We start from the raw sequence: 72,089 nt of genomic DNA on the forward strand, positions 1-72,089 counted from the left end.
GAGAAAAAGGAACTCTCATACATTGTTGGTGGGACTGCAAAATGGTGCAGCCTCTATGGAAAATGGTATGGAGGTTCCTCAAACAATTGCAGATAGATCTACCATACGACCCAGCTATCCCACTGTTGGGAATATACCCAGAGGAATGGAAATCATCAAGTCGAAGGTATACCTGTTTCCCAATGTTCATCGCAGCCCTCTTTACAATAGCCAAGAGTTGGAACCAGCCCAAATGCCCATCATCGGATGAGTGGATATGGAAAATGTGGTACATCTACACAATGGAATAATACTCAGCTATAAAAACGAATGAAATACTGCCATTTGCAACAACATGGATGGACCTTGAGAGAATTATATTAAGTGAAACAAGTCAGGCACAGAAAGAGAAATACCACATGTTCTCACTTATTGGTGGGAGCTAAAAATTAATATATAAATTCACACACACACACACACACACACACACACACGCACACAAACCGGAGGGGGGGGGAGAAGATATAACAACCACAATTATTTGAAGTTGATATGACAAGCAAACAGAAAGGACATTGTTGGGGGGGAGGGGGGGAGGTAGAAGGGAGGGAGGTTTTGGTGATGGGGAGCAATAATCAGCCACGATGTATAGCGACAAAATAAAATTAAAAAAATAAATAAATAAATAAATAAATAAATAAATAAATAAATAAATAAATAAAAAGAAGTTTTATTGTTTCAGGGTGTATATTTAAATCCTTAATCCATTTTGAGTTGATTTTAGTATACGGTGAGAGGTATGGATCTAGTTTCATTCTCCTGCATATGGATATCCAGTTATCCCAGCACCATTTGCTGAAGAGGCAGTCCCTTCCCCAGTGAATAGGCTTGGTGCCTTTGTCAAAGATCAGATGGCAGTAAGTGTGTGGGTTGATTTCTGGATTCTCTATTCTATTCCATTGGTCAGTGTGTCTGTTTTTATGCCAGTACCATACTGTTTTGGTTATTATAGCTTTGTAGTATAGCTTAAAGTCAGGTAGTGTTATGCCTCCAGCTTAATTTTTTTTGCTCAGCATTGCTTTGGCTATGCGTGGTCTTTTATTATTCCATATAAATGTCTGGATAGTTCTTTCCATTTCTGAGAAAAATGTCTTTGGAATTTTGATGGGGATTGCATTGAATATGTATATCACTTTGGGTAATATGGACATTTTCACTATGTTGATCCTTCCAATCCAAGAGCATGGGATATCTTTCCATCTTCTTGTATCCTCTCTAATTTCTCTCAGCAGTGGTTTGTAGTTCTCATTATAGAAGTTTTTCACCTCCTTGGTTAACTCAATTCCTAAGTATTTTATTTTTTTGGTGGCTATTGTAAATGGGCAGGCTTTCTTGATTTCTCATTCTGCATGTTCACTATTGGAGAAAAGAAATGCTACTGATTTTTGAGTGTTGATTTTGTATCCTGCTACTGTGCTGAAATCATTTATCAATTCCAAGAGTTTTTTTGTAGAGGTTTTAGGCTGTTCGATATATAGGATCATGTCATCTGCAAACAGGGACAGTTTGACTTCATCTTTTCCACTCTGGATGCCCTTTATTTCCTTCTCTTCTCTGATTGCTCTGGCTAGTACTTCCAACACTATGTTGAATAGGAGTGGTGAGGGTGGGCATCCTTGTCTAGTTCCTGTTCTTAAAGGAAAAGCTTTCAGCTTTTCCCCATTCAGGATGATATTGGCAGTGGGTTTGTCATATATGGCTTTAATTATGTTGAGATACCTTCCCTCTATACCTAACTTATAGAGGGTCTTTGTCATGAATGAGTGCTGAACTTTATCAAATGCTTTTTCAGCATCTATAGAGGTGATCATATGGTCCTTTTGTTTGACTTTATTAATATGGTGCATCACATTTATTGATTTGCGTATGTTGAACCAACCTTGCATCCCTGGGATGAATCCCACTTGATCATGGTGAATAATTTTACGTATGTGTTGCTGTATTCTGTTTGCTAGTATTTTAGTGAGGATTTTTGCATCTATATTCATCAAGGATATCAGCCTGTAGTTTTCTTTTTTGGTTATATCTTTACCTGGTTTTGGTATCAAGATGATGTTTGCTTCATAGAATGAGTTTGGGAGATTTGCGGCTGTTTCAATCTTTTGGAATAGTTTGTAAAGAATCGGTATCAATTCCTCTTTGAATGTTTGGTAAAATTCTGCTGTGAATCCATCTGGTCCTGGGCTTTTCTTTGTTGGGATCCTTCTGATAACAGGTTCAATCTCCTTTATTGTTATTGGTCTGTTCAAATTTTCTGTGTCTTCATGGTTCAGTTTTGGGAGCTTGTGTGTGTCCAGAAATTTATCCATTTCCTACAGATTTTCAAATTTGTTGGCGTATAGTTGTTTATAGTAGTCTCAAATGATTCCTTGTGTTTCAGATGAAGCAGTTGTAATATCGCCTTTTTCATTTCTAATTTTTGTTATTTGAGTCTTCTCTCTTCTTTTTTTGTTAGCCATGCTAATGGTTTGTAAATTTTATTTATCTTTTCAAAAAACCAACTTTTTGATTCCTTGATCTTTTGTATTGTTTTTTTGGTTTCAATTTCATTCAGTTCTGCTCTGATCTTAATGATTTCTTTCCGTCTGCTAACTTTAGGTTTGGATTGTTCTTGTTTTTCTAGTTCTTTAACGTGAAGTGCTAGGTTGTTCACTTGCCATCTTTCCATTCTTCTGAAGTGAGCATTTAATGCAATAAATTTCCCCCTTAATACTGCTTTTGCAGTATCCCACATGTTTTGGTATGATGTATCATTATTTTCATTAGTTTCAATAAATTTTTTGATTTCCTGCTTGATTTCTTCTTGGACCCATATGTCATTAAGTAGAATGCTGTTTAATTTCCATGTGTTTGTATAGTTTCCAGAGTTTCGTTTGTTATTAATTTCTAGTTTTAATCCATTGTGGTCTGAGAAGATACATGGGATAATTCCAATTTTTTTGAATTTATTGAGACTTGATTTGTGACCTAATATGTGATCTATCCTGGAGAATGATCCATGTGCTGATGAGAAGAATGAATATTCTGAGGTTGCTGGATGGAATGTTCTGTAGATATCTGCCAATTCCAATTGGTCTAGAGTCTTGTTTAGATCTTGTGTTTCTCTACTGATTCTTTGCCTAGATGATCTGTCTAATATTGACAGTGGGGTGTTCAGGTCCCCTGCTATTATGGTATTAGTGTCTATTTCCTTCTTTAGGTCTAATAGAGTTTGTTTTATAAATCTGGCTGCTCCAACATTGGGTGCATACATATTTATGATTGTTATGTCTTCTTGATGCATCAGTCCTTTTATCATTAAGTAGTGTCCCTCATTGTCTCTTTTTATGGTTTTTAGTTTAAAGTCTATTTTGTCAGATATAAGAATAGCTACTCCCGCTCGTTTTTCTTTTCTGTTTGCATGATAAATCTTTTTCCATTCTTTCACTCTTAGTCTGTGTGAATCTTTATGGGTGAGGTGGGTCTCTTGTAGGCAGCATATAGTTGGGTCCTCCTTTTTGATCCAGTCAGCCAGTCTGTGTCTTTTGATTGGGGAATTTAAGCCTTTTACATTAAGAGTTGTTATTGAAACGTGTTGATTTATTCCTAGCATTTTATTGGTTGTTTGGTTGTCTTAGGTGTCTTTTGTTCCTTGCTTTCTGATTTACTGTTTGGTTTCTGTGTTTGTTGGTTCCTTAGATTGTAGATAGCGTTTTTGTTTGTTTGCTTTCTCTTCATGAATGCCATTTTTATTATACTAGTGGGTTTTGATTTTTCTTGGGTTTTTATGGCAGTGGTAGTTATTTTTCAGGAACCAAACCCAGTACTCCCTTGAGGATTTCTTGTAAGGGTGGTTGTGTGGTAGTGAACTCCTGCAGTTTTTGTTTGTCTGAGAAATATACTATTTGCCCTTCATTTCGGAAGGATAGCCTTGCAGGTTATATCTTGGCTGGCAATCTTTTTCTTTTAGTATTTTGAATATATCATCCCATTCCTTTCTAGCTTTTAGGGTTTGTGATGAAAAGTCTGATGTTAGCCTGATTGGGGCTCCCTTAAAGGTGATTTGACGCTTCTCTCTTGCAGCTTTTAAGATTCTCTCTTTGTCTCTGAGTTTTGCCAATTTGACTATGACATGTCTTGGAGAAGGTCTTTTTGGGTTGAATACGTTTGGAGATCGTTGAGCTTCCTGGATCTGAAGATCTGTGATTTTTCCTATACCTGGGAAGTTTTCTGCCACTATTTTGTTGAATATGTTTTCAATGCAATCTCCGTTTTCCTCCCCTTCTGGAGTACCCATGACTCGGATATTTGAGCGCTTATGGTTGTCTGATATCTCTCTCAGATTTTCTTCAATGTCTTTGATTCTTTTTTCTTTCTTTTTGTCTGCTTGTGTTATTTCCAACAGCCCATCTTCAAGTTCAGAGGTTCTCTCTTCAACTTCGACAAGCCTGCTGGTGAAACTCTCCATTGTGTTTTTTATTTCGCTGAATAACTTCTTCAGTTCAGCAAGTTCTGCTACATTTTTTTTCAGGACATTGATTTCCTTGTACATTTCCTCTTTTAGGTCCTGTATACTTTTCCTCATTTCATCATGATGTCTAGCTGAGTTTTCTTGTATCTCATTCAGTTTCCTTAGAATTATCACTCGAAATTTCTTGTCAGTCATTTCAAGGGCTTCTTGTTCTATAGGGTCTGGAGTTTGAGATTTATTAACTTTTGGTGGTGTACTTTCTTGATTTTTTATATTTCTGGTATCTTTTTTTTGATGTTTATTCATTGTGGCAGGGGGTTTCACAGTCCACCGGTTTGAGACTATTGACTAACTAAGATGTTGCTGTGGTTGCCAATTTGGTATGGCTACCTCCGTGACTGCTCAGTTGGCCTCTAGTGCCTTGTGTGTTTGGTTGCCTCGGGTCTTGGGCCTCTCCAGGGAGCCACCTCTCTGGTCAGCTTGGACTCTGGTGGGCTGCTGGATCACCGGGCGGTACCGCAGGGTATGTGGTCTCTGCTGAGCTTCCACTTCCCGTGCAGGACTTCTCCCTGTTCCCTGCGCTCTGGCCCGGTCTGTTGGATCATGCAGTGGCGACCCCACAGGGTGTGTGGTTTCTGTCGAGTCTCCGCCTCCCTTGCCGGACGTCTCCCAGCTCTGTGCACACTGGGCTGGGCTGGGACGTGTCTTCTGCAACCCTCGTCTATCAGCTGGGCCTTCAAGACCCTGCTTGGCACCGCCTCGCCCAGGAAGTCTACCAGGTTTCTGCTAGGCACAGACGACTGGTCGCTCTGGGTGCCTTTGTAGCACTGCGTAGATCTTTCTTGGGACTTATCACCTTCCTCCTGGTATCGCAGTTATTTGTGTACTTGTCTTATCTCCCACACCAGAGCGTGAGCTCCTCGGGTGGAGGAGCCCACAGCACACGGTTCACGTTTGAATCCCCCCGGCGCGGACCGAGTCCGGTGCCCGCCCGCAGTCAGCTCTCCGGCAGGTTCAAGCGGACTTGGGAACTCTCCAACCACACTATTCCTAACCAGAAATCGGTTAGACGTTTTTCCAAACTGGTGGTCACAGAGATGGTATCTGCTTCCCAGTAACAGGAAGTTTACCGGGGGCCAGAGCCCAGGGTGCAGTGGAGTGACAGTCGGCCCAGCCTGTACTTTCTTGCCCTCCTGATGCTGGCCCGGGACGCCCCACGCCACCAGCCCCGCCAGAGAACCACAGAAGGATTGGGAGGGGAGGCCGGCCCACAGGCCCCGGGAAGCCCCGTGCTGGGGCAAGCAAGTGGGAAGGCTCAGTGAGGAGCCAAGCCAGGCAAGGAGGACATGCTTGGCTGAGCCGGGCTGGAGCTGCCACCACCTGAGAAAATGGAGGCAGCTCTGGGGTGGTGAGTGGCCCGGTGGGGCAGGCGGAAGCCGGGCGGGCATCAGCCCCCCGAGCAGGGCTGGGCTGGGGGTCACTCACAGGGCTGTGCCGGGTCGGGCGGCTCCCCCTCTGCCTCTGGTTTGTCGCCGTCCCTGTTCTCCACCGCCGCCGCCTCGGGCTGCTCAGTCAGTCCCGCGGCGTGGCTCGGGCGCTCCCAGGAATCTTCTTTTATGCTGGCCTGAAACCTCAAATCCTGAATAGGGCAGCTGGCCACCTTCAGCGTGGCCCCGGCCTCCGGGATCCTGGCTGCATCAACAGCAGCCCCAGCACCGTGTTCCCTGTTTAGAGACTCGCTTTTGCAGCTACGAAACAGTTCTTTTCCTGCTCCACACTTCAAAGCTGTTGCCTGTAAATGAGGCAGCCTCTCCTGCCGGGGGCAAAGTGGCGGTCACCCCCCATGACTGGCCACCAGTAGCGGTCCTCCCTTAAGAGACGGCAAGAGCGTAAGCACATATTTAAACCGAAATTTACATGTTTGGCTTCTGTCCAAGGACTAGCATTTTGTGAAAGAGCCTGAGCCCAGCCTATTTTAAACATACAATAATGAAAACTAGAGCTACTTTTTGTCTAGCATCTCTCAATTTGCTGGGAAGGGAGAAAAGAATGCAAACTTACCTACTTGGCCCCCAAAGCTATTACTTTCTCATTTCCAGGCATCCCACTCAGTGATAGTTTTCAGAAAGCAAAGCTATAAAGAAGTAGGGAAAAAAAACTTACCCGAACAAATAACAATTTTATAAATGTTAAGTTCCATGAGCTCTCGGTTGTCTGGGAAGTTGTTGGGTAAACATATACCAAGGCTCAACAATCATGTAGCTGTGGTCCTTCTGTCCGAACCAGAAGATGACAGGCTTCTCTGGGAAGCATTTATGTGGTCGCTCCAATTTCTTCTCACAAAGGAATCACAATGAAAAGGCAAAGTGGCATTTTAAGTGCGGTGTTCAACAGGGTTGGGGAGATGGGATGGGAGTGGAGAGCAGGAAGGAGAAAGAAACAGAACCATACACCAGAACACAAGAGTCAGGAAGTCCTTGTCACTGCAGCCACCTTACCACTCACCCACACACATCGCCACAATCACCACTCAGTGGGCCAGGACAAAAGATGAACCAAAAGGTGGTGTCCAAAGAAAATTTTGACCTGAAATGCCTCACATATGAATTTACTTCTTTAAGAGCCTTCAAAGAACCTTAAGATTCTTGTCACAATCCTAAAATCATTCACAACAGGCACTTGAAGCTCTCCCAGGGATGAGAGGTACATGGTTTGCTTGTCCTTCCCTATTCACCACGTTTTCACTTTCTAAAATAGTCTCCTACCTTGAAGGTGGATTTCAAAAAGTGCTCCAGTTACAATACTTTTTGATTCTGATCCTTTCCCTGCTATATATTTATACATATAACATCCTGTTCAAACAGCAAAGTAGGGGAAAGGGACTGAATTATGGGACAGAGAGGGGGAAGCCTATCTCTTAATGCCTCTTTGCCGTCCCCTATCCTGTGTCCATGACACATGACAAAGTTACATGAGACTCACAGCTTTTTCCAACACAAGGCTAGTGACACATTAACTCAGAGTTTCCAAAATCATTTTCAGAAATATTCTATAGAACCAATGCTCTGTATCTTTGCATCTCGGACTGAGTACTTCCCAAAATGAGCATTAAAACAATATAAGTGGCACTTACACTTTTATTAACTCACATAATTCTCACAACTTCACTGGAAGTGGGTATTATTATGCCCAATCAAAAGATCATGAAACTCAAGCCCAGAGAGGTTGACTGTTTTAGCTAAGGTCACACAAGCAATATATGGCAGAGCTGGGCTTGAATCCAGGCTTCTGCCCCTTTCTACCACATCATAGCTGCCTCTCAAAGCTGTAATAAAATACCCAAACCTAGTAAATGTTAAAGTACAACAAATAACATATTCCCCTAGAGGAGCCCCGTCTGTATCACGGGATGCAAACTCCAGAGCCTATAGGGGCCAATGCCTGTGGGGCCCTAGAGAACTGCAGAGCAGCTGCTGTCTTTAAAGAGGCAGTTGCTACACTGTTCCAGTTCAACGTGGCCATAAAAATGGCAGGGGGGGGGGTCTGTGTTGCCAGGGATTCCAATTTTCAAGAGAAACTAGCAATCTGAGTGTATGTACATGTGCATGAGAGAGAAATCACCTCATTTTTAAAATATGGGCAACCAATGCTCACATTTTAAGCCACTGTGCAGACCAATGCACAAAGACATACATCTTTAGGATAAATCTGGCCCATGGGCTACCAGTTTGAGAGGATGGCAGGTGTAATGCAGGTGAATTGCTATCCCTGGTTGGGCCAATTATTTCCCTAGCAGAGTACCCCCCCTTCACTTTGGGGATCCTCCTGATTCACCTGTCTGAGGTGGTTCAGCTCCTGGACACCCCTCCCAGCTCACTGCTCGTTCCACCTTCTTCCAGGCAGCAGCAGCTGGAGTTGAAAGAGCTCTAGTCCTGTGGTCAGGAGCCCAGAATCCACGGCTTCCATGTGACCTGACTGAGCCTCAGTTACCTTGGCTGGAAGACTTAGGATTTAAACACTACATGGAGCAAGGTATTTTGTAAACTTTACAGTGCCATGCAAATGGAAGGTAGTATTCATTCTGGCCACAGGAATACAACTGAATTTTATCCATATCAGGACTCAGGTGGGCCCCGCAGAAAACTCTGTCCTGCCTGCCGTCCTGGACTGTTTAATATGCAGTATCTATGCCATTCACTAGACATCTAGCCACGCTGCCTTGTGTCATCTGGTATTGGTATCAACTCTCCTGCTTTCAACTCTTCACACAGCGGCTTGTATTCCCTCAGTCACACTGTGAGCTTCAGAAAGCTGGGATCCTACACCATACTTCTCAGTGTCCACCGTAGCACCCGCCCATTGTGATCCTCACCAAAAATGTGCTGTGTACACTAAGTAGAGAGTCCAGCAGATTCTTAGATGTCTGCATTCACCTTTCACTCCTTTCCAGTCTCGAAGAGGGAATTAGGTTTGTTAAGAGTAGAGTGTGAGGCGTGACTTATAGGGAAGGAGGCAAGTTGGATGTGGAGGACATCTTTCTTCTTTTGTCTAAAATAGAAATGACGTTCTTATCCTGTGAAGGCCTCTGACTGATACTCAGGGGACTTAGCAACAGGTGATGGAGACAGAGAGATGAGTGGGAATTCTGCATCCAAATAAGGACAAAATGGAATGTCTTGATTTGCTTCCCGATCCTCCCCACTCCTCCCACCATTTCCTCACGTAAAGTAAGGGAACAAAGAAACAGCCACATCAAACCCAACCCCCCCAAGCCAAACAAGTAGGGAGGAGAGGAGGGAGGACAGAGACAGAGATGAGACCCTGCTCCTCTGGTGTTCCTGCATGCGGCTCTGACCTTCCCTGGTGTTCTGGGTGGCTGCAAATCCTGTTAACCCCATTCCCAGGACCCAGGTCTTCTAGCGTGCGGATGAGAGAGCCCCAGTGTGTTGACATGATGCCCAGTGCGATGTTGGAAAGGGAAGACCTGCCTTGCACACACCCAGCCTAGGATGAGATCCAGGCAGAAGCATCTTCACACGAGTGCAGTGACTAAGACTTCAGGTCACATGTCAGACAGAACTGGTTCTGCTTCCTGTTTTAACTTTATCATCTGGATAATTACCAGGTCTCATCAAGTTCTTCCTTGTTGGCTGGAGTCTTGGGCCTTCCCAGCTGAATTTTAGTTTTACCAACACTTAAAATAAATTTTTTTGAAAACCTGATGAAACTAAGTCTTTCAGTAGCTCAAGCATTCTTTCCCATCCTCAGATTTTACAATGGCTGAGTTGAACATTTACTGCATGGTGTATGTCTCAATTTCCAAATCATTGCTCTTCCTCTTACACCATACCAGACAGACCCTTAGAAAGTACTACCATATCCAATTTTATGCCACATCAACTCCGGGCGAACAATCCCAACTGCAGTTCTAGAAGGAAAAGTGAACGGGGGGCTAATGCCCAGAGCTGCCCTTGCTTGTGCCAACTGTGGGCTATGAGAATGCCCGCCCATCCATCCCTCCCTCCCTGCTGGCTGTTGGCTCCTTGCAGTAGGTTGATAGTGGCACAGGCTCCCACGAAGCGAGAGAGCAATTGCTGGCTCTAGCTTCATAAAGAGCACTTGAATTTCAACAGGAGATGCACTCGCCACTGAGAAAAGCTGGACCTCGTGGGCTTAGACACAGATCCTCCCTCCTCTTCCTCCTCTCCACAGTCCCTCTCCTCTCCCTTTTCAGTCATCTTTCTGGTCTTTCAAGCTTTCTATTTTCTTTCAAATATATTTCCTCAATATTTTTGATACTTTTATAATTTTAAGTTTTACATTTTTATTTCGTATTTTCTATTTTTCATTTTTAATCCCTTTTATTATTTTAACTTTCCAATTCATGGGGTAGTGGTATTTTGTCTTAGTTTTTTATTTTCTTGGCTGTTTATGATTTTAATCTTTTACCTCATTGGTTTATAACCTGTCTTCTATTTTAAATCTCATCTACTTTATCTTGTTATCTTAGAAACTTAACCTTTTACCTTTATTGAACTTTTGAGCTTTTTTTTCACTTCTCTTTCACTCTTTTTTTCTCTCACCTTATACTCCCCTTTTTTGCTTGTTTTTGTTTTGGCAGCTAGCTGGTACAGGGATCGAACCCTGGACTTTGGTGTTATCAGCACCATGCTCTGACAAACTGAGCTAACCAGCCAGCCCCTCTCACCTTACACTCTTTTTAAAAATTTTTAATGGCTCCCTAAGTTTCTACTCTCCTTTCATTTAAAATTCTTCCTTAGATTTTATATTAGTCAGCAAGAACTGTTATAGAGAACTCACACCATAAATAGATTTTGAAGGTCTTTTTCCTCTGGCTTCCTTCTACCACACCTGACTTTCCCTCGGATTATCCTAATTTTAAGGATGGCTTTAAAATACAGCTCTCATGAAGGGACTTACAAATATGGAAAGAAGAAGCCTAGAATAAACCCCATGAAGCTGGATTAGAATCAGAGACATTAGTGTGAATTCATGATATATATATGTGTGTGTATGTAGACACATGTATTGACATATATACACATAAACACATACACTATATGAAATATATGATACAGATATACACGTGTACACTCACATGCATATATTTATTACTTAGCTCTGTCTGCTGACAAAGCAATGAGATGTAGAAATGTAATAAATGTAGAAAGATTGACAAGAGTTAGAAAACCAGTATTTTGCACCTATCATAGTAATAATTTATTCAGGCATAAACCATTATCAAATGCTAAAACTAGTGGGTAAAAGTTTAATGAGGCCAAGGTATACATATACATATACATAGCCTCAAAATATCTCTCTACAAATTACTTACTCATTTAAAAGGCAAAAATGGTAACTTGAAGTGGAGAAATTTGAGGACATCAATTTAAACCATGAGCCTTCTGACATGATGCATACAACATCTCACTCACCAAATCTGGGACATTTCGAGCATCAAAATAAATAATGATAGTAATGCCTTATAAGAAGAATTGAACAAAAAGAATTCATAATTCCACCCAGATATAAATAAATACACACATAAGGGGAAATGGGGTGCTCTTCCTTACAATAGAATTACTCTCAAATGGTTGATTTATAGAGTGTGTGCACATGCACAAATAACAAAGCAGGTGGGGACATGATGACAGCTGGTGAATCTCAGTAAAGGAGAGTTTGAATGAAGTGTGCCAACAGTAAGCAGTCAGATGGAAAGGAAGGTAGACTGATGAAGGAGAGGAGCGGGGTGGCATCGAAACTGCACTTTACTTTGTTCTTGTGGGAGGAAGACAGTGGAGGATTCTTTCTGGGCTCCACATTCCAGCCATACTCTGATATATTTCTTTCCAGATTGTTCTATATTCCTCCTCATCCAGGTCAAAGGAGGGTCCTCTTTTTGTAGAGCTTACTGCCTCCATTGTGAGAGTTATGGTGGGCCAGAATGGGGATAATTTCAACTGTTTAAAAAACATGACCAACCACGCCTCATCGGGTCAGTTGCATTGGGCAACACAGGTCCACAGAGGAAATCAGGAAAGCCTGTTTCAATCCACATCACAGCCTAGTATAATCCCTGGTATATTTCTCAGTGTACAAGATGATGGCTAAGGCAGGCTGTCTGAAATCCATTGTCTGGCTTTCTCAAGGATAAGCAGTCTGTGTTATGGAATGGATGGGGTCCTGAAGGACTCTTAGCTATAGTGACAAGGCACCTTTCCACCAAATATCTCTTATTTGACCCTCTTATAGGATTTTGTTGAGGTCATTGTACCATCGCTCACACCCAGTTTCAGAAAGTTATTTTTGCCTTGGTTCTTTCTTGACTGAAATATGAGACCTGCAGGCCGCCCAAACCCAGTGCTGCCAGACACCACACTTTCTAGACATAATTCTTGACTCCCTGTATAAATGACTCACCACTGAGCTCCACCCTGGTACCAGGGACCTGACCCAGAAAATCTGAAGTATCCACTAGTGCCAGGAATTGGTTTGTGCTCCACCTTGGGCTAGATGAGCTTGACTTGCCAGATGTGAGAAAAGCCAAGTCACCTGGGAAAACAGCTTTACTGCGTGATATAATCTAAGTTTCCAGTTGCTTCTCTTTGGACTTGGTGGTCCCTGGTATTTGCTCCTTAATAACTAAGAGTCTTTTACTAGACACAGAATAGTGTGGCAAAGGTAAGAAATTGAATGTATTGGCTTTTTAAAAAATGGGTTCTAACATCTATTTCTAAGAAACCTCAATTTTAAGACATTCATCTCTCCATATCAGTGGTTTAAAGTTAGAGAACCATCAGAGGAGAAAAGAAGAACAAGATATACTTGCATATAGCCTCAAAATATCATTCCATATAATTCTTATTAATTTCAAAGGGGGAAATAGCAACTTTATAGGGGAAATATCTAGAGAATACCAACTCAAACCATGAACCTCCTGACATGATGCACTGGGAAGAACACAATAACACTTCTGTAATAATCAGATCAGATTTGAGATCCTCTTTCCTCTTTCCTCTGGGCTGTTGAACTCCACTACTGGCTGTTGAACTCCACTACTCATATGGCTGGAACCTCCTCTTTCCTGTCCTCATTAATTTCTTAGGAAGCTGGACATGATATGTCTTAATACCTTTCCACACTCATAGTGCCTCCCTCCAATGTTTACTACTTTTTTTGCTCCCCATATGGTCTTTTTATGATGTTGTCTAAATCTAAAATTACTCTGTATCTTCTATGGCAGAATTGCTTATCTCTAAGGCCCTGGACAATCAAGATTTGTAGTGAGCACAATGAGACTCTGATAGATACCATTTAGGAATGAATTGGTTAATTTCCCGTGGAGTGATGGAGTTCTTTGAAAGACTCACTAAAGTTCATTAGGAATAGAATCTGGTGGTACTGAATGGTGGCTCATGGGAAAAAAAATTGGGGGGGCTTGGGTGAGTGCGGTGCTTTTCACTCACTCAGGCGAGTGCAGTGCTGTTAGCGCTGAGGCCATGGGTTTGGATCCTATATAGGGATGGCCGGTGCGCTCACTGTCTGAGCGTGGTGGGGACCACATGGTGCTGAAGGTTGCAATCCCCTTACCAGTCAAAAAAAAATTTTTTTTTAAATTTTACCAATGTCAATCCCAAAGGTTAAAACTGAAAAGTATATTAAAGCTAATTCTTTCCCACTTATTATTATCCTTAGAGTTAACATTTTGGGCCCGTTAGAAAGAGTCAATTTTCCCTGAGTTTTAAGTCTAAGTATATCCATCCTATAGTCAGTCTGCATTCATATTTTTCTGGGCTTGTTAGGAAGTCTGGAGAAAGAAAGAGCTGAGGGGCTTTAAACTTCTACTGGTGGTCAATTGCCATGCTGTGACCTTTCAAAATTTTGCCTCAATGCCTGGAGGAAGAAATGTCTTTGCTTCTCTCCTTTCAATTATTACTGATTATTCAATGGTCATTATTCAATGGTTACTAGTAACTTAAAACCAGCCTCATTCACACCAGGTCCCAACACACATGGGACTTTTTCTTCTAGAGCTCATTAGATATAAACTAAAGAGAGCTAGGGATTGTTGGACATGTAAATTGAAACAAATGAAACTGTAAAACTTACACAATGAAAATCAGAACTAGCTGGGAGTTTTCCAAACTTAAATATTCTTATAAACTTCTTATCATATTAAAAATAATTTATAATTAATTTATGTGATAAGATCTGAGTTTGACCATTAGATGTGGAAATGAGAGCACCTTCTGGTACATTGTTATCAGAGCTATAAATCTGATGAATAAAGTATTAGAAGTCCAGGTCTTGGTTAATTGCTGGGAAGCTTGTTTTCCCAGTTCTTCAAACACAAGTCACTTTATAAGTTCCAGGCTGCTTTCTTGCTGAGACTAGGTAGTTCTCCCTTGTACTGAACAATTGATTCATGGAAAATAAAATCTAGCCAAATAAAGTACCTATGGAGACTTCTTGCCTTCAGAACTATTAAAGGATTAATTAGAAAGGTATGTTCACGTCCTTGTTTGTACATATATAAAACTCTTTATTAACTCTACAACTATTCAACCACCCAACTAAAATCTTCATGAACTCCATCACAGTTTTTAAACTGGCATCTTTACTATTCCTAAAGTATTGAATCAGAGTGTTAGCAAAGGTAGTCCCCAAAGCAGTCACCCAATGGTGGTGGTGTCCTCCAGGCAAGCTTCTGCAGCACACATGTCTCAATATCAAGGAGGAGGTCATTTTCCTGGGCATCATTAATAAGACCCTAAAAAGCCAGATGTGCAATGACCACTGGGAGAGTTCCCCTTTGCTGCAGGACTTCCCTAATCCAACTGCCAAGAAACTAAAGAGAAGCAAGAAATGCACCCAGGCCTTCCCCCACCCTCCAGCTTCCACTCCCACCCAATCGCAACTATTGAATCTTCCTATTGGACAGCTGCACCTAAATGTCCTGTCTCTATACATCAAAAGCTAATGTCACAGGGAACCTGCATGCTGGAAGAACCCAGCCACAGAGAGCTACAGGTTTGACCACAGAAAAGGACTCTATAGATGGCAGCATGCTTGCTTCCTTCTTGATAAATTGAAAGTTTACCCACTGCTAAATTTGACTGGCATTTTTTTAAAAAGAAAAAGAAAAAAGGAAGTTTAGGCTCAGCAAGCCAATATTTTGTGCAGGAGGAGGCAGCCTTCGTGCACACTTATTCCACTACAGATCACTGACAAACTCTATATTAACTTGTAAAGAAATCTCTTCAGAGTTACACAAGATTGTGTGTGTGCTCTTCTTAGATTTTTTTCTTTATATTTGAGTAGGCAGGAATTGATTGTGGAGATCACAAGATTAATGCACTATTGACAGTCATTATTGATGATTACTGAGAACCTGCTCCTTAATCCACTGTAATAGTTAGGATCTATAGCTGATCAGGTGTAAATTGTATGAAAGATGCCACCATTGTTTTTACTTTGTATATTGGTACCACTCTTGACTGGACTGGATATGTGTCTTGTCATGGAATACAGAAGAAACAACATTCTCACATTCAAATCATATTACTTCATCATTTGGAATACAGTGGCCAGCTGTAAAATCCCTGCCACAGATAAATGTAACATATAGGCCAACTATTCTAAAATAAAGTTGTCATTTTGGGTAGTCATCTCACTAACACTTACACCCTGGGGCCGAACTACCTGGGTTTGAATTCCATCTCTGCCACTTAGTAGTTGCTTGACTCATCTGTAAGATGGGGATGGCAACAATATCTGCCTCTTGTGCTTGTTCTTAGGGTTAAATAAGTTAATAAATATTAAGTACTTAGAACAGTGCAGCACACAGAAAAATCAAATGTATTAGTTATTTGACTAGAATGCAGTGTAGTCAATTATCCAGCACAGTAAATTAACTCATTTAGGTACCTAAACAATTTTTAATAATTAATTTATGGCCAAGGTGATAGTTTATCAATATCTGATTTTAATTTTTTCAAAGATAAAATTAATGCAGCCATTGGACACTGATCACTCTTTTGACTGGGCATAGCTACACACCCAAAACTACTCAAGGAGAGAAGCTTGGTCATGCCCTCTAGTATTTCTTGGCCCATGTGGAAGGACGGTGGCCTTTTATTTATGCTCCTCTAGTTTCAAAAATACGTAATTCTATGGCTGGATTCCAGGTACTGCTCGTGGAGCATTCAGTACCTCATACTCACTGCCCCAAAACTTATCAAAAGCTTGACTGGGAAAAGCATTACTCATGAAAGTTTGTCTGAAGGATATACATGACTCAAAATGATAAAATAGTAATAATAATAATCCTATATGGATTTTGTTAGGGTCATTTTCCTTTTCATTAAACAGTATCCTCTCAAAAAAAAAAAAAGAATCTAAAGGAAAATTTTCTTTCTGATCTCAGTATCAGAAATGATAATAGAGTTTTCAAGATGGCGGCGGCTGCGGCGGCTGGCGCGGAGTAGCTGAGGTGGAAAAGGTGGCCACTGGGCCTCAGGCAGCCGGGAAACTTGTGGACCTTCCTCTGGCCATCTCTTAAGGGAGGACTGCTGCTGCTGGCCGGTCGTGGGGGCTCAACGCCACTTTGCCCCCGGCAGGAGAGGCTGCCTCATTTACAGGCAACAGCTTTGAAGTGTGGAGCAGGAAAAGAACTGTTTCTTAGCTGCAAAAGCGAGTCTTGAAACAGGGAACACGGCGCCAGGACTGCTGTGGATGCAGCCAGGATCCCGGAGGCTGGGGCCGCGCTGAAGGCGGCCAGCTGCCCTATTCAGGATTCGAGGTTTCAGGCCGGTATTAAAGAAGACTCCTGGGAGCGCCCGAGCGGCGCCGCGACTGAACAGCCCGAGGCGGCAGCACCGAGAACACGGAAGGCAACAAACCAGAGACAGAGCGAGCGCCCGACCTGGCACAGCACTGTGAGTGATCCCTGGCACAGCTCTGTTCGGGGGGTGGATGCCCACGCGGCTCCCCGCCTGCACCACCAGGCCACTCACTGCCCCGGTGCTGCCTCCATTTTCCCAGGTGCGGGCAGCTCCGCCCTGCTCGGCCATCACTGAGCCCATTTGCTTGGCCTGGCGCGGGGCTTTCCGGACCCTGCGGGCCGACCTCCTCTCCCACTCCCTCCACGGTTCTCTAGCAGGGCTGGGGGTGTGGGGCGTCCCGACCAGTTTTGGGAGGGCTAGGAAGTACGGGCGGGCCGACTGTCACTCCACCACACCCTGGACTCCGGCCCCGGTAAACTTCCTGTTACTGGGAGGCAGATACCATCTCTGCGACCACCAGTTTGGAAAAAAGCCTAACGAATTTCTGGTTGGGAATAGTGTGGTAGGAGAGTTCCCAGGTCCGCTTGAACCTGCCGGAGAGCAGGCTGCAGGCGGGCACTAGACTCGGTTTATACCGGGGGGATACAAAGGTGAACAAGACCCGAGAAAGATCTACACAGTGCTACAAAGGCACCCAGAGAGACCGGTCGTCTGTGCCTAGCAGAAACCTGGTAGACTTCCTGGGCGAGGCGGTGCTGAGCAGGGTCTTGAAGGCCCAGCTGATAGGCGAGGGGTGCAGAAGACACGCCCCAACCCAGTACAGTGTGCACAGAGGGGGGAGACGTGTGGCCAGGGAGGCGGAGACTCGACAGAAACCACACACCCGGTGGGGTCGCCACTGCACGATCTAACAGCCTGGGCCAGAGCACACGGAACGGGGAGAAGTCCTGTACAGAAAGTGAAAGCTCAACAGAGATCACACACCCTGTGGTACGTGATCCACCAGCCCAGCAAAGTACAAGCTGACCAGAAAGGTGGATCCCCGGAGAAGCCCAAGACCCGAGGCAACCACACACACAAGACACTAGAGGCCAACTGAGCAGTCACGGTGGGAGCCATACCAAATTGGCAACCACAGCAACATCCTAGTTAGTCATTAGTCTTAAACCGGTGGACTGTGAAACCCCCTGCCACAATGAATAAACACCAAAAAAAAGACACCAGAAATACAAAAAATCAAGAAAGTACACCACCAAAAGTTAATAAATCTCATACTCTAGATCCTATAGAACAAGAAGCCCTTGAAATAACTGAAAAGGAATTTCGAGTGATAATTCTAAGGAAACTGAATGAGATACAAGAAAACTCAGCTAGACATCATGATGAAATGAGGAAAAGTATACAGGATCTGAAAGAGGAAATATACAAGGAAATCAATGTCCTGAAAAAAAATGTAGCAGAACTTGCTGAACTGAAGAAGTTATTCAGCGAAATAAAAAACACAACGGAGAGTTTAACCAGCAGGCTTGTCGAAGTTGAAGAGAGAACCTCTGAACTTGAAGATGGGCTGTTTGAAATAACACAAGCAGACAAAAAGAAAGAAAAAAGAATCAAGGACATGGAAGAAAATCTGAGAGAGATATCAGACAACCTTAAGCGCTCAAATATCCGAGTCATGGGTATTCCAGAAGGGGAGGAAAATGGAGATTCCATTGAAAACATATTCCACAAAATAGTGGCAGAAAACTTCCCAGGTATAGGAAAAATCACAGATCTTCAGATCCAGGAAGCTCAACGATCTCCAAACGTATTCAACCCAAAAAGGCCTTCTCCAAGACATGTCATAGTCAAATTGGCAAAACTCAGAGACAAAGACAGAATCTTAAAAGCTGCAAGAGAGAAGCGTCAAATCACCTATAAGGGAGCCCCAATCAGGTTAACATCAGACTTTTCATCACAAACCCTAAAAGCTAGAAAGGAATGGGATGATATTTTCAAAATACTAAAAGACAAAGATTGCCAGCCAAGAATACTCTACCCTGCAAGGCTATCCTTCCGAAATGAGGGGCAAATAGTATATTTCTCAGACAAACAAAAACTGCGGGAGTTCACTACCACAAGACCACCCTTACAAGAAATCCTCAAGGGAGTACTGGGTTTGGTTCCTGAAAAATAACTACCACTGCCATAAAAACCTAAGAAAAATCTAAACCCGCTAGTACAATAAAAATGGCATTCATGAAGAGAAAACAAGCTAACAAAAACACTATCTACAACCTAAGGAACCAACAAACAAAGAAACCAAACAGTAAATCAGAAAGCAAGGAACAAAAGACACCTAAGACAACCAAACAACCAATAAAATGCTAAGAATAAATCAACACCTTTCAATAACAACTCTTAATGTTAAAGGCTTAAATTCCCCAATTAAAAGACACAGACTGGCTGACTGGATCAAAAAGCAGGACCCAACTATATGCTGCCTACAAGAGACCCACCTCACCCGTAAAGATTCACACAGACTAAGAGTGAAAGGATGGAAAAAGATTTACCATGCAAACAGAAAAGAAAAACGAGCTGGAGTGGCTATTCTTATATCTGACAAAATAGACTTTAAACTAAAAACCATAAAAAGAGACAATGAGGGACACTACTTAATGATAAAAGGACTGATCCATCAAGAAGACATAACAATCATAAATATGTACGCACCCAATGTTGGAGCAGCCAGATTTATAAAACAAACTCTATTAGACCTAAAGAAGGAAATAGACACTAATACCATAATAGCAGGGGACCTGAACACTCCACTGTCAATATTAGACAGATCATCTAGGCAAAGAATCAGTAGAGAAACACAAGATCTAAACAAGACTCTAGACCAATTGGAATTGGCAGATATCTACAGAACATTCCACCCAACAACCTCAGAATATTCATTCTTCTCATCAGCACATGGATCATTCTCCAAGATAGATCACATATTAGGTCACAAATCAAGTCTCAATAAATTCAAAAAAATTGGAATTATCCCATGTATCTTCTCAGACCACAATGGATTAAAACTAGAAATTAATAACAAACAAAACTCTGGAAACTATACAAACACATGGAAATTAAACAGCATTCTACTTAATGACATATGGGTCCAAGAAGAAATCAAGCAGGAAATCAAAAAGTTTATTGAAACTAATGAAAACAATGATACATCATACCAAAACCTGTGGGATACTGCAAAAGCAGTATTGAGGGGAAAATTTATTGCATTAAATGCTCACTTCAGAAGAATGGAAAGATGGCAAGTGAACAACCTAACACTTCACCTTAAAGAACTAGAAAAACAAGAACAATCCAATCCTAAAGTTAGCAGACGGAAAGAAATCATTAAGATCAGAGCAGAACTGAATGAAATTGAAAACCAAAAAACAATTCAAAAGATCAACGAATCAAAAAGTTGGTTTTTTGAAAAGATAAATAAAATTGACAAACCATTAGCATGGCTAACAAAAAAAAGAAGAGAGAAGACTCAAATAACAAAAATTAGAAATGAAAAAGGCGATATTACAACTGATTCATCTGAAATACAAGGAATCATTCGAGACTACTATAAACATCTATACGCCAACAAATTTGAAAATCTGTAGGAAATGGATAAATTTCTGGACACACACAAGCTCCCAAAACTGAACCGTGAAGACGTAGAAAATTTGAACAGACCAATAACAATAAAGGAGATTGAAGCTGTTATCAGAAGGCTCCCAACAAAGAAAAGCCCAGGACCAGATGGATTCACAGCAGAATTTTACCAAACATTCAAAGAGGAATTGACACCGATTCTTTACAAACTATTCCAAAAGATTGAAACGGACGCAAATCTCCCAAACTCATTCTATGAAGCAAACATCATCCTGATACCAAAACCAGGTAAAGATATAACCAAAAAAGAAAACTACAGGCCGATATCCTTGATGAATATAGATGCAAAAATCCTCACTAAAATACTAGCAAACAGAATACAGCAACACATACGAAAAATTATTCATCACGATCAAGTGGGATTCATCCCAGGGATGCAAGGTTGGTTCAACATACGCAAATCAATAAATGTGATACACCATATTAATAAACTCAAACACAAGGACCATATGATCATCTCTATAGATGCTGAAAAAGCATTTGATAAAGTTCAGCACTCATTCATGACAAAGACCCTCTATAAGTTAGGTATAGAGGGAAAGTATCTCAACATAATTAAAGCCATATATGCCAAACCCACTGCCAATATCATCCTGAATGGGGAAAAGCTGAAAGCTTTTCCTTTAAGAACAGGAACTAGACAAGGATGCCCACTCTCACCACTCCTATTCAACATAGTGTTGGAAGTACTAGCCAGAGCAATCAGAGAAGAGAAGGAAATAAAGGGCATCCAGATTGGAAAAGATGAAGTCAAACTGTCCCTGTTTGCAGATGACATGATCCTATATATCGAACAGCCTAAAACCTCTACAAAAAAACTCTTGGAATTGATAAATGATTTCAGCACAGTAGCAGGATACAAAATCAACACACAAAAATCAGTAGCATTTCTTTTCTCCAATAGTGAACATGCAGAAGGAGAAATCAAGAAAGCCTGCCCATTTACAATAGCCACCAAAAAAATAAAATACTTAGGAATTGAGTTAACCAAGGAGGTGAAAAATCTCTATAATGAGAACTACAAACCACTGCTGAGAGAAATTAGAGAGGATACAAGAAGATGGAAAGATATTCCATGCTCTTGGATTGGAAGAATCAACATAGTGAAAATGTCCATACTACCCAAAGTGATATACAAATTCAATGCAATCCCCATCAAAATTCCAAAGACATTTTTCTCAGAAATGGAAAAAACTATTCAGACATTTATATGGAACAATAAAAGACCACGAATAGCCAAAGCAATGCTCAGCAAAAAAAACAAAGCTGGAGGCATAACACTACCTGACTTTAAGCTATACTACAAAGCTATAATAACCAAAACAGTATGGTACTGGCATAAAAACAGACACACTGACCAATGGAATAGAATAGAGAATCCAGAAATCAACCCTCACACTTACTGCCATCTGATCTTTGACAAAGGCACCAAGCCTATTCACTGGGGAAGGGACTGCCTCTTCAGCAAGTGGTGCTGGGATAACTGGATATCCATATGCAGGAGAATGAAACTAGATCCATACCTCTCACCGTATACTAAAATCAACTCAAAATGGATTAAGGATTTAAATATACACCCTGAGACAATAAAACTTCTTAAAGAAAACATAGGGGAAACACTTCAGGAAATAGGACTGGGCACAGACTTCATGAATACGACCCCAAAAGCACGGGCAACCAAAGGAAAAATAAACAAATGGGATTATATCAAACTAAAAAGCTTCTGCACAGCAAAAGAAACAATTAAAAGAGTTAAAAGACAACCAACAGAGTGGGAGAAAATATTTGCAAAATATACATCTGACAAAGGATTAATATCCAGAATATATAAGGAACTCAAACAACTTTACAAGAAGAAAACAAGCAACCCAATTAAAAAATGGGCAAAAGAGCTAAGTAGGCATTTCTCTAAGGAAGATATCCAAATGGCCAACAGACATATGAAAAAATGCTCAACATCACTCAGCATCCGGGAAATGCAAATCAAAACCACATTGAGATACCATCTAACCCCAGTTAGGATGGCTAAAATCCAAAAGACTATGAACGATAAATGCTGGCGAGGCTGCGGAGAAAAAGGAACTCTCATACATTGTTGGTGGGACTGCAAAATGGTGCAGCCTCTATGGAAAATGGTATGGAGGTTCCTTAAACAATTGCAAATAGATCTACCATACGACCCAGCCATCCCACTGTTGGGAATATACCCAGAGGAATGGAAATCATCAAGTCGAAGGTATACCTGTTCCCCAATGTTCATCGCAGCACTCTTTACAATAGCCAAGAGTTGGAACCAGCCCAAATGCCCATCATCAGATGAGTGGATACGGAAAATGTGGTACATCTACACAATGGAATACTACTCAGCTATAAAAACGAATGAAATACTGCCATTTGCAAGAACATGGATGGACCTTGAGAGAATTATATTAAGTGAAACAAGTCAGGCACAGAAAGAGAAATACCACATGTTCTCACTTATTGGTGGGAGCTAAAAATTAATATATAAATTCACACACACACATACACACATACACACACAAACCGGGGGTGGGGGGGAAGAAGATATAACAACCACAATTATTTGAAGTTGGTACAACAAACAAACAGAAAGGACATGGTTGGGGGGGAGGGGGGGAGGGAGAAGGGAGGGAGGTTTTGGTGATGGGGAGCATTAATCAGCTACAATGTATATCGACAAAATAAAATTTAAAAAAAAAAAAAAAAAAAAAAAAAAAAGAAATGATAATAAAGGTTAATGTTTATCAAATACTACCAAGAACACATCACTTTTCAAAGTACTTTATGTGTATTAATTCATTTAATCTGTGAAACACTTCTATGAGTATATACCATAATTATCTTTGATTTACTGGTGAGAAAATTGAAACACAGATTAAGTAACTTGTCCAAATTTACATAGCTAGTAAATTGTAGAGATAGGATTGGAATTTAGGTAATCCAGCTCTAAACCACCACCCTATGCCACCTCATAAAAAACTTGTTCTGCCCTAAACACCTAGCTTGATTTTTGTCCCATTGATTTTTGTGAATCATAAAATTGGTTTAAATTCATTGCTAGTAAGTTCAGAGCCAAATTCCTAGCCATGTAAGAGATCTATGGTATATGTTTTTCATTCCAACCTCAATGCTAATTTTTACCTTTTCCCCTGCATCCTATTATTCTTACCCACTTAAAAAATAATCCTGGGGTGAGGGTGGAGGGATGAATAGATGGAGCACAGAGGATTCTTAAGGCAGTGAAATACTCTGTATGATACTATAATGGTAGATACGTGTCATAAATGTAACCAAACCCATAGAACATGGCGGTGTTATCCAAACTCATAGAATGCATAACAGCAAGAGTGAGCCTTAATATAAACTACAAACTTTGAGTGATTATGATATGTCAATGTAGGTTCATCAGCTGTAACAAATGCACCACTCCGGTGGGGGATGTTGATAATGGAGGAGGCTGTACATGTGTAGGAACAAGGGGTGTATAGGAAACTCTGTACCTTCCTCTCAATTTCTCAAGAACCTAAAACTGCTAAAAAAAAAAAAAAAAATTGTCTTAAAAAATAATAATGATAATGCCTGCCTGATATCAAAACATGTCAAGAACAGTAAGTAAGAATGTGTTCATGAGTAAACCAGTCTTACTCATTGTATTAGTCCATTTCTGTTGCTTATAACACAATACCTGGAAGTGGCTAATTTCTAAGAAAATGAAATTTATTGCTTACAGTTTCAGAGGCTGGGAAGTCCAAAGTCCATGGAACACATCTGGTGAGGGCTTTCTTTGGTGGTGATTTCAGTGATGCAGGGTATCACATTGTGAAAATGGTGGAGCAGAGAGAGAGAGAGACTCTCATGTGTTCTCCTTTTAAAGCCCATGACCACCATTATTAACTATTCACTAGGGCATGGTCCTCAGAATCTAATCACCTCTTCAAGGCCCCACCTATCAATTACCATAATAGGATTTCCGACCCTCAACAGTTACAGTGGGGATTAAGCTTCAATGACTTTGGGGGACCATTCAATCCATTGTACCCATGAACACAGATGCAAAAATATTTTTAAAATCGGCAAACTGATTTAAGCAATGTATTTTTCAAAATATCATAATCAGATTAGATATCTTAAAAATAAAAGGATGATTTAGCATTAGAAAATATGTGAATAATATAATTCATCATATTAACCAATTAAATGAGAAAAATCATACAACCATATGAATTCCATGGGGGGAAAACTATATAATAAAATATAGTATCCATTTAAAACTTAAAAAACAAACAAATCTTAATAAACTTAGAATAGAATGGAACTTCCTTAAAACCTAAAAAGGGATTTTTAGAGACAAACCTACAGCAAACATATTAAAGGTGAAATGTTGAAAACATTCCCTTTAAGGTCAGGACAAGACAAGCATTCCTATTATCACCCTTTTGTTCAACACCACACTGTGCCTGGCCAACAGAAGATGGCAAGACAAGGAAGAAATACAATTATCATTATTTGCTGATGATACGACTGTGTATGTAGAAAATAAAAACTCTACAGGTAAATTATTAGAATTAATAAGAACCAATATGCAAAAATCAATTGCATTCTACATATCAATAAAAATAAATAAGAATAAAAACATTTTAGCAGATACCATTCTCAATAGCATTATTAAAAATATCTTTATGGAGAAAGTTACAAACCTTAGTAAAAGACATTTTAAAAATGTAAATAAAAGTAGAGATATATGATGTCCATGGATTGGAAAACTCAATCATATAAAAACATCAATTTCTTCCAAATTGAAGCCATCTCAATCAAAATCATCTTTTGTTTGTTTGTGGAACCTAACAAGCTGATTCTAAAATGTCTATGGAAATACAAAAGGCCAAGAAGAGATAAAATCTTGCTGATGAAGGATGTGGCAAGGTAATATATTCTGTGAATATTAAGATTTTCTATAAAGCTGTAAACATTGAGACAGTAGTATTTGTGCTGCAACAGACAAAGAGATATGTTTAAAATTTAGATATTTGGGAGGCCATTAGGCTGCGGCAGCTCTAGTACCCTGGATTTCTACATAAGCAAACCAAAACCCAACTTAGTATAAAGAGTAAAATGAAACAGCTTAACCAATCAGAAACCATCAACTAACTTCTAACTAGGCACTTTCCACTGAAATAACCCAAATAAGCCTATTGCTCCCTTTAGCCAAATATTTTCTTTGCCTTCCTTCTGCAATCAACTTATAAAAGCCTTCCCCCCCCATCTCTCTTCATCAGAGCCTCATGCAGTCTGGAGCTGTCCAATTCATGAATCACTGTCTGCTCAAATGAACTCTTTAAAATTTTAATATGCCTAAGTTTATCTTTTAACAGATCAGTGGAACTAAATGATAATTCCAAAAATAGCCCCACAGACCTATGGGTGTTTGATGTCTGACATAGTTGTCCCTGTAAGTTAGTTAAGAAAAAAATAGACTTTTCAGCAAATAGTGCAGGGACAATTATCCATATGGAAAAATGTAAAATCAGGCTCCTATCACACACAAATATCAACTCCAGGATTAAAGCTCCAAAAGCAAATGGCAAAAATATAAAAACTTTTAGAAAAAAAAAATATAAGCAAATATCTTAATTACCCAGGGATAAGAAAAGAGTTTGTAAATAAGACAAAAAGCACAAACTATAAAGGATCTATAAATTTGACTGCATTAAAATCAAGAAATCCTGTTTATAGAAGATTCCATTATGAAAGAGAAAAGACAAGTCACACAATTGGATAAAATATTGCCAACTCACATAAGTGACAAAGGAATCAACCAGAATGTAGCAATAACTTAACTCAATTTTTTTTTTTATGTTCTTTTTTTTTTTTAAAGACATTTATTTATTTATTTTTGTCTTTTTCGTGACCAGCACTCAGCCAGTGAGTGCACCGGTCATTCCTAGGTAGGATCCGAACCCGCGGCGGGAGCGTCGCCGCGCTCCCAGCGCAGCACTCTACCGAGTGCGCCACGGGCTCGGCCCTAACTTAATTTTTTTAAAAAAGATGAACAACTCAGAAAAGAGCCTTGTATAGGCACTTTCACAGAAGAGGAAACTTAAATGACCCAAAGACTGCTCAATTTCATTCGTGATCAAGGAAATGCAAATTAAACCACACTCGGTTACAATTTTATAGCCACAAGATCAACAAAAAATTTTTTAAGTATTTAAATTTAAGTTTTTAAATAACATGCATTGGGGAGGATGTGGAACAAAAGGATTCCTCACCCACTGCAGGAGAGAGCTAAGTTGGAGCCATCACTTGGGAAAATAGTTTGACATTACCTACTGTGAAAAGCTGGAAACATCAAACATGACAAGATCATAATATACAGGCACAGAACTTGCTTTGTTGGGGAAACTTAAAAGCAGAGGCTCAGCAAACGTGCATGGGTCACTCTTAGCTTAGCGTCCCACCTAGAAGTGTGAGGGGGCAGGGTACTACAGGACGTACCAGGGGGCTCTACTCCAGAGGCAAGACCCCAGGAGAATAGCCCTACTGTGGGTAGGGGGAAGCGGAGTTGTCAGCACCAAGCAGTCTGGATTTAGATGCCAACTATTCAGAGTTGTCTGGCAACACCTCTGCTAGCATCCCGTGACCTTGTGGGAAATTGGGTGGGGAAAGGGGGAGCTCCTAACCTCTGCTCTCTTGGTGCTGGGCAACCTGAACCCCCAAAGGCATTTATCAATCATACTAGTCTCTTCCAACTAGTAAAGTTGATTGTGTTCCACAGTGCATAAATCACTCCTAAGTATAAACCCTGGATAGTCTCTTACACATGTACCATATTGTATATGTACAATAATATTAATAGTTGCATTGCTCGTAATGGCAAAAATTGGAAACAACCCAAATATCTACAATAGTAGACTGGATGAATAAACATGGTATATTCAAACATTGGAATACTATGGAAAAGAGAAAATGAATGAAATTTAGTTATATACATCAATATTTTAAAATCTCAATAACTATATTGAGAATAAGAAGTCAATTCAGATTCAAAAAATAAGGATATACTTATAAGTGGTAAAATTATAAAGAAAAGCAATGGAATGATTATCACAAAATGATGCTTTAATATTATTGCACACGTGTAAGAGATGTGGTAAGGGGTAGGATAGGGGGGATAAAATCACAGAAGGGCCCAAAGGGTACTTCTAAGCACTATCAATACCCTGAGTGGTGGATACACAAGCATTTGCCTTGTTATTAGTCTTTTAATAGTATGTATACATTTTTACACTCTTCTATTAAGATATTTCACAATTTTTTTAAAAAGCAGAGGAAAGATTTTGCAAGAATATGAAAGAAAAAATAAATCTTTGAGTGGACTTCAATTTTCACCCTTAGGATAAATGTCTAGATGTATCATTGTTAAGTCAAAAGTCATGAATGCTTTCAATGGGTCAGCATTTATATACAGTACTCCTTATTTTAAGTTTGATTTTATGATGTATGCATTTAGGTAGATTGCCTTCACTCTTCACTCTTTTCTGAATCAAGATGAAGCCTAATTAAACCAATAATAAGGTGAGGAGGGAGCACTAGACGTGGGAACTGAATGCCTGTGTGGAATTTCTCCCCAGCAGGAACTTCAGTTGAATTCCCGTGCAGGAGGCATGCGAATGTGGTGGGTGTGTTACCCCAAGATCACAGAGCTGTAGCCTCTCCATGAACCAAAGAAAAGGACCAGGAACCCTTCTCACCTTCAGCCTGTGAATACCCTTTTGAGCTTTCCTGCCTGTCCAGGGCCAGAGGCCTTCTCAGGCCATCTAGTATCAGCTCTCCTATCCACCTGGAACTCACTGCAGCCTTTTCCTGTGTGTGCGTGAGATTCATTATCTGCTCATCTTGATGGAAGTGCAGTGACTTCAAAACCACTGATAGCTATCAGCAAAGAGCTGACAGCCCCTAACATAAACATCCTAAGAGATATTTCCTTTTTTCAGATGCTTTGCAGGTTATGGAAATAAATATTGTTGACTGGGCATGAGGAGAAAATAAATCGTTCCCTGCTACAAAAATGCAGGAAAAGCTGAAGCCTAGGCAGCACCTATGTCCTCAGCCTAGTATCCCAGAAACAACCCTGCCCTAGAGCCCAGCTCAGTACAGCCCTGCAGACGCCTGCGACTGCACTCTCCAGCCATCTCTAGCAGAGCCCTTCCCACTGCAGGGGCACATATTTGTCTCTATGCCTGTCTCCCTCTTTCCCCATTCCACTGTCTTGTGCATCTTTTATCCTCAGCACCCAGCATGGTGGCTGCTACTTAAAATGGACTCTCCTGCTGGGAGAAAACTCCCTCAAAGATTAGGGGCACCCTACTTTTTTTCCCCAAAGCAAAACATGGGACCAGATCGGCAAAAAGACATATCCAAAGGCACAGAGAGGGTGGTAGAAGCAGAATCATCAGTCTTCTGAATCCCGTTCCTTTTTACTGCTAAGATATAAAAGTTTCAGTAACAGCTATATTGTATACCAGTTCTTGAACTCCTCAAGTCTGCATCTCTGCCCTGGCAGAAACAAAATGAGCTAATTAGATGCTTGCCACTGGCTTATTTTGGAAACTTCATGGAGTGTGTGAGCGCCCAAATGACTTCAGGCCACTATCGATTACTTCAAATACAGAGGAAATCATCCAAGCATGGGAAGAGGGTGAGGAAGCTAAACCTATCACTGGGTTATTAATATTGTAATGCTTTTGCTTATTGGTGCAGAAAAGCAACTCTTGGCTATATAGGGGACTGAAGCTTTAAGGCTATAACAGAGGAGAGTAAATAGAATCCTTCAAGGTTGAAGAAGAGTCCAACCAAATACACTACCTAATTGCTTTGGAATAACCAAGATCACCCCCTTACTATGGAAGAAAGAAAATCAATACATTGTATTTAAAGAAAACTAAAGGCATAACTGGGTCATTCTCTGTGTGGTTAGTAGAGAGTAGTACCTTGGCAAAGATCCCCAGAGGGGTAGCAATTAAGTGAAAAACAGTCCATGCTGCCTAAAATAACCCAACAGCCTTTAAATATAAAACAGTTAATTGCAAAACTCAAACGCTTCCAGTGGGTCTGTAGGAGAACTATGCATTGTTGAGAAGCTTTCACAAAGCCAGTGAAGCTCTGCTCATCCTTCCCTCCCTCACATTCACTGGATGTGATGGGATTTAATCCACTGGTAAAATTGATACGGTTTTTAGATAACAGTGTCAGTCTCAGTCACAGAGATTTCTGGGATCCAAATTAAATCTCTTTTATTTCACATGAAAATTTTTTAGTCTTTCAATTCAGAGCTTTTCATACCCAACTTCTGAACTTTCCTATCTAAAATTCACCAACATTGTCCATTACACAGTAGAATCACTTCAGAGAACATAGGATGTTTTGAAGTAACAGGTGTCATTGTTCAGTAGCTGGCACAGGACTGACCCAGATCAAATAGGCTTAGACGTGCCTAGCCCAAGCCATGACCATTTTCACCTATCCCCTCTTTGCATTCACCTTTTAGTGGTGATGTTTAGGAAATAACTGACATTTGTAAGAGCCTCAAGCTGGAATTCAGGTATAGTTTTAAACAAGGCATATTATCTGTTTCAAAGTAAGTTATGTATCAAGCTATTTCCAATACAGTGCCAAACTAAATTCTAAAAACACTTTAAAATTAAGTGAGGTAGAGCTTTTTTGTAATGTGGATTTTTAGGGCCAGAATTAATTCATTCTCTATAAGCGAAACAGGTTTTATCCCTGTTACACAATTGCCATATTCTGGGGAGACAGTGTCATTTGATTTCTGGATTATTCTAAAGCCTGCCATAACACAGCTTATCCTTTACCCTTCCATCCAGTCGGTTGATCTTCAGACCCTGGAACCCCTGCTCTGTAATGTGTTGGAGCCTCCCCCTCCTCATGTGCCTCTGGCTGCTGGCCATGGCCTCCTCTGGGCTCTGTCTCTAGTGTCCCTTCTCCACCTCAGACCTCTACGCTGTGCTACTACTCTCCAGCATTTTACATCTTTTATAGCTCTCCAGTGCCTAGAGAAGAAATCCAAACTCCTCAGAAGCATCGTCATGACCCCTCACAACAGCACCATGATGCTTCACAAGACCCCCAGCCTACCCTCCAGCCTCACCACTCAATACGCTCCAGCAGCCTACGCTCAGGTCCAGCTAGAGTCCCCCTTCCTCAAATAGGTGTGGTACCTCATGCCTCTACCTTTTTCTATACAGTACTCTGCCTAAAATAACTTTTTCCTGCTACAACAGAAAAAAAATTCTACTTATTCATCAACACCCAGCTCCTCATTACTCCTTGAAGCTCCCCATCTCCCCTCAGACAGAATTGTCTACCCTCTTCTGCACTTCCATGGCTTTCTGGAACAGTATTGGTTACATGTTTATCACCCCGGGTACACTACCAGCTCCTTGTGGGCAGGGACCTTGCTGGGCTTATCTGTGCTTCCCTCAGTGCCCAGCACACACAAGCTACAATGCGTCTTTGCTGAAAGAATCGATTCTATTGGATTTCCAGAGAAATGGTATTGTCCCCAAGAGTAGATAGAGGATGTGACTCTCAGCTCTATCAAATACTTTACCAGTGGTGATGGCCCAGTGAGGTACAATGGAATGCCCACACCCACTTATTTTACAAAAGCATTTATTTTCTCACCAGGTTTGATGTGTAATGCTGATACTGCTGTGCTGACAGCATTACATCTTTTTGTTGTCACATTGTTTAATCAGAGAGATGCTTCTTTGCATCTCTATCAGAGAAAGGCACTCTTGAAAATGCCTGCTCTAAACTTGAAGACTGAAGCTACTTTCAGCTCAGGAACGATATTTCCACCTGCACATCTCCTTTGGATTTAACTTTTGTCATAAAAAGTAGCACCACTCACCCTGCAGATGCAGCCATTTAATAGAGTTTCATGAGGTGGGGACTGTATGGGTATGTTGGCTCCCCTACTAACTGCCACAAGCTAGGCACTTAGGAAGTGATGGCTGAGTAATAATTGTTGTCCAATTTTTAAAAGAATATTTGGTATATTTCTCAGTCTTAATAACTTCTTTCTTTGATCTTGAATATATTTGATCATTTAGTTATATACTCCACTTTCAGCTCCAAGACATGACATATTTACCCTCACTATGTCATGTCATTCATTATGGTTTTGGTTTATTTTGAATTTTATTTTAAAAATTTCAACATTATTAATTTTATTGTACATTCACATGGTACCAAACTTAAAAGGAATTATACATATATATTGAATATAATAGATCACATAGTACAAAATTCTAAAGAAAAAGATTATAAGGGAACATTCCCCTTCCTATCTTTGTCTCTCAGCTCTCTCTTCCCTTCCTTGAAAGCACTTAACCTTGCCTGTTTCCTCTGTGTCCTTCCGGAGACAGTCTGTGCATAATAAGCAAATACAATTTTTTCTTTTTACCCAATTGCTAACATATTATACACACTATTCTGTACTTGCTCTTTTGACTTAATTTATCCTAGAGGTTGTTTTGTATCTGTCCCTTAAAAGTATTTTCATTCTTTTTTACAGAGTCTTCCACTGTGTCTCTGAATTACTCCTGCAGGTGTGGTGTGTGGTGTGTCCAGGCCCTGAGGCATTCAGGTCACCTCCTGGTGGCTGCTGTAAGGCAAATGCCAAGGGTCAAACAGGCAGCCTAGATCCCTTGAAAGAGAGTATTGCCCCATATGTATCTGGCACATATATGGTCTGAAGCCATACTTTGGTTTTCGTCATATCATGTCGAGCTAAGTCAACTGGCCCAAAAGACTTTATGAAAGTAGAGGAGTATACTTGGGACTCCAGTGCATCAGTAGGACTGTGCATTCTGAGTATAGCCTTCGGTTAATGACTCAAGAAGAACATATGTCTTCCTTAGGATCTGCTCAGCAAGTCTCTTTTTAACTATGGTGGATCCAATGAATTTATTGTTGGTGAGATATAATTGTTCAGTTTTATCATCTTTGTAGCAATTAAATTTTATTTATTCTATAAATGAATATTATGACTATAGCTACAAATTCATCTCCATCATGACCCTTACATGTTTTATGATTTGAACAGGAACCAATACAACTCTGGGAGATATATTTAAGGATCTCTCCCCACCCCCGCACTCCTGCACTGCATTGTACAATACAAAAGCCACTAGTCACATGTGGCATGAGTTCTTAAAATGTGAGTAGTGCCATTTGAGATGTGCTGTAGTGTAAAGGACACCCCAGATTTTGAAGACAATACAAAAATATATAAAATATCTCATTAATAATTTTACATGGATTATATATTAAAATGATATTTTATATATAGCAGATTAAATTAAACATATTATTAAAATTAATTTCACTGTTTCTTTTTCTTTTTCAATGTGGCTACTAGAAAATTAAAAATTACATATGTGGCTCACATTATGTTTCTATTGGACAGTCTTGCTCTATAGCATGCATTTATTTCCTACTCAATAAGAAGGAAGACTAGAATAATAAAAGTACCCTCTGGTTTATCTCCTGGAAATACAGATTTTTGTCTTTTCTTTTGTTAATAAATTTAAATAATTTTAAAATTCAGAATTCAAATACGATTTATCAAATGGTAACAAAGAGAGGAAACCAAAAAAAAAAAAATGTGTTAGTGGAAGTACAATTGGTGTTACAGATTAGGGATTTCAGAAGCGTCAAGGAAGACATCACAACTGCCTGCAAGTCGCATTTGGAAATGCTTGGAGGGGCCCCAAACTCGCCAAGAACAGGTTAATGGAGCTTGGCTGGAAGGAATGGTAACTGAAAAGTCAATTTCTGACTTCACCTGATCTAAAGCTTGGAACAATGATGCTCCTTTCAAGATGGCCTTTGATTCTCTTCATCCAATTTCCTTCTTCCTTTTGCTGATTTCAACTGGAAACTCAAAAGCAGGGTGTTAATCAGACTCAGGTAAAAATCTCTAGGATCTCATACTGGCAAAATAAAAAGTCATATTTTCAGTCTTTCTTTTTAGAAAGAATATAAATTACCAGACCTGTCTTTTCATTACCAAAACAAATCTTTTTCCAGTTTCTATCATATGAAGAACACTGCTGGGCACCAGAGATACAAATGGACATGACACAGTCCCTGTACTCATGAGGTATATAGTGTAATGGGGACATACAGAGCAATCTTTCTCTCCCTCTCTTTTTTCTCAATCCCCCTTACTTTCCTTTGCTCTTTTAATCCTCATTCCTTCCCCATCAGGAAGGGAATACTTTTGTTGTGAACTGTCTGCCTCCTGGAGTGGCTCAGGAGACTCCTTAACCACCATTAAAGAGATACTTTCCTGTGGGGACTGACGCTGGAGCCCACTGTGTGTGAGTTGCCCATGCAAAAGGCAGCCTGATCCCAAATTGCCTACCATCTGAAGTGTCAGCCATTGTGACATTTGGTTTGGGGCTCAGTGGTGATCACCAATGGTGTTCTCTTTCCATGGAATCTGATTACATATGGCAGGCTTCTCCTGATCAGATGTGACATAGGACTCCCTGGACAGTTTGGCTACCCTTGCTGGGAAAACCTCCCCACTGAAATGCATTTTATTTGTATCATGTGACCTGCATTTTGAGTCAGAATTTCAGGAAAATCCATCTGGTCAGTTTTGAGTGGTATAAAAAACAATAGAGAAAAACATAATTGCATTTGTATAGATTATTGCAGGGGTTTTTTTTACCCCAAGGGGATGGACAATCAAGGGAAGATGGGAGGAAAATTGTTGTTTGATAATATTTTTCTCTTTTCAAAGCCACATTCCTACATTTAGCACATTTTTCTATTTCTTCTCCTTAGCTAGATCTAGTTCATTAGTTCCTTGGCACACATCCCTTCTTGACTTCCGTTTATGCCACGTTCTTTCCTCTGTGTTAATGGTTAACAGAGCATGTACTGTAAATTAGCATTTATAAAAATCAATTACACTGCATCATAAGACAGCAGAAACTTAGATTGTCTTCACCAGATCATTTGTATTTATCTGTTAATTATAAACCTTAATTATCTCCTTTTATCATATTAATTTGCACAAATTGTACAACTTCAGAGTTTAGCAGTTTTCAAGCCCTTGAAATACAATTATTCTCCTAACATTCTTTTTGGAAACATGGTATTCATTAATGATTAGGTTGGTAAAATTAGCAGTTCTGATAATTGGCCTTGGCTTCTCCTTGAGTTTTTTTCTTTCCCCACTGAAGTCCTGGTTCTCACAATTATGCATGTCTGTTGGCCTCTTCCTGTGCCTGCACTCTGTTTTAATTGAACTTTGTAGCCCACGGGACTTCGCAGGATTTTGGCTCAAAGTAGAATACAGTTCTATGCCAGTGAGCTGATTCCAAGCAGGTTTGACTCTTTTCCCCTCTCCTTAGCAGAACTTGGACTTCCATTTCATGAGGTTAGTCTACTTGCCCTAACCCTTGATACAAAATATATATATATAAAGAAAAGAAAAAGGCTCTCCAAATTCCATTCCCATCTGTGAAACAAATGCAGACTCTCACACTTTGCAAGCTGGTGAGCTAGCATGATGAAGAGGGGGCTGTCTAGGCTCTCCCAGCCACATCCAGCTATGGCTCTTTTTCCACTCCATGTGTAGCCATATGCTGCCACGTGCACATGAAAGAGTCCTATATGACACAGTGTGTATCCAAAGACCAAAATAAGCTTTCTTCTTTCAAAAGGATGCACAAATCTGGATTATGTGAAGTAAGTAATCCAAGGACAATGTATCCTGACCACCCTGCAACCAGGCAGCTTCCGGCTTCCAGGAAAGTTCCAGCTTCCTGGCAGTCTCCAGAAGCCTTGCCTCCAACTCTGATGACACTGACAGACAATGTGCCTGCTCCCCGCTAAAGACTGAAGAGCTCAGGAGCAATGAGGAGCAAAACACCCCTGCCCCCTGCTGCCCCACATAAGAAAGCAAAGAGGAGGGTTCCGTCCTATCCCACTTGGGAAACCCAGCTGTGTTCTCCCAAATAGTGGAGTTCAGAGTGTAGGGTGGTCATCTGACATTATAGGAGCAAAAGTCTGATACAGCTAGAATTCTCTGAATCCTCGGACTGGGCATCTGGAAATGCTTCGCTTGCTATGATTCTGCTCCCTCAGAAGCAACAGTTCAGAAGTTAGGCCAAATGTTCTCATGTATTATCTGAAATAGGAACCTACCCAAGTACAAATTTGCAAGTCAAGACCTGAAGTCTGTGAACCATGGTTTTCCAGAGATTCTGTTCCTGTTACTGGCTGGGTTGGAGAGGAGGTGCTATGGGAAGGCTGGCTAGAGAGAAGGGACATGAGAGAAGAACAGCTCTCTCACATACAGGACTACGAGGTTGTTTGCTTTCTCAGAAGGGAAAGGTTTCCCTGTGTGTTCCAGCTACAGCAACTCTCTGATACACTTCAGATCAGGTTACTTTTACGAAAAGGTGTATTTTCCACATACAAAGCATGTGCCTGTCAGACCTGTGTTCTGTGAACATTCTCTCTATAGCCTGGTTTCCTCCAGTGCTGGCTTGTACCAGTTTATGCCATAGAAACGTGGTCAGATTACCTCTTGACAATCTCTCCCCATCCCACAGTTTCCATCCAATGGGGCATTTCATGCTACTGCCTGGCCATATGGACTGAATCCCATGACAAAGTAGAAAGCTATTCCTGGGGACTGACAGATGTTGGCTGAAAATAAGTTATTTCTTCAGCCACGTGGCTCTTCGCTGTCACTTCTGTGAACTGGAAGACAGCACTGCTACTGGGTTGAGAAGCAATGGCCAGAGGAAAGAGATGATAAGCTTCCTGGTTAGCACCTTGGGGTAAGGATGAGAACACTCCACAGCAAAGAGCCTCTGTGTGGAAATCTCTCTGCAGGAAAGGCATCTGGTTATTCTTGGCCACCTCCTGCTACCTATGACGGTGTCTTTGCCTGTTACTTCTCTACCTCAAGGTCCAGTGTGGATCAACAACAGTGTGCCAGACACGCAGACCTACCCTTGCCAGCTGCTTGCCATTGCTTTCTTCTCACCCATCCTCCTTGACAGGAACCTTCATGCCTCCTTCGGTAGCTCAAGCATCACCCTCCTTAGACCCTGGCATACCACAGATCCTCGATGACTCTGCTGACAGGTCATCTGGCAATATCAGTCTAAGTAGAAGGAGTTATTGCTGAGCATGGAGCTAATGAAAGCTCAGCCACTGGTTATCACTGAGCTCCAGAACAGGTGAAAAGACAAGGGCTATGCCAGCTTGTTTCAAGTGTAACCACATCTGTAGTCAAGACTAAGCTGAGTTTCAAACGGAAGGAGGGAACAAAAGAAGAAATCTGAACTCTGCCTCAGAACAGTCGGCTGCTAACAAACACAGCACCTCTGTGAGAATTAGAAAAAGGTACCTCTTCCCCCAAGACATTTACTTCTATCTGTCAAAAAATTGTCATAACAAATACATTGGTATATCCCTTAGGCATGGACCCTGGTGCAGTGCTCAAGCTATATAACTGCATTCAGCAGTTCTATTAAAGAAATAATCAGAAGTAATAATAGTAGTGGCTGATGAGCTCTTTACTTCATGTGAGAACTGGTCTGAGAGCTTCTCATGTATTATTTCATCTAATTCTCCCACCAACCCTAAGTATTATTACTATTCCATTTAGATTTTGCCAGTAAGAATACTTGCACTAAGCCATCTGCCCAAACTAGAAGCTACTATGTGATTTCCAAGATATGAATCTGAGTTCGTGATCACTATGCTCTATGGAAATGCAAACACAGCAAACCGTGTGACTTCAGATGCCTATTGAAGTAAATGGTACTTGTCTTAGGGCAGGTTGCCTTGACGTAAGGGTTTGAGGAAAGCATTTGGGTGCCTGTGACCTGTTGAGAGAAGACTCTTGAGGAGAAATCTGTAAGCCAGCAAGGGAAGCAGGACAAGGACAAGGGAAGGTGCTGAGCAAGGCTGTAGTCTCAGGTAACGTCCAGCACGGCCTGATCCATGCTCAGTCATGCAGCAGCATTGCCCACCTGTAGGCAAGGAGGACAGCCTCTTGTACTCCATAAAACATTCAGTCCTGGGCCACAGGGTTGAGTGGTGGAACCTTCCAGGTATCTCTCAGTGAGGTGACTTCCAAGAAGGTGACAGATGTAAACTGCTAGCTGCAGCACTTGCAGCAGCTGGAGAATGGGTGCACCGGAAGGTAAAGCGGATCTGGGTGGGGCACCAACAGCACCTACTTTAGGCACCCAATACTTTTTGGCAAAGTGTCAGCAAATGAGGTTTCTGTGAAGATTTTAGGGTGTGATCTCACTTGATTTCAATGTGGAATTTTCTCCATCAAAAAACACTGAAGTTACAGTCCAACCCACACCAAACTTATGGCACAGACAAGGGGCTTGTCATCCTCTAAAAACTCAGAGTCACAACATGCTGGTCAGATACCATTGTTCAGCTATTCAAAACCTTCCAGGCTGCCACTGCCTCCTCCAAACTACCAAGAGGGAAATTTTAAGGTCAGTGTGAACAGTCTTCAAACCACCTTTCCAGCCTCATTTCTACACTGTCCCTTCAGACCCGCTATGCTAAAATTCCCGCTTGGAGAATTCCTCCTAAATCAACCATGAACTTCTCACTTCCTTGCTTTTATTCCTGCTATTGCCCGAACTTGGAATGCCCTCCTTCACTCCTCCTCTGACTGCTGAAACCTTAGTGAAGGCTCTTGCTGTAAGAAATGGAAACTCACTCAAGCTAGCTTAAGTGAAGTAGGATTTATATAAGGAATCAGGATCTCTCTGAAAAAAATAGGAAGATCTTCACAAAGGAAATGCAAACAGGAACTGGAAGTCAGCCCTTTCCCTGACCTGTGGTACCCCTGTTACAGCACAACACTTTCAAGAGGCTTCTAAGTTAAGACTGACCTCTTTATTGCTCCTTTCACACAGGAATGAGGCCCTATAGCCAGGTACAGCTCCATAACCCTCTTCCCAGTACAAGGCCATAGTTTTTGGACCAGGAAGAGATAACCTCTAAATCTGGGGCAATTAGAATTTAGAAGTAAGACTAAAAGTTGGATCCTAGTTCAGTCTGGCCTGGCAACTTGACAAGGGAGATAAAAACCTGGAAATTTTGTACCCATGAGATAGACCAGTCTGCAAACAAAAAAGGATGAAGCCAGAATGTGGTGATAAGTGGCCAGGTCCTGACAGCTTTTCAATTTCTAGTTCCATTCCCTTCCTGATGCAGGCAGCTGCATTTCTGCTCTTATGTTCTGTGATATCCCTATAGCCTGGATCCTCAAAGTAAAGGCTTCTTTTCAGTTTAACAACCTCAAATTAAATTTGGGAACTTGCAACCAAAGACTCCTCAACAATACATCCAGCTCTGTGTGTCTGTTTTAGTCTTCTCTTCCTACCTTGCCCTCCCTGTCTCTTCCATTCTCTTCTTTGCTCTACTTATCTGCTCTCAAAACCCAAACACGGCTACACCAGCCTCATTCATGTCCTCCCAGCACTAAAGTCACCAGTCAGCTGCCTAGCATCCTCAAGTCTCAATTCTAGATTCCCAGGAAAATTTAATGGGCTAGCCATGGTGCCATCTCCCTTCAGATCTCTGGTTCTATAATGTCTGACCAAGGAGATCCAGAATCACATACAAGCATAGATGCAGGGTCTACAACCACTATGCGGAGGCCTGAACTAAGCATCCTAAATACCAGTATGCCCTGGTTAGGATTTCTACAGCTCCCAGTCAGGTCTTATTGCTACTCCCTCTGTTTCCATCACATGCTGCTTGCATCTCTAAAGACCCTGTCATTTTCCATTGTATTAAAGCTTATTTATTTATATGTACCTACATCAAAACCTTTTCAATGGTATGGTGGGCACATTGTAGGCACTAAAAACATTAACTTAAACTGAATCTGAATATGTGTACATGAATAGGGGGTGGGTGATATTGGTAGTTTGACTTTTGATGGGTGGTCCAAGAGATGGTATGCACTTCAGGATGGGGAACCTTCCCAAAATATTCGTTCTTCTATATTCCGATTATTCTGTCCTTTCTAACGCATAGTACTTTATGTGCATTTGTATATTTATTAAACTCGCATCACACTGAGTTGTCCTCAGTTGTCTAAATATCTAATGTCTCAGCTGGGCTGTGAGCTCTCTGAGGTACGGAGCCATTTCTTTTTTATCTTTCTATCACTAACCCACTACAAGCCTGACACATAGAAAGTGTGTACTGAACATTGTTGAATTCAATTGAATCCAAATCCATGTGAAATTTGGGCTGAGGACATTTCATCAGCTGGCATCATTTACCTGGTCTTCTGAGCCCTCTTTGACGGTGAGTGCGGTAAGGCTTTTCTTGGAAGTGACAATTTTGGCAAGACTACAACGTTCATTCTCTGCAAGGGCTCGCTTTGTTTTATTACAATAGAAGAGCATGATAAATAATTTTTCCCATAAGAAACGTGCTTCCTCTTCTTGACAATTTTGACAGCCTATTGTTTAAGCCTTAAAAAGGAGTCCAGAAATAATTTAAAGAGGAAACCTGGCTCAGGTGTCTTCCCCAGATGCTATTGGTATCTTGAGACCATCTAGAGAGGTAATTTACACACGCATATGCATATACAACAGAATTTAAGTGGGCTTTGTGTTTCCACAGGGTGTCCAAACACTAACATTTGCCATCTGGTCTGCTCAGATGGCAGTTTCTGGTATCTGTCCCAATGTCTGGGTGTGCTTTCTTTATTCTTCAAACATTTATGGAAACTGAGCACTGTGCTAGGCACCAAGGACATAAAGATGAAAAGCTGTACTCTCTGCTCTCAAAAAGTAAGTCATGGACCATGAAAAAATAATTGCACAATGATGCAGTAAAATAAAACTATCATGTTCTAAAGTGAATCTTGCAATAAGATGCAATGGGAGTGTGGGAGAAGGATCCACAAAGTCTGCCTCACAAGACAAGGAAAAGTTCACAGTGGAGACAACTCTTGAGATCACCCACAGAGAGTAAAACGATCAGAAAGCCAGAAGGGAATCCAAGGACACACCAATATTAAAATACAAATCAAAAGGAATCTATGGGGGAGACTAAGGAGCAGCAGTCAGGAAGTAGAAGAATTAAGACAGTATAAAGCTGTGAAATATAAAGGAAAGAGAAGGAACATGTAAGTTCTACGGTACCGAATAGTCACCTGAAATGAGCACACACAGTGACGGTGGGATTTGGCAGTTGAGAAGTCATGCTGACCTTTAAGTACTTTGTCACTTAAGCATCTGCATGGAAACCTGCCAAAAGCATCTAAAATTTTGTTTCAGCGTGTGGTCCAGCAGCATCTGCATCACTTGGACACTTGTTAGAAACTCAGAATCCCGGGCCCACCCAGGAGATTCATGCTCACATTAAAGATTGTGAAGCAACCACACCTTTCCCTAGAAAAGTGGCAGTTTGGGATGAATGATCAGATTGGTGACTTGCAAAGAACTGGTTTCACAAGGTTTCAAATTAGAAATTCAATTTGACAGCTCTACAGAACAAAAAGTAATATATACAGAGCCTTCTTACTCATAACCTTGATTCAAACATTGTGAATCATATATATTATTACTCCCATTTTACTAACCAAAAAACAGGAGCTTGAAGAGGTTAAATGCCTTGTCAATGACTACAGGGAAAATAAATGGCAGAGTCTGGCCTTGAACCCAGATGTTCAGATTTACTGGCACAGGGGAGGGTTCTATTCACTGGAAAGAGTAAGAATGGTTCTTTCAGCGTCTAAATGAAATATCAGTTAAGACAATTCAATTTCCTTTGCTCTAATTCTGGGCTTGTCAAGTAGCCTTCTGATGACTGATCTGACTCTCTCTGAGTTTTAATTCTGAGATGGGGTGCCCTGGAACAAGGAGAAATGACAAGAACAAAGACAAAATTTTATAAATTAATAAACTGACATTCTTATTCATAATTTTTTTTTCTGAGATGGTAGACAGGTTTTTCTAATAATGACTTGCCCCAAGCAAGCTGATAAACTGAGTTTGTGAATCATTAAAGCTCAGAGTTTACCATAACCCATGTGGATTTTACAGTGAAACATGATCCTGTGAAGGGCTGGGGAGAAAGTACATTGGGAATGGGCAGGGCTGGGAATCCACCAAGCTATACTGTTGGCTTCCTCGAGATAACCTTCTCTTTGAATCACAGTGTCTAGAGAAGGTGGGTCTGATCTGGACCAGCAACATGACCTAAGAGGTTTAATCTGGTGGGTAAGGCATGACAGCAGAAGGTTCTAAGTTGATACAATCATTTATTCTGATCAGTCATGTGGACAAATCATGGTTCTATAAGGTCTGTTTAGTTTGAAAGAATACTTGGCCAATAGTGGTGTCCTCTTCTTAGGAAAGGAATTGACAAGAGTTAGGTAGGGCTGTAACCAAATGGTCCTGGATTCAGGGCAGAAGGGCAGACCCTAATGGGAAGTGGAATAAAGTTAAGAAATCAAGAAAAATGTCCAGTGATATACCATGAAATTTAAAAGCATGGATTTAGGGACCAGGTAGATGTGGTTTCAGATCTCAGCACTTCTACCCACTGTGTGGCCTTGGGCAAGTAGCTTAACTTCTCTAAGCCTCATCTGTGAAATAGGATTAACAGTAATAACTACCTTGCAAGGTTGTTGAAAAGACTAAATGACAAAAAATTCTATAAAACACTTAACATAGTGTTTTAACTCAGAGGAAACATTCAAAACTAGAAGGTATTACCATTATCATCATTATCTGGTCTGGGCATTCCAAATGGAGTTGAAAGTAGAGACATCAGTGAATGAGCCCCTGTGTGCCAGGGATATGCCCAGGGAGACCAGGAATGAGCAGAGAAACAGAAGACTTCACCTGCTAGTGGAGATGAGTCTTTGGAAATATTACTAGGTCTGGCCTGAGCTGAACTAGCTGGTGGAAGGCTCTAAGTACTGTACCTGCTAAGGCCTGAAGGACTGAACACAAACTGGCTTCTGGACAGAAATTTATTCCTGAAGCTCAGCTCTGGCTACTAGCCAGTCAGCTCTTTATTCTTTGTAACAATGATAAAAGCTTTGGTAAATAAATGCCTTAAAACTATTGACTAAAATTATTCATATCATTCCTGTCAGCCAGAATGTCTATCTCAATCCTTGTCCTGTCCTACTTCTCCCCCAATCTGGAAAAATAATGAAGAATTTATTGGAAATGTCTTGTAATTCATTCTGTGATGGAATGATTTCTCTAGAATATAAACAAAGGCAAAGGCCTTTAGGTCATGTTAAATCAAGCCAGTAGGAGAGAAGGTATAAATATCCCTCTAGCTGTTGGGCAAATTAGAGAAGTGGATATCTCCCAGGATTTCCTCTGATGAGACTGATACCCAAGATTTCCTGGTGGGCTTTGTTATCCTTTTGGAGGTAAGGAAATCTATTTCCAGGGCTCCCAAGGGAGGCCGATTTTGACCCAAGACTGCTAGTTAACTACCTGCTACGGCCAGGCAAATAAAACCTCCATCTTACGTTACTTTATCTAGCTGGCTAGGGCAGATCTGTTGTCAGTCCTCCAGGCTCAGTCTGTGCTCGCATTCTGCTGACCACAGAGCTGCAAATAATTCTTAGTCAGTAGGGAAATGATGAACTCTTCTCCCTGTTTTTATCTTCCCTCTGCAGAATATAGATTATCCTGTCTCAGCAGAATTACTCTGCCCTTCCTCTTTCTCTAGGGTCAAAGTTCAGCCTTAGGCACTTGCTTTCCAGTCCTTTCTTTCAAACTTTAGGGACTTATTGGTGAAATGCTAGAACTCAGAGGTCAAAACTATTAACATCGTCAAGGATGCCTTTTCCAGCCTGAGAGCAGGGGCCTCAGCAAAGGCTGGCAAGAGAGTCTGGGGTTGCTTGACCTCTGTCCCTCCAGCTCAGAACACGAATAGGTGTTATTTAACTAAGCATAAATGATACAAAAATGTTTGCTAAAATTGAAAGCAAAATAAAATAAAATAAGATATGACTGGCAGAGTGGTGAGTGAAGACAGCAACCAGGTAGATCAGAGTTTTGTTCCAGCTAAAACCCTCAAATTAGGGGAAGGCTGCAATCCACCCCACCCTCCCCCCAAAAACCCATCCTGCCTTTTTCTTAAAAAATACTACTAAAAATGGTAGCCTATTCTAATCATGCCAACTGAGAATGCTTCCTTCTTCACTTTTCATGTGTTTGTCATTAAAACACACACACAAACATACACACTTCAGTTTAGGCTTCATACTACTTCTCTCTATAAGTCTCAAGTCTCTTTTGGAGTTGAGCTATGTTTTTTCCCTTTAGGGAGATGTCTTCCTGCTGAAGGGAGGAAGCAAAAGTCTCAGGCCTGGAAACCTTCCAGACCATCAGGAAATCCTGGGGGTCTGGGTAGTCAGTCTCTTTGAAACTTGATTCCCCTGGAATAAAAAGAAGGCAAAGGACCTCTCGGAACCCCAGCTCTCCAGGGCCATGATTTGTAGCCATTAACATGGTTCAGCCTCTTCCTTATGGAGCCCTTTGTTTGTCCTCTCAAATGTCAAATGGGTTGTGAGGGAAGGAAACCCAAGGTCAGCTTCAACTTGGAGTGAGCCTCGGAACTGACGCATTCAGCTGGGAGGCCAAGATATATATTCCATTTACACTTGACCTGGTCTTCCTCCACTCCCACGGATTTTCCTTATTTTCTTTCCCTTCTATAATTCCAGAGGGAGAGAGGCTCAAAGTTCCAATAGCCCTGCACCTTAAAAAATAAAAGAGCAAACTCAGATAACTACAGACGCTTGGCATCCCTCCAGTTGCTGCAGATTTAGGTAATCACAGTCAGTATCAGGGCATGAGGATTACTTGCAAAAATATCAATCTGTCAACAGGCACAAAGAACTGCCTGTTAAATGGCGAAGGGACACATGTTAAACAAGAAGTTTCAGGTTCTAAAAGCAAATCCTTACATATGCTAGGTAATGAACTTTAAAACAATAATAGTAGATAATTTGGTAATATCTACTCCCAAGATCTTGAAAAACAATGGTATTTTCTAGGTTTCTAGATTTATATTTCATCCAAAAACATTTTTTATTGAGTGCCTACTATGTGTAAAAACTGTGGTGGGCAGTGACAGTTCTTCTGTTTATCAGCCCCAAATCCTCAGCTTGATCAGTTCAGGGGGCTGAAGTACAGCATTTGACCCAATAGATGGTGAACTTTCAAGGTGGTTACTTAGAATTGTAGAATTTCAGGGCTTATAAGGAACTTCAGAAAAGACCAAAATCCAGCAAGATGAAGTGACTTATTCAAGGACAGTCACATCACCAAAGCAATGACCTTAAGACACAGATCTCTTAAGGTCCAGTCTAGGGCTCTTTCTCTTGTACTTCATCTCTTCACATTTGCAGAGGCTTCCTAACCTAAGAGTCATAGGGAGGGAGATAGACACTTTAACAGTAGGGATGGTGACACAGATGACATTGGGAATGTCACAACTAGGGCTTGCTAGCAAGGAAAATTGCCTGTAGCTACAGCTCAAGTCACCACAAAAAGTTGGAGAAAAACCAGTGTCAAAAGGGTCTGACTCTAAAGTAAGAAACAATACAAAGAACAGAAACGTTATTCGTTCTTGTGGTAGCTCGTCTCCCTACCGCAGCACACTTCTCAGTGATCCACCCCCTTTAGCAGCCCCTCAAACCAGACAAGTGCAATGGAAGTAACGCTACGTGACCTCCACGGCACAGAAAGCCTTTCATCCTTCACCTTCAAAGGCTCACTCTTGGAATGCAACTTCTCAGAACTTGGCCACCATGCTTTGAGAAGCCTATGTCGTCACACGGAGAGGCCATGTATAGGCACTTCAGTGGGACAACCTCAGTCGAGCCCTCAGCCAACAAGCATCAACTGCCAGCCACGCGAGCAAGCCCTTTGGATGGCCAGCCCTTTCAAGCCTTCAGAGGACTGCAGTCCTGCCCAACATCTGACTGCAACTGTAGGAGAAACTCTCAGTGAGAACTGTCCAGCCACGCCAGCCACCAAAGAACCTCGAGAGATAATAACTGTATTTTAAACCACTAAGGTTTAGGTGGTTTGTTACACAGAAATAGATAACTGGAGCAATTCCTCCACACAGAATGGGACAGACAGGGCAATACTAAAGGTCACCAGTAAGGCACCATTTTTAACTAAGAACTTCCATGACATTAAAAAAAATAGCACAACCTGAAAAGGAGAGTGAATTTTTATGCAGTAAATGCTGGCAAACCGTGAGGTATTCATGAGCAAATGACCAAAAGCATCAGACATCAAGGACACTGAGGGGAAATACAAACTGTTCAAAGCTAAATGTAATGAATGCCCAAGGGTATTCATTATGCACATCACCCCGGCAATAAATACTCCAGAAGTAAATCAAATGGAGGACGACACAGAAGAGCAAAGAAATGCAAAGAGTAATCAAGGGGAAGAAAAAGGCATATGCTCTGCTTGGTACAAAACCATCTGGAACACACCAGAGGAGGGTGACTCAGTGTGAGATGAACAAAATATCAGGCTGTGGAGACTGCAAGAGATTGCTCAAGTCATTCAGAAGAATAACAAGCAAAGAGAAGAGAGGAATAATGAGAAATATAACAAATGTACGTGGAGAGAGGTCAAGGCAGGAGACAAGAGGTCTGGGAGTGACAAGGAAGGGCTTTGATAACAGCAGCAGCAACATGAGCTAATGGAGTGATTATCACGTGATAATCAGGCCTTGGTGCTAAATGTTAACAGTCGCTGCCCAGGTTGGGCCTTAGAGTAATTCAGCCAGTTACAGGATCCTAGCAGAAATCATCAGGATCTCTCACTGGGTCCCAAAGTTCACAAAGGGCACAGGTGGAGATCTGGTTTAAAAGAAGCTGTGGATTTTATTCTTTCCCTCAAAGATTAGGGAGCAAATGCCTGAGTCAGATTCAGTTGTTCCAAGAGGAAGCATTTGATGGAAATCAAATCTGGCTGAGAATGGGGGTTCTAATAACCTCGGGAATGAGGACCTCACTGTAGAGCAGTGACACTGCTTTGGAGACGGTTTCAGTTCCATGTGTCCCAGAACTAGATTATGGTGTCAGGCCCACTGTAGTCTGATTATACTTCTTCATTTAAGTCTCCTTCAAGTCCCTGAACTAGTAAGGGAAATCAGGTGGAGATTATTAATCATACATTAAAATATCCTTACGAGAGCTTCTACTATATACGAGAAATTGGCCTAGAAGTTTTACATACATTAATTCCAAGAACCACATGAGATAGTTATGACAACCTTAGTTTCATAGGTAAAGAAACTAAGGCTTAGAGAAGTTAACTTACTGGCCCAAATGATAGAGCCAGTGGTAATAATAATAACAATAATAATAGTAAGCTGGCCAATTAGCTCAGTTGGCTAGAGTGCAGCACTGATAACACCAAGATCAAGGGTTCTAATCCCTATATTGGCCAGCCATTCCCCCCCAAAAAAAGTTTACAAAAAATAATAATAATAGTAATAGCTAATATTGTATTGAGTCAGGCACCATTCCAAATGCTTTAACATACATTAATTCATTTCATTCCCACAACACCACTGTGAAATAGGCACTATTACTAACCCATTTTAGATACTAAGTGGTGGAACTGGGATGTGGTCCCCACCTAGACCCTCTTTGCTATACTGACCTTCAAGCTAGAAGTCCTGGGGGGTTCTCCATATCTGGCTGCCTCTAAAAGTCTGTATTCTTTTCTTTGTACCCCACTTCCTCCCAACTTCTTTGACAGGTTTCCAATATATGGGTATCCAAAAGTAAATCTCCATAACATGACAAATGCTAAAAAGTCATCCTGAACACCATCCAGAGTCCTGCAATTAGCTGATAGATTATGATGCAGGGAGGTGAATCCTGCTGCCCAGTTAGACCCTAAACTGCTGCCCATTGTCCTTGCTAATGGGCCTTGCTAAAGGGAAAAGTGATCCTAAAAGGCCAATTGTTAAAATTTGGAGTTGCTCCTGGGATTTTCACCCATGAAGTCAGAAGTGTGAAGAGCTCATTGAATTATGGGTGAAAAGAGCAGGGAACAGCTCACTGACAAAGTCCATATCCTGCTACAAGATACACCTTCCAGGTTAGAAAGGCAAGTAATATTTTTAATTGCAAAGCACAGGCCTGTGGAAAGAGGGCCAAGATGCAAATATAGGTACAAATGATCAGCTGCTAAAGAGAACAGAGAGGCTCAAGTTCCAAACACAAATGCACCTGCTGGGTGCATCTACACAGGAGAAGGCAGGAAGGACAAGGAGACTGGGGCCGGGGGAGACATGCGTCTCCTGCCCATGGACTCTCTTCTCTCCAAACATGCATGCTGCACAGAAGCTAACAGCCTTCACATTTTTATTAAGAATTCCTTCTTTCTTAAGTTTATTTTAAGGCAACAAGAGCCACGCAATTTAGGATTGTTGCTGGGTTTTTGGCTTTTACAACAGAAATGACTTAACTCCTGAGTTACTGGAAGCAAACACCCTAATGCCTAAGTAAATGTCAAAGACCATCGAGCCCAGTGACCCTGTGTTTTATATAACCTTCTCCACCATGTGGTCCCTACACCAACAGCCAGGTCCCGGGAAGATAGGAGAGCTTCGCAACTGAGAGTCCTGAACAAGTATCACTTAGTTCCTTGCTGTGCACATTTCTCCACAGACTTGCAGCACGTTTCTCGTGCATTTCTCACTTGCTACCTGCCAAGGAATGTGTTTTCAATACACACAACCCAGAAGGCTCGGCACAAAAAAACACACAATTTCAGAGTTTTCCAAACACTGTTTAAGAGTCAGAACATGTCTTTGTAGAATCCATAAAGAGAGGAGTATCTCTGAGACTCAACCAGAAGGGATTAAAAACTGAAGAAGTATCACAACTAAGGTATTGTTTACAGTATCCCTGAAGGCAGAGGGCATAGCAAAGAGGCCCTTTTGTTTCTTATGGAGGAACAGGGAACAATACTGATTCACATACCCGTATACACACACTACATGCACGCATGTATGTACATGACAGTTTCAAACCACCCCCTCCTTTCTTAGCTGTATTACCTGAGGACCTTTATGCTTAAGGCCAATCATACCTTAAATTGACCCCAAATGAGCACTTTAGCACGAGTCCTATCCCCACCTGCAAATGGTGCTGATGTAGTTGACCATAAGCCCCCTCTTGTGCATGGCATGAGGCCCAGGGAGCCTATGCCTTTGCATTAGTTATCCTTTGCAGCACAACACATTACCCCCAAATTTATCCATCTAAAACAACAAGCATTTTTTATTTCATAAAATTTTTGAGGGTCATAAATTCAGGGATAACTGGGTATTTCTGGCTCAGAATCTCTCATGAGGCTGCAGCTGTTTGAAGCCTTGACTGTAGACGGAGGATCCATTTACAAGATGACTCACAAAATGGCTGTGGACTGGAAGTCTCAGTTCTTTACCACGTGAATCTCAACATTGGGCTGCTTGAGTGTCCTCAACATGGCAGCTGGCTTCTCTCAGAGTAAGTGATCCAAGAGAGAGCAAGGCAAAAACCACAATGTCTTTTAGGACCTAGCCTCAGAAGTCATGTACATCATTTCTACAATATTTTTTTGGTTCACACAGGTCAGCCCTATTCATTGTGGGGGGGAACAACATAGGCCATGAATTCCAGGAACCCTGTATCATTGGGGGCCGTCTCAGACACTGGCTCCCACAGCTTTACCACTGCACTTCCACCTGGTCCTCAGTACCCCACCAATCCTTGCTGGTTCCTTGGCCAGCATCCTAGTTCTTCTGCTTGGTAGGCCTCAAACTGCTAACTGAACAGTGATCACTTGTGACCTTAAATACTTCTATATCATATGAAACTTTTACAGTGAGTATGTGTTTCAGAATTTACATATTTTTAACATAGAATACTGTGAAGTTGATCAAGTAACCCAAATTTTCTTTCCATTGTTTATTTATTGTTATTATGAAATTTAAGACTATCTGGATTTCTTACCTTAGTTGGCAAGTTAAAAAGTTGGCTTAGTTAAAAAGATTTGTGGTTCATATGCCATTATTCAGATTTGCTAGATTTCTCCATATTAGTTGGATAACTACTTGGTGGTCACAATTGTAGTTACCTTTGCATGGATATACTTTAAGGATATGGATGCTGTTTCTTAATCTCACCAACCTGTAATTATGAAGAGGTCATATTTCATTAAATACTCAACAGTATTGGTTGGATACAAGTAATAGAAGATCCCGTGAAAAGTGGCTTAAACAGTAAGATTTTATTCTCTCATAGCTCATGAAGTTCCACATCTGTTCCAAATCTGTGTAATTCAGCAACTCTACAATGTCAGCAAGGGCTCAGGTCCTTTCCATATTCTGCTGTCACCCTCAGCACATCGGCAACTCCTTCTCACAGTTGCAAGATGGACTATGTCAGCTCTTTGGCTTCACATCCTCTCACAGCCACATTTAGAAGCAGAAAAAGAACATCTTTCTCCTGTGCTTCTCATATTTAAGAACAAGGAAAACTTTCCCATAAATGATAGAGAAAATTTCCCTTTGTTTCTCATTGGCCAGAATTTTATTGCATGCCCATTTTTTTCTGTTTATCAGCAAGAGGAATGGAATTACCCTGATGGACTTAGTCTAATCAAAATTCACCCCTCATCCTGGGTCTGAGGAGGGACCCAGCCTCCCCTGAAGATAATCACTCAATACCTGAACTAATTCAGTACGGGGTGTTAGCTATTGAATAGGCTGTCAATAGCGTCAAGTCAATGGTTTGTGCCCTCATCTGTATACTGCCAGACATCAACCTCCTCTTCTCAACCCTCAGTGTCCCTCAGATATTTCTGAGTGATCCCCCAGGAGCCTATCTCATGGATGCTCAGGAAGAAGCAGTGACAAGATCACCTCTCCACAAAAGAAGCATTCTTCAGCCTTCTTGCTCTCCTGTAACTCACACCCAACCTCCACTATGAAATGAAATAGCAGAAGTTTCAGCTTAGGGCTGACCCCATGGCTCACTCAGGAGAGTGCGGCGAGCGCCGCGGCCCTGGGAGCGCCGCGGCCGGTGCACTCACTGGCTGAGCGCGGTGTGAGTGACACCAAGCCAAGGGTTACAATCCCCTTCCCGGTCACACACACAGAAAAAAGTTTCAGCTTAGCCTAAGGCATGCTTCTTGAGTTTTCTTTTCCTATCCCGGAATTGCCCTCTTCCCAGAATGATTGACAGTGAGAATATCCACTCCTTTCAAGGGAAATCCCAATTATACCCATCCACAAGCCATGGGATTGAAGTCTGGTCCTGTGGCTCTCATGAGGCAATCACATCAGAAAATAACACAGACAGTCCCTGATTTAACAATGGTTTGACATATGATTTTTCAACTTTACAATGGTGCAAAAGCGTTAAGCATTCAGTAGAAACTATACTTCAGGTACCCGTACAACCATTCTGCTTTTCACTTTCAGTACAATATCCAATAAACTATATGAGATATTCAACACTTTATTATAAAATAGGCTTTGTGTTGGATGAGTTTGCCCAACTGTCAGCTAGTGTAAGCTACGATTAAGATAGGCTAGGCTAAGCTATAATGTTCAGTAGGTTAGGTGTATTAAATGCACTTTCAACTTGTGATGGGTTTATTGAGACATAACCCTAACATAAGTCGAGGAGCATTTGTAGTTCAACATCAGTAAAGTCATGGTTATTCGGCCTGGAATAGTATCAGGATATCAATAGCGTAGCCAGAAAGTCTTATGCCAAGCCAAGCTCAGGTCATTTTCAAAGTCTCTTCACAAGTATTACAAGAAGTTCAGGCCTGCATATCTTTCCTGTCATTTTGTGATCTCTGGTTCCAATGTCTTTGAGCAACTATTTAAGTGCATACACATAAGAATAAGCGATGATAAAAGGCAGGAGTCAGCAAACTTTTCTCTGTAAAGGGCCAAATAGTAAATATTTTAGCCATTGAGGGCTTTATAGTTTCTGTCACAACTACTTGCTGTTGTAGTGAGAAGGCAGCCATGGGCAAATGAGCGAGCATACCTGTGTTCCAAAAATCTTTACTTACAAAACAGGCAGTGGGCCAGATTTGCATCAAATGACATAGTTTTCCAACCCCTGATGCAAGGCATAAGGGCAGTCCAAATATAAATAGAAAAATGTTTTCTCATGAAGAAACAAATATATCTGGAAATCTTTATTTTACTAAATATACACATAATTTACATTCATAATATTTAAACATCTACTTTCAGGAAAATCTTGAGTTCATGGTTTTTCTCCCAAACAATGGCTAGGTATTCAAGATTTTTTTCCAGAACAAAAGTCCCAAAGCTAAGTTCAAGCTTTCACCCCTTTGGAGGCAGACACTTAAATTTTAAGTGACAGTTTTTCCAGCTTCTAGAAAAAAAATCATAAAGTTTAGAAAAACGTTAGGTTTCAAGTTTCAGCCAAGACACAGTATTACAAATGCTGCTCACTGTTGGAGAAAGTCAAGTGTACTCTAGAGTAATTGGCAGGCTCAAAGTCCCAACACCAACCTCCACCAAACATCTGATTCCATTACATATGCTGTAAAACAGGGAAGCAACGATAATGCCCAAGAATGTTACAAGAAGAGACAAAGCTGAGTCACTTCCAATCTCCAGACATTTACTGTCCAAAACCACCTTCTTTCACTTCATACACTACAAACACATATTTTATCAGAAAATTGATTTCCAAACTGAACAGATTTCTAAATGGCTTATTTTACTACATGCTTTTACTCAGAAGACACAGATGCTCTTCTCACTACCTCCCTGGAGAAAACAGTAACTCATCCTCTGCCACCAACACCACTTTAGGAGGAGGATTAAGTCCAGGAAATTTTAATCTCCTTTAAAATAATGCCCATTGATTGTACATAGTAAACACTTACTGTCCTGATCCACTCTCGTGTGTACTTACTGAAATTTATTTACTCTCTCCCGTCATCAATCACGGATGCCTTGCTCAGAAAGGAAATCAAGCAGTCTCAGCAAGCTTGCTGTTCAAAAGCTTGGATAAGCCCAGGCTTTATGCTCAGGGCCAGGACTTCTGCAGATGTGTTCTCCCAGGTGTGGAGAAGTGCCAAACACCCCAAAACATGTAGACAGGATACAAACTAACAAACAGTAGGAACTGGCTACGGCTAAATACCAAGAAAATGGAGGAGTGGGCAGGTTTTTTTAGTACTTAGATCACTGAACTATGCAAAAGAAAAAAATTATTAAATTTAATAACTGCCCATATTGTTGTAAGAATAAGGCAAATCATGGCTTTTGGCCTCAATCCATTTCTTCATATATGCCCTCTGAAAAGTGCTGCAATTGCCACTATTTTACTATAAAGGCGTGTCAAGCAGCTACAGGTGAGATAAGGTAAATTGTAACAAAAAGAGACCTGGGGCATCTAACACCAAAGTTATCAATGTGTAAATCTAGCTTTCTTTAGATTTCGAAGTTGACATCAGACTCTTTCCTGTCTGTCTTGACCTGCAGCCTCTCTCTTACATGACTCTTTTTTTCCAGTTACATCTTCATTATGGGCATCCAAAACAGCTTCTTCATAAATCCATTGTACAGGATCAGGTATCTTTCCATTTCCTGTTCCCAGAGACAGGGACGGTGATGGAAACTTCTAGTTGGGTAGCGTGGCGACCCAGGAGAGAAACATCATCCCGCCCCTGCCTTTCCTGAGCACATTTAACTTAAGCACATTCAACAAGAGCCTAAGCAAAGACTTGACCCTATCAGACTCCCTCTGACCATGACCCTAACCAGTGGTTCTCAAATTTTAGTGTACATCAAAATCACCTGGAGGGCTTGTTAAAACTCAGATTTCTGAGCCCAATTCTGAAAGTTTCTGATTCAGTTGGTGAGGCAGGGTCTGAAATTTTGCATTTCTAACCAGCTCCCACATGTTGCTGATACTGCTGGTCTAGGGACCACGCTTTGAGAACCACTGCCCTGGGGCATTAGGGCATTATGTGGACTGACAGAATCACCTGGGAACTTCATGGACGCAAATAATCCTGTGAAGACAACCAGGCACATCTGCCTCCACCTCAGTCAGAAGCAGGATTTACTGCTACCAGATCCAGGGTTTGCAACTGGGGATAAATTGAGTCAGGGAAGGCCAGGTCTGGGAATAGAGGTAGATGAAGTTTAAACTAAGACTGTGGGAGGCAGTGAACCTTGTAATCACAGCCAGTGGCAGGAACCAGATGAGCTGTGTTTCAATTCCTGCTCTGTCCTTGTACTGTGACCACAGACAAGTCCTTTCATATCTTTAAATTACAGTTTCCTCATCTATAAAATGATATTGGTAATCATAGCTGCAACTTCAGGGAGTTGTTATAAGACTTAAATGAGGTAATCCATGTAAACCATACAAAGTACAATGTTTGGAAGATTCCAAATAGTTTGATTGTAAATGCTCAATAAATTCCTCACATGGGAATAAGGTTGAGACTTGGGCCTTATTGGACTAAAGAACTGACAGGCAAAGACCTGGATACAAAGCTCAGCCTGAGGCTAGATGATCACTCTATGTGGGGAAAATGAAAAGATAAAAATAACACATTGGGCAGAGGTAAAAGGAAGGTATGTGGCACAGATTTTTTGCCCAACCCAGAACAAGGTATTTTCAGATGCCATGGACATCTACTGTGTGGTGGGCAGTTAGTAGATCAGGCATTTTTATAGCCAGGGGAGATTGGGGTTCAAGGTTAGGCACCCATTATTGAAAAATTGAGATGTAAGATAAGGATCAAGTTGTGCTGCCAACACCCGAGAGTGACCAGAAAGAATGATGGTGCCAAGTTAGGGAGCTGCTGAGGTATGACGGGGCTAAGCATCCAGATAAAGATGAAGAAATCCAGCTGTAATGCTCAAAGAGATAAAGCATAGAGGGCTAAAAGATGAGGTGTCTACAGGTCTGCACCCTCTTTTGGCTCTAAACAACACCAACACCTAGCAAGCAATACAAGACAGGCCGCAAAGCCCAAATCTCCTCCCCTGGAAATCAGAGTTGAGGTCTGCCCTCTGGTACCCTCTTTCTGTCTCTGATCACCCAGCCTTTGCCTACCCCTGTCCAGATCTCTAAGTCTAGACTTAGCTGATCACCCTGGAATTGACTCCTTGTGAGTCCAAACCTGAACTCCTTTCCTCCTTAGCTGGAACAACAGTCCCTTGCCTCTGGACCTATGCTGTCCCTTGCTTCCCACAATGAGGAGATCAAACTGTGTTAAAGCTTGTGCCCCAAACACCTTCCTGTGATGGGCATCAATCGATAATTAAACCAACTCCACAAGCCTTTTTTAAAAATAAGCAATGCCGTAATGATACTCATAAAAATGATTTTCCTACTCTGATAGTTTTTATGTTGCCCAAATAAGGAGAGCTTTGCTTTGTTTGCCAATTCCAATTTCTTGGCAATGGCTGCCTGGGGTATATGCATATTTGTAATTATTTAATTAATTTTCTTTTTATTGGTTTTTAATTATTTTTTAATCAGATAGACATGAACGTTTAAAATTAATAGTCAAATAATTCTACAAGGTTTATGACAAAAATATGGTAGTTTCTCATCTCCCTCAGTCCCATTTCCCCCTTTCATGAGGGAATTACTTTCACGTCTTTTCACCAATACGTGAAATTGTTCTCTAGGTCTCTAAACAACATTTTTGCTTTCTACTATTTGGTGGTTTTTTCTCTCTTCCAGTTTTAGGCAATATTTATTGACTTTCTTCTATACAATGTAAATATCTTATCCTTTTTCTTTTATATACCCCACTGTAGCCATGTACATTTCCTATCTTTTCATCTTCCCAACATAATTATAATCTCATAATTTTAGATAGACCAGTGTTTGGAATTTATAATATTATTACTATGTAAGTGCTATTCACAGATGAGACATGTAATAACTATAATCACTTTTCCTTTTCTGTACAACTTTTTTATTTTCCCTGGAATTAACTGCCATGTTGTCTTTCCTTAGTTTTTTATGTATTTATCAATAATTTAATGCCTATCTTCGACAGTTGTCTAAATCTCTTCCCAAGGCATTCAATACATAGGAATATTCTATTAACTTTGTCTTCCTGAAGAAATGTGTCTGGGAGCCTTCTGATCTGCTCCAATCCTTCTACTTTTTGTACACTCTCTGTCTTCCTTGTGTCTCCTATCACTGTTCTGCTGAGGATGCCTTTTACTCCCAGTTTCCTGTGTCTCGTATCTTTCTCTTTCTTGATTTACACCCTTACTTTCTTGGAATACATCTACCAGTCGCTTCCTAAGAAGAGGTATGTGGGAAGGAAATGGTTTTGAGAATTCATATGTCTGATGATGTCTTTATTCCCCTGTCAAATCTAATTGATACTTTGAATAGGTATCAAATTCTAGGTCGACAATCATTTTCCCTTAGAATTTGATATTACTCTCTTGTTTCTAATTTTGCTTTTGAGAAGTCCAAAGCCATTCTGATCCTGATTCTTTATCTGGTCTATTTTTCTCTTTCTGAAAGCTTATAGGATCTTCTCTGTCCTCAATATTCCAAAATCTCACAATGAGGTGCCCTTGGTATTGGTCTATTTTCATCTATTTTGAGTATACTTATTGAACTGTTTCAGTCTGGAAACTTATGCCCTTCTCCAGAAAATTTTCCTGAATCATGTGGTTATCTGCTCCTATTCAAGTGGGGCCTGAAAGCTGATCGTAATACACTTTCACCTCAAATATAATAGTATGTTCATCCCTAATTTTCTTTTTTTTTTTTTTTAATTTGATCAATTTTATTTATGTTCCTGGCAATGAAATGTTTTTTGGTTTTTTTTTGTTTTTTTTTTTTTGTTTTTTAATTTTATTATGTCGATATACATTGTAGCTGATTATTGCTCCCCATCACCAAAACCTCCCTCCCTTCTCCCTCCCCCCATCCCCCCCCAACAATGTCCTTTCTGTTTGTTTGTTGTATCAACTTCAAATAATTGTGGTTGTTATACCTTCTCCCCCCCCCCCCCGGTTTGTGTGTGTGTGTGTGTATGTGTGTGTGTGAATTTATATATTAATTTTTAGCTCCCTCCAATAAGTGAGAACATGTGGTATTTCTCTTTCTGTGCCTGACTTGTTTCACTTAATATAATTCTCTCAAGGTCCATCCATGTTGTTGCAAATGGCAGTATTTCATTCGTTTTTATAGCTGAGTAGTATTCCATTGTGTAGATGTACCACATTTTCCGTATCCACTCATCTGATGATGGGCATTTGGGCTGGTTCCAACTCTTGGCTATTATAAAGAGTGCTGCAATGAACATTGGGGAACAGGTATACATTCGACTTGATGATTTCCATTCCTCTGGGTATATTCCCAACAGTGGGATGGCTGGGTCGTATGGTAGATCTATTTGCAATTGTTTAAGGAACCTCCATACCATTTTCCATAGAGGCTGCACCATTTTGCAGTCCCACCAACAATGTATGAGAGTTCCTTTTTCTCCGCAGCCTCGCCAGCATTTATCGTTCATAGACTTTTGGATTTTAGCCATCCTAACTGGGGTTAGATGGTATCTCAATGTGGTTTTGATTTGCATTTCCCGGATGCTGAGTGATGTTGAGCATTTTTTCATATGTCTGTTGGCCATTTGGATATCTTCCTTAGAGAAATGCCTACTTAGCTCTTTTGCCCATTTTTTAATTGGGTTGCTTGTTTTCTTCTTGTAAAGTTGTTTGAGTTCCTTATATATTCTGGATATTAATCCTTTGTCAGATGTATATTTTGCAAATATTTTCTCCCACTCTGTTGGTTGTCTTTTAACTCTTTTAATTGTTTCTTTTGCTGTGCAGAAGCTTTTTAGTTTGATATAATCCCATTTGTTTATTTTTCCTTTGGTTGCCCGTGCTTTTGGGGTCGTATTCATGAAGTCTGTGCCCAGTCCTATTTCCTGAAGTGTTTCTCCTATGTTTTCTTTAAGAAGTTTTATTGTCTCAGGGTGTATATTTAAATCCTTAATCCATTTTGAGTTGATTTTAGTATACGGTGAGAGGTATGGATCTAGTTTCATTCTCCTGCATATCGATATCCAGTTATCCCAGCACCACTTGCTGAAGAGGCAGTCCCTTCCCCAGTGAATAGGCTTGGTGCCTTTGTCAAAGATCAGATGGCAGTAAGTGTGTGGGTTGATTTCTGGATTCTCTATTCTATTCCATTGGTCAGTGTGTCTGTTTTTATGCCAGTACCATACTGTTTTGGTTATTATAGCTTTGTAGTATAGCTTAAAGTCAGGTAGTGTTATGCCTCCAGCTTTATTTTTTTTGCTGAGCATTGCTTTGGCTATTCGTGGTCTTTTATTATTCCATATAAATGTCTGAATAGTTTTTTCCATTTCTGAGAAAAATGTCTTTGGAATTTTGATGGGGATTGCATTGAATTTGTATATCACTTTGGGTAGTATGGACATTTTCACTATGTTGATTCTTCCAATCCAAGAGCATGGAATATCTTTCCATCTTCTTGTATCCTCTCTAATTTCTCTCAGCAGTGGTTTGTAGTTCTCATTATAGAGATTTTTCACCTCCTTGGTTAACTCTATTCCTAAGTATTTTATTTTTTTGGTGGCTATTGTAAATGGGCAGGCTTTCTTGATTTCTCCTTCTGCATGTTCACTATTGAAGAAAAGAAATGCTACTGATTTTTGTGTGTTGATTTTGTATCCTGCTACTGTGCTGAAATCATTTATCAATTCCAACAGTTTTTTTGTAGAGGTTTTAGGCTGTTCGATATATAGGATCATGTCATCTGCAAACAGGGACAGTTTGACTTCATCTTTTCCAATCTGGATGCCCTTTATTTCCTTCTCTTCTCTGATTGCTCTGGCTAGTACTTCCAACACTATGTTGAATAGGAGTGGTGAGAGTGGGCATCCTTGTCTAGTGCCTGTTCTTAAAGGAAAAGCTTTCAGCTTTTCCCCATTCAGGATGATATTGGCAGTGGGTTTGTCATATATGGCTTTAATTATGTTGAGATACTTTCCCTCTATACCTAACTTATAGAGGGTCTTTGTCATGAATGAGTGCTGAACTTTATCAAATGCTTTTTCAGCATCTATAGAGATGATCATATGGTCCTTGTGTTTGAGTTTATTAATATGGTGTATCACATTTATTGATTTGCGTATGTTGAACCAACCTTGCATCCCTGGGATGAATCCCACTTGATCGTGATGAATAATTTTTCGTATGTGTTGCTGTATTCTGTTTGCTAGTATTTTAGTGAGGATTTTTGCATCTATATTCATCAAGGATATCGGCCTGTAGTTTTCTTTTTTGGTTATATCTTTACCTGGTTTTGGTATCAGGATGATGTTTGCTTCATAGAATGAGTTTGGGAGATTTGCGTCCGTTTCAATCTTTTGGAATAGTTTGTAAAGAATCGGTGTCAATTCCTCTTTGAATGTTTGGTAAAATTCTGCTGTGAATCCATCTGGTCCTGGGCTTTTCTTTGTTGGGAGCCTTCTGATAACAGCTTCAATCTCCTTTATTGTTATTGGTCTGTTCAAATTTTCTACGTCTTCACGGTTCAGTTTTGGGAGCTTGTGTGTGTCCAGAAATTTATCCATTTCCTCCAGATTTTCAAATTTGTTGGCGTATAGTTGTTTATAGTAGTCTCTAATGATTCCTTGTATTTCAGATGAATCAGTTGTAATATCGCCTTTTTCATTTCTAATTTTTGTTATTTGAGTCTTCTCTCTTCTTTTTTTTGTTAGCCATGCTAATGGTTTGTCAATTTTATTTATCTTTTCAAAAAACCAACTTTTTGATTTGTTGATCTTTTGAATTGTTTTTTGGTTTTCAATTTCATTCAGTTCTGCTCTGATCTTAATGATTTCTTTCCGTCTGCTAACTTTAGGATTGGATTGTTCTTGTTTTTCTAGTTCTTTAAGGTGAAGTGTTAGGTTGTTCACTTGCCATCTTTCCATTCTTCTGAAGTGAGCATTTAATGCAATAAATTTTCCCCTCAATACTGCTTTTGCAGTATCCCACAGGTTTTGGTATGATGTATCATTGTTTTCATTAGTTTCAATAAACTTTTTGATTTCCTGCTTGATTTCTTCTTGGACCCATATGTCATTAAGTAGAATGCTGTTTAATTTCCATGTGTTTGTATAGTTTCCAGAGTTTCGTTTGTTATTAATTTCTAGTTTTAATCCATTGTGGTCTGAGAAGATACATGGGATAATTCCAATTTTTTTGAATTTATTGAGACTTGATTTGTGACCTAATATGTGATCTATCCTGGAGAATGATCCATGTGCTGATGAGAAGAATGAATATTCTGAGGTTGTTGGGTGGAATGTTCTGTAGATATCTGCCAATTCCAATTGGTCTAGAGTCTTGTTTAGATCTTGTGTTTCTCTACTGATTCTTTGCCTAGATGATCTGTCTAATATTGACAGTGGAGTGTTCAGGTCCCCTGCTATTATGGTATTAGTGTCTATTTCCTTCTTTAGGTCTAATAGAGTTTGTTTTATAAATCTGGCTGCTCCAACATTGGGTGCGTACATATTTATGATTGTTATGTCTTCTTGATGGATCAGTCCTTTTATCATTAAGTAGTGTCCCTCATTGTCTCTTTTTATGGTTTTTAGTTTAAAGTCTATTTTGTCAGATATAAGAATAGCCACTCCAGCTCGTTTTTCTTTTCTGTTTGCATGGTAAATCTTTTTCCATCCTTTCACTCTTAGTCTGTGTGAATCTTTATGGGTGAGGTGGGTCTCTTGTAGGCAGCATATAGTTGGGTCCTGCTTTTTGATCCAGTCAGCCAGTCTGTGTCTTTTAATTGGGGAATTTAAGCCTTTTACATTAAGAGTTGTTATTGAAAGGTGTTGATTTATTCCTAGCATTTTATTGGTTGTTTGGTTGTCTTAGGTGTCTTTTGTTCCTTGCTTTCTGATTTACTGTTTGGTTTCTTTGTTTGTTGGTTCCTTAGGTTGTAGATAGTGTTTTTGTTAGCTTGTTTTCTCTTCATGAATGCCATTTTTATTGTACTAGTGGGTTTAGATTTTTCTTAGGTTTTTATGGCAGTGGTAGTTATTTTTCAGGAACCAAACCCAGTACTCCCTTGAGGATTTCTTGTAAGGGTGGTCTTGTGGTAGTGAACTCCCGCAGTTTTTGTTTGTCTGAGAAATATACTATTTGCCCCTCATTTCGGAAGGATAGCCTTGCAGGGTAGAGTATTCTTGGCTGGCAATCTTTGTCTTTTAGTATTTTGAAAATATCATCCCATTCCTTTCTAGCTTTTAGGGTTTGTGATGAAAAGTCTGATGTTAACCTGATTGGGGCTCCCTTATAGGTGATTTGACGCTTCTCTCTTGCAGCTTTTAAGATTCTCTCTTTGTCTCTGAGTTTTGCCAGTTTGACTATGACATGTCTTGGAGAAGGCCTTTTTGGGTTGAATACGTTTGGAGATCGTTGAGCTTCCTGGATCTGAAGATCTGTGATTTTTCCTATACCTGGGAAGTTTTCTGCCACTATTTTGTTGAATATGTTTTCAATGGAATCTCCATTTTCCTCCCCTTCTGGAATACCCATGACTCGGATATTTGAGCGCTTGAGGTTGTCTGATATCTCTCTCAGATTTTCTTCCATGTCCTTGATTCTTTTTTCTTTCTTTTTGTCTGCTTGTGTTATTTCAAACAGCCCATCTTCAAGTTCAGAGGTTCTCTCTTCAACTTCGACAAGCCTGCTGGTTAAACTCTCCGTTGTGTTTTTTATTTCGCTGAATAACTTCTTCAGTTCAGCAGGTTCTGCTACATTTTTTTTCAGGACATTGATTTCTTTGTACAGTTCCTCTTTCAGGTCCTGTATACTTTTCCTCATTTCATCATGATGTCTAGCTGAGTTTTCTTGTATCTCATTCAGTTTCCTTAGAATTATCACTCGAAATTCCTTGTCAGTTATTTCAAGGGCTTCTTGTTCTATAGGATCTAGAGTATGAGATTTATTAACTTTTGGTGGTGTACTTTCTTGATTTTTTGTATTTCTGGTGTCTTTTTTTTGGTGTTTATTCATTGTGGCAGGGGGTTTCACAGTCCACCGGTTTGAGACTAATGACTAACTAGGATGTTGCTGTGGTTGCCAATTTGGTATGGCTCCCGCCGTGACTGCTCAGTTGGCCTCTAGTGTCTTGTGTGTGTGGTTGCCTCGGATCTTGGGCTTCTCCGGGGATCCACCTTTCTGGTCAGCTTGTACTCTGCTGGGCTGGTGGATCACGTACCACAGGGTGTGTGATCTCTGTTGAGCTTTCACTTTCTGTACAGGACTTCTCCCCGTTCTGTGTGCTCTGGCCCAGGCTGTTAGATCGTGCAGTGGCGACCCCACCGGGTGTGTGGTTTCTGTCGAGTCTCCGCCTCCCTGGCCGCACATCTCCCCCCTCTGTGCACACTGTGCTGGGCTGGGGTGTGTCTTCTGCACCCCTCGTCTATCAGCTGGGCCTTCAAGACCCTGCTCAGCACCGCCTCGCCCAGGAAGTCTACCAGGTTTCTGCTAGGCACAGACGACCGGTCTCTCTGGGTGCCTTTGTAGCACTGTGTAGATCTTTCTCGGGTCTTGTTCACCTTTGTATCCCCCCGCTATAAACCGAGTCTAGTGCCCACCTGCAGCCTGCTCTCCGGCAGGTTCAAGCGGACCTGGGAACTCTCCTGCCACACTATTCCCAACCAGAAATTCGTTAGGCTTTTTTCCAAACTGGTGGTCGCAGAGATGGTATCTGCCTCCCAGTAACAGGAAGTTTACTGGGGGCCGGAGTCCAGGGTGTGGTGGAGTGACAGTCGGCCCGCCCGTACTTCCTAGCCCTCCCAACACTGGTCGGGACGCCCCACACCCCCAGCCCCGCCAGAGAACCGCGGAGGGAGTGGGAGAGGAGGCCGGCCCGCAGGGTCCGGAACGCCCCGCGCCAGGCCAAGCAAATGGGCTCAGTGATGGCCGAGCAGGGCGGAGCTGCCCGCCCCTGGGAAAATGGAGGCAGCACTGGGGCAGTGAGTGGCCTGGTGGTGCAGGCGGGAGCCGCGTGGGCATCCACCCCCCGAACAGAGCTGTGCCAGGGATCACTCACAGTGCTGTGCCAGGTCGGGCGCTTGCTCTGTCTCTGGTTTGTTGCCTTCCATGTTCTCGGCGCTGCCGCCTCGGGTTGTTCAGTCGCGGCGCCGCTTGGGCGCTCCCAGGAATCTTCTTTAATGCCGGCCTGAAACCTCGAATCCTGAATAGGGCAGCTGGCCGCCTTCAGTGCGGCCCCAGCCTCCGGAATCCTGGCTGCATCCACAGCAGTCCTGGCGCCGTGTTCCCTGTTTCAAGACTCGCTTTTGCAGCTAAGAATCAGTTCTTTTCCTGCTCCACACTTCAAAGCTGTTGCCTGTAAATGAGGCAGCCTCTCCTGCCGGGGGCAAAGTGGCGTTGAGCCCCCACGACCGGCCAGCAGCAGCAGTCCTCCCTTAAGAGATGGCCAGAGGAAGGTCCACAAGTTTCCCGACTGCCTGAGGCCCAGTGGCCACCTTTTCCACCTCAGCTACTCCGCGCCAGCCGCCGCAGCCGCCGCCATCTTCATCCCTAATTTTCTTGAATGATACCTTTCTCCTCTCTGTGTTTTTGTCTTTACTTTTTAAATTTTCTTCTTCAGGAACTTTTGTTATTCGTATGTTGGATCTCTTGAATTGTCCTTAAAATTCTTTTTTATTAATATGTCATCCCCTGTTTTCCATCACCTTTTATTTTTGCATTATTTCAGGGATATTTACTCAACCTTATCTTCAATATTTCTATTGGGTTTCATTAATTTTTTTAATTCTAGGAGTCTATTTTTGCCTACTAAATGTGCCTTTTTAAACAGTATTCATTTCTTATTTCATGATTGTGATATCTTCTCTCATCTCCTTGAGGGATATTAATAACAGGCTTTAATCTTTTACATTTTCATCTCCTGGTTTAGTCTCTGCTTCCTCCAAGTTGCTTTGTTTCTGTTTGCTTTGTTCTCTCTCTATACCTATCTCTCTCTTTCTCTTTCTCATGTTAGAGGCTCTCCTCAGATGTTTTGTAATCTTTGGTAATCTTTGGTTCATCCTAAATAATGATCAGGATTGTTTCTGCATCTCATTAATTGCTTTTAATCATAGTCACCAAGAAGGTTCCAGAGTGTATCTCATTGAACAGTGAATTGATTACCACTACAAGTGGGAGAGAGGAAATAAATGGGCATGGCAGGCTAAAGATAGGAGAAATCATCAGAAGAGCTCTTTTCCAAGGTTTCTGGAACTACTGAATGTCTTTCTATTGAAATTGTTAAAAAATGAGGCAGATAAACTGCCTTTCCAAATGGTTTAAGGACAAAGTTAGCTATCACTCTCATCTGGGATTTAAGTCAGATATTCTTCATGAGACAGATTTATTGTACTACATAGAAATGCCAGTAATTGCCCCCCAACCACACACCTTTTTGGGAGGACCTATTCACACATCCCTGTAAAATGTCGGTCGTATGTACCACTCTTCTCCACCATGACTGAGTGGGCCATAAATAGACCTAACTCAAACTGGGCCACTGAGATTCTCTCTCCTAGGAAATTGGAAATAGAACACCAAGAAACACAATTAAATGGTGGGGATTCTTTGAACTGAAAGGTTAAATAGGGTCAAAGCAAGAATTTGTACTATGACCAGAAAAAGTCAGAAAGTCCACAAGACAGACAGAGAATGCTAATGTGCAGAAGGCAGCAGAAGAGAGCAGGTGTGTAGAAAGAGCAGAGGTAAGAGATGACATGTGCCACAAGAGAGGGAGGAAACAGTTTCAGGTACTGACTTTCCAGATGGCCTGATGCATTTACTTGCCCTGCTTCCTTTCAGGAAGTTCACTTTGTACTTGAGCTAGTATGTGTAAGCTTCTGTTCATTGTCATCAACTGATCCCTAAAACGTTCACTGAGTATAATAGTCAGGATCCAACAGAAAAACAATGGCACATTCAAATATGGTAGCAGAGGAAAGTTTAAGAAAGTGATTATTTACAAATGGGGCAGAATGTAAAAAATACAACAATGAATGATGGAGTTCCTTGGGTCTAGCAATAGCAGGGAGCAGTTACACCCTATAGCTGCAATGGCAAGGGGAAGCAGCATCTGTCTTAGTCTGGAGAGAGTAGGGACTTCCTGACAGGAATTGTGGTCATAGTTAGATGCACACAGCCAACCCACAGCAATCCAGCAGGAAGGGAACTGAGGGAATAAATATTCTGACCTTATACTCCTCCTGCCCTCCTGTATACTATAGATGCCTCCTCTTGTCAAACCTACCAGAAGACAGAGGGTTAGGGAGCCACCAATGCAAGCAGTGGATGCAGAAGGGTGGAGAGTTGACCTGGAGAGGCAAATGGAAAACATCTAGCACACAAAGTAACTTCTGCCCACATTTGCAGGGAAAAACTAGCTCTCTTCTCCAGCTCTGTGGTAACTTATTTTTGGCCCATCTACTAAACCAGGGGTGGAGAGATCACAGCTGAAATTCAAACTTATCCCCATCAAATTCAGCTTGTTTCACAGATGAGTACACTTAATGATAAAATAGCATCAATTTTTCAGTCATAGATAACACAGGTTAGTCACAGATTTTCTTCAGAATTTAGAGCTAGAACTTCCAGGTTGTTCACTTATGAGCACATATGGATACAAATATATGGGAAACATTTCATTTTTCTGCAGAATTTCCAAAGCAGGGATATGATCTTGCCTTCTGCTTCCCTTCTAGCTCCCCCAGAGCACCTTACGTAGTGTTTCTCAATCTATGGGGAGCAAGTATAAAATAACCAGTGAATGAGAGAAGCACACACACACCATCCTCCTTGAAGGATAGAGGCCGCATAAATTACAGGTTTTGTTTTGGAAGAGACGCTCAGAAAAGTACAATTCTAACTTAAGAATAGTATATATATTTCCTTCCCATTTACCAACATTCCTTATGAGAACATGTTAATCTCAAGTCGTGATAGAAACTTGGCACAAGAAGGTCAGAAGTTCCAGAACCACTCCTGTGGCTCCAGAATGTCTTCATCTCTGCAGCCGGGCCTGGCAGAGCCCTCTCAGGACAGGCATTAAAGGTGCCAGTGAGCCTTGATTGCATATCACCACTGCTGTTTTTTTGATGAGCAGATAAGATTGCTGATGGGGCCTTTCATGTTTTGGTCACGGATAGAAGCCCTGCATCACTGAGTCATAGTTAAATCTGCTCCTTCTGGAGATGGTGGGAAATGAGTGGGTGCACTCAGCCCACCTCTTCCTAGATGAAAGCTGCCTACAAAAACCACCTCAATACATCTGACACGCATGAATCAGTGCAGCTTCCTGTGGTGCAGAGTGGGGAGGCTGAGAAGAAACTTAAACTCAGACTCTGAGATAGAGTTTGGCCCAGTTATGACAAGACAGAAAACAGCCTGAAAATGCTTTTAAGTTGCCAACTCTACTTACAGGATCTCAAAGCATAAGCAAGGCGCCCTTTACATTATGCTAGTGAACTGGGATATATGAATATGAACACTCTCCCTTCATAAATGAGAGCCTTTTGCATGGAAGTGTGCTATTCTCACTCAAGGTTATAACACTGAGGTTTTACACCTGCTCATTATGATACAAGGATCCTAATACTCAAAGACTTTCAGTTAGCTCTACTAATGGGCACTCACATGAATGGGCTGATAGCAATAACAGATCCTAATTCTTGGCAGAATCGGTCTGCATGCCCTTGTCACGTTTGGTGTTAAACCATCACTCATATCACCACTATCACTGACCCAAAGTGACAGGGAATAAGGACAAAGCTGGAAGGCAAGTGAAGGATAGGGTAGGGCTAATGTCAATTCTATCTGTCTGACAAGGGCAAGCCACTGGGTCACCAAGGAGGTCAGTCTAAACAAAACAATGGTCACGCATAGTTACAGGTTGATGAGACCCGATGAGCTAAAGTACATAAAAATCTATGCCTTCCCTGGGGGTTTGTCCCATGGAAAATGAAGGAAGGATCAAACCAAGGGGATTCAAAGGATTACATAGCAGTAGACACCATTTATTTGCCCTGACTTTTGTTAGGGTAAATAAAAATAGAGCACTTCCTTGGCTGTCAAATCTTTTGCAAACTCCAGAAATTGCATTGTATATGCCCAGTGTTATATTCTCTCTCTACTGGGGAGAACAGAGAAAAGGGGCAATTGGAGAGAAGAGTGTCAATCAGGTCTTAGCAAAGTTTCAATCAGTGAAATGAGATTGTGTTGTTCATTACGTCCTGTACTGGGGACTAAAAATGCTCCCAGATCCAGCAGAAAATATCTGTTAGCATTTTCTTTGAGCTGACACCTTGTTGAGTAAAAAAAGCAGATTGCAGAAGAGTAGTTACATTATGATTTCATTTTATGTAAAATTATAAATATAAATACAAATATAGACATAGATGCATAGAAAGATGACTACAAGAATGTTGCAAAAGTATGCAGAATAGTTGTCTCTGGATGGTAATTGTTCAGGGGACTTCATAATTTTTAACCCTGCTTGGTTTTCTACAATAAGGATGTATTATCTTCATAAACAGAAAAAACAGTTAAAATAATTTTCTTTAGACTAACCAGAAGCCAGCAACATTCAGAAATTTTACTATAAAAGTCAAAAGAGAGAACAAACATTTATTAAATGCCTCCCTTACACTCAGAACTATATTTGGCAACAAACCCCTGTGAATTATTTTTTTTTTTTTATTTTACAGATAAAAGCAAAAGTGCAGAAACTTTGACTAACTTAACCAAGACCTCTGTGAGTATTATCAACCTTTCAGCAAAGCAAAAATCCTAGAGCTGGCTTACTCTTCCTCTCAGTGTGAGAAAGAATCCCAAGGAAAGAGGAGGTTTGGGGTGGAAAGCACTAGCCTAGGAACTGTCTCTTGAAGTCCCCACTGAGCAGCCCTCAGGCTAATGGTAGAGCCAGGCTTTATGGGGCAATCAATACAGAGAATGCTGCCCACCTAGCAGAGGTGTGGCCAAAACAAATGAGAGCAAGATGCTTTGGGATCTTTGAACAGCAGGACTAGCTGTGAGGATTCATGTGTCACCTATGACATGTGTCACTGGGAACATCCACAGTGAAGGTAGCAGACCCATTATTTGAGGCCAAGTTAAGGGTCACCTCAGACCAAAGCACAGTGCTAGAAACCAGGATTCCCTTGGTAATCATTTGAAATATCTGAGCTCCTCTGGGCCTCAGCTTCCTCAGCTGTAAAGCAAAAGGGTTTGCCTAGAAAATCTCCGAAGTCCTTTCCAGTTCTAGGAATCTATAACCCATGATCTAATTCCAACCACTGATTCTCTCAGATTCATTAAACAATTGCCCTAGCACGTTCAACTGGTCCACCAGACATTGCTTCAGGGCCTAAAATTACGTGTGCTGATGCAGAGACGTAAAATCTCTTTTGTAATTTGCGTAGGATTTTGCTACCTACTTACTTTGTTTCATAACCCACAATTATCTTTGGAAAAACAGACGAGTCTATTTACTCTTTCATCTGTGTTCCAGATGGGGCCAATCCCTCCCTCCCACTTCTTAACAGAAAAACCCAAAATCTCAGATGGGAGTCGGGATAACTCAGGAGATTTGGCAGTATGAGCTTGGAATCTTTCCCACTGGGTCTCAAATGCTTTATTTCCTAAGAGCTGCTTTTGTCAGGTAGGCAGGAAAGGCTGAGTTCATAGTTAGAATTTATAAATGGTTTTTGCAAATTAAACAGAATTCTGTATCTGAAAGGCAACCAGCAGAGTGGTTCTGTTTTCCTGTATTATTTGCTTACAAGCGAAAATTCAAAATGCCAATAAAAGCCCCTTGGTGCCGCAGGTAGGCACTTTCTTATCAAAACAGGCCAGAAGAGTGAATTGAACCACCCAGGAAATCATAGATCCACCCCTTATTAATATTAGCTGGGAAAATCTCAGAGACAATGATAGCATGAACAATTATAAACATGGGCTGCAGATGGTTGAATCGCAATAGTCAAACTCAACTGCTATTTAGAAAGAATAAGCCAGGAATTTAAATATGTGGTTCACAGGTCAATTTCTAATATTTTATCCTTTGAGGTTCATATCCTGTTTTCCAGGCTAGGTGAGTAAAGACACCAGGTCTTTCGGATGGGGGGCAGGGGATGTTTTCCCTGATTTGGAAATTCTGCACGAGCAGCAACAAACCACTATCACGCTTCCTTGGGCGTCTCCCCTGTTCACTGTGGAGGCACCATGGACTAGAGACGCGCTGACGTCCCCTCTCCTCTCGTCCTTTGCAGGACAACTCGTGGCCCAGGGGAAAAGGTCAGAAAACTCCCTCCTCCTGGTCTGTGAAGAGTCATTTGCAGTATATTCCAGTAAATCAATTTCTGAAGTCTATTTCATAGATTTTAATGAGTTTCTTACTTAAAAAACAACTTTGGAAACTCTCGATTCAAATATATTTTATGCATTTTACTGAGTCATTCATTCGACAAAACAATCTGCTTGCTCTTTAAAATATTATTTATATTTAATTAGGTCGAGGATATCTGCATGTTGTAATTTTTCTAAAGAATTTTTCTCATTTCAAGAGAAGCGTTACATCTAAGGGTACATCTTAATACAAGTTAGTAAAAGAGTCTATTTATCTTCCCCGCCTTAGCATGTTCTTTTAAAGAGGCTAATTAGTGACTCATCATTTTGGCTGACTTTTTCTTGAATACCAGGTCTTCTCTTGAGTGAGCAACTCATATTCTACACAGGTACTACATGCCCGCCCACCCATCCCAGCTTAAATACTGTTTGTCGTGCTTCCTCTGATAGGAAAAATTATTCACATTCTGTCTTCCCACATACTCCTTAAGCTACAAGACTGGGTGGAGTTGCAGAATTTGATGGCACCAGCTTTGAGATTTGTCCTTATCATCTCGCCTTTTGAACATCTCACCACTAAGCACCAGAAGACCCTAATGTCACTTAAGATTTACTTTTTGCAACCACAGATGCTTTCAAACCTGACTCTAAATCCCAGCATAATGCAAGGAACTGAACACACCCAGGTAGATGGGAGGGAAAGTCAAAGTTAGAAGACTACCCGTCATGCTACACGTTTACCATAAACTATTTCTCACCTTCTTTCTTTTGCCAGAAACGCTCAGCCTACCCTTCACTCAACTAATCCCCAATTCTCTCATCCTTAAGGCGTTGACTGTGCTGGGGAGCCTCCCCTGGCCCCAACACTGCCCCTGCTGGTTGTCTATTACTCCTCTGTAGCTGCTCACATCTCTATCCCGCATGTAACATCACCACGTTATCTGTTTGGAAGTCTGTTTCCTCCACAAAGACAGGAACTACGTCTTTTTCTGTTTTGACTGCCTTTGCTTGGTCCAGCCTGGCAAGGCTAGAAGGCCTTCAGTCAGAGTGTGAATGAAGGGGCATTAACGTTGTTTACTGCTCTCTGAGTCTGTTTGCTTTGGTGGCTGGCCGGTACAGGGACATGAACCTGTTGTTGTTACAAGGCTACGCTCTAACCAACTGAGCTAACCAGCCAGCCCAATAAGAGCAATTTTAGACTCAAAGGTAAAAAAGTATGGAATGACTGAGAAAAATATATGAAAGCCTTGTGCAGGAACTTAAAAAAAAAAAAAAAGTATTACACACAGCTGCTTGCTGTCCCATGCACTGGTGCATTTATTTCACTCTATTTTGTATTACAATTGAATGTTTATGTAACCCAGATGGCTCCAACTCCACCATACATGTTCCCATCACCACCTTCACCACCTCCTGCCCCACTTCTTCAGCCCTCCATCCCTCCAACACATCGTCCACCTCCACCTTTACCAACGCCACCGACTCCTCCACCACCCCTGTCACCTCCAGCACCTCCTCCGTCAACCCTTCTCCCACCACCTCGGCTTTCACACCCACTCCTCCACCACCTCCACTGCCTCCTTCACCACCTCCACCATAACCTTCACCACCTCTATTATCACTGCTGTCTCCACCTCCACCTCTAACACTTCCACCTGCTCTACTTCTACCACCATCTCTTCCACCCCCTCCACCAACTCTGTCTCTGCCTCTGCCACTTTCCCCACCTCCAAAACCTCCCGACTTCCTCCACTTCCTCCATCACTTCCACTACATCCTTTATCTTCACCTCCACCTGCACCACCATCTCTTCCCCCTGCCTCTTCCCACCTCCACCACCACTTCCACCACAGCCTCCATTACCACAAGTATCTCTCCTCTTCGAGAATCATCTTCCTCACGTACATTTGGGGAATATAATGGAAACTGATTTCATAATCCTTTCTGTTTCTTTCCTGTCTATTGCTTTCTTTCCTGCTCTTGCCACTTCTGTTCTCTTCACACCCCTGCATCCCCCAGATGTCTTCATACTGACTCCCCTCCCCATTATAAACCTAGCAGAGATTCAGCTCTCAAAACATGTTTTAAAATGAAGTTGGTTTGCAAAACTTCCCTACAAGTTATGGAAGCTTGAGGCTGAGGTCAGAGGAGGTGAGGAATAATGCAGTATGTCCTCCCTGCCCCCCAGCGGTCAGCACCCCTGCTCTATATTCTCAAACCCATTTCTGCTGTTCTCAGATCATCAGTGGAAAGAGTCCCATCTCACAGTCATAGAGTAGAAATGTAGGATGTTCTTTCTTCTCTTCTAGGCCTTGGAACCAATATTCTATGCAAGAAGGTATAATACAAGCTATTTCACCCACTGAAAATTACTTAAGCCAAGGAAAAACAACCTAGAAACAAAGCACAGCACAAACTGATCATGCTGCCTGCTCTAAAGATAAAACTGGAGTCTGGACTGCAAGACTAAAAGGTCCATCCATTCCCAAATGATTGCATTTCTTCTGTCATAGACGCATGAATGTCACAGCAGAAAAAAATATTTAGCCTTAGGTTGTATGCATTTCAGGTGATGGGGAACAACATCGTGAGAATTCAAGGCATAATGAGATATAAACATACAATACAAAGGGAACTTACCATAAAAATCCAACTCAGCAGGCCCTCTGTCTCCATTATGGAGACTTTGATAGAAAGGCATGGGGATTTTCAGGTGTTAAAGTGGCCACCAGAGGGAGGTAAGTTTGAAGGATAAGCCAAATCCCAGATCTATGTAACCCCCTTGCAACAGACTATCCACGGATACAACAAGAAAATCCATAGAAATCACTGGAACTAGCAGTTCCAAATTGGAACTAGCCACCAAATTGGTTCCTTCTTGTTACCTCAATTCTGAACCTTAGCTTTTAACAAAAGATGAATTAATAAAGAAATGGAGTTTTCAAACAAATACAAAAGCTTTAGGCACTGAATCTCCACACCCAAAC

Source organism: Cynocephalus volans, chromosome 3, assembly GCF_027409185.1.
Source record: "Cynocephalus volans isolate mCynVol1 chromosome 3, mCynVol1.pri, whole genome shotgun sequence".
Taxonomy (NCBI): domain Eukaryota; kingdom Metazoa; phylum Chordata; class Mammalia; order Dermoptera; family Cynocephalidae; genus Cynocephalus; species Cynocephalus volans.